Raw genomic sequence first — 72089 nt, 5'->3', positions numbered from 1 at the left:
GCTCACTGGACTACAACTTACAGGGTTACAATTTACTCCTTTTCCTGAACAAAGGAATAATACTGTCCACAGTGTCCAGTGGTAATGCAAAGATCATCGCCGAGGGCGTAGCAAACTCCTCTTCGCTTCCCGCAGTAACTTGGGTGTACCCCACCCATACAGGAGAATGCATCTATCCTGACATTTTTCAAAAATTCCAGCGCATCCTTTTTGTAAACTTCGGCATATTGCAGAGTACCAGTCCGTTTAACGCTCTCCTCACAAATGCGATGATCCTTCTCACTGGTGAATACTAAATTAATGTCTTCACGATGTCGAAAAATGGCAACTTCTTCGCTTGCATCTTCGTAAACGGATCTATTTCTATATTTAATATCTCTTTCTTTTCTTTTCAAGGTAGACTCTGACTTTGGATCTTTGCAGGAATAGGATGCGCTCTCAGTACCCCACGAATGGCCGATTTTTGATATCCCAAAGACGCGGCCTGGAAGGCGAAGGCCATCAGGATGCTGGATTTACGGGGCTCCAGAGAAGGGCTGATTCAAAGCCGGTGCCCCTGACTGAGGCGCCACTGGAGAACATGGAATATCGGGAGACATGTGTCTGGAGACATGAGCCATTCCGGGCGGATTCTCTGGGCGCAAAGCTCGGAAAATGCGACACAACAGAGTTTTAACATCGTAAATCAGCGAGTTGTGCGCTATTTTTCCCATCTCGTTGTGAAACGGGGACACCTCTTTTTCCCTTATTGAGGGGAGAGAGAGCCCCGGGTGAATGAGTAACCTTTGGGCTACAGCGTGTCTTTATTGATGCTTTGTTGCACGCCCGAGTGCTCGGTGGGGTGTGCCAATGCTGGTTTTGCTGGTGGGGGTGGGTGAGTTTTGTGACCGTTACATTGATGCTGCTTGTGAGTTGGACGGGGAGCTTGGGGGGGAGGGGTGATTTGGGGTTCAATCGTTTCACCGCCTGTCATTCTTCGGGTCACTCATCTGATTTCGCGGACGTTTGCGAAGAAAAAGTTGTAAATTGTTTACATCTCTCTGACATTCAATGAACCAATTGAATCCGTAGAAGTCTTCATTAGGACCTGATCTTCCTCCCCCGACTCCAGGCGAATGTTTCATCTTCAATCCATGATGGGTCCCTCACGCACTCTGGTCATCCTCTCCGTCTTTACATAAATCTAGAATATCTTGGGATTTTCCTTAATCCAACCCACCAAGGCATTCTGTAGACCGTAGTAACTCTCCTAATTCCGTTCTTCAGTTCGTCCCTGGTTACCCTCTCACTCTGTACAGTCCTGTCTAATCCTTGCTTCCTAAAGCTTGTATGCTTCTTTCTTGCTCGAATATGTGTTCCACATCTCGTGTCAACCATGGTTCCCTCACTCTACCATACTTTCCCTGCCACAGTGGAACAAGCATATCCAGAAACCCGTGCAACCGCTGCCAACAATAACTCCATCTTTCTGTTGTGCTTTTCCCAGAGCATATCCGTTTTCCATTTATACTCCGAGGGAGAGCATCGTAATTCCAGCTTCCTTCCATTAATTACTTCGGAGAGTGACTAGGGAGGGACTGGGTTTGCTTCAGCATTCGGTCGGTTTATTTAACCACCCCCTCCCAATTCACCCCTGACTGAACCCCATTGAGCCCCATAACCATCAAATGCTCCTCATGCTTAAAGCCGATCAGTCCTGAGATTATTCTGTTACGAACCCGTGGCACGTGACAATGGTGTACTTGTCACGTGACAGGTGTTGAAGCTATACTGGACTTGACGTAATGGTCTTGTGATAGTGGAGTGACGTCATTTTCCCGCCAGTAGAGGTCATGTGACAGTTTTTTTTACAGGGTATAAAAGGAGGACCCCTCCCTGTGAGGAGGGGCAGTTCGTGGCTGGATTTGCCATGTTGTCTTCATGCCACTGCGTGATTTAATATCATGACGCAGTGTGTTTGAAAGATGGAGTTTAATTTAATGCCTAAAGTTTAAAAGGTCATTGCGGCAGTTTCTTTATAATACTGCTAGTTGAGAATCAGTGGAGAGTGAAGATCGGAGTTCGGGAGTTAAAAGATCGAGGGAAGTCTATTTCGACGGTGAAACAGGTTCGACCTTGTTTGATCCTCATTCGGAAGGAATTCGTTGACTGTGCTCGTGTTAATCCCTGTGAATAGCAGAAAGGATTGAGTACAGTTTTGGAAAGGAAAGGTCAGTGCCTTTAAGCCGTTGCATACCATCTTCATAAATTCTTCGTGGGAAAAATATAGTTCAACTGGGAACCGTAGCAAGACGACGTGAAAGAGAATTTAAATCATCTTAAAAAGTCTCTCCCTTAAATGGACTGTAAGCATTTTGATCGTTTGCAACATTGCTTTAAGAACTGTTTTTGCAAAATCGCTTTAAGAACTGTTTAAGCTTTATCGCTTTAAGAACTGTTTAAGCTGACGCACAGCAGCTGATTTCCGGTTACGTTCGTGATTTGTTTACTTTTGGGAGGTTTGTTTTTCAATGTTTAATAAACGTTTTGTTTGTTATAAAACCCCTGCCTCACTCATATTATTTTATTGTTGCTGAATCGGTAACATAAATATGGGGGCTGCGTCTGAGATGAATCATTTGAGTTTAAATGCTTGTTAGATTTTGAATCAGTGTTTTGGAAAAGGGGAATACTCGATTCTTTTGTTTGATTGGCTTATGAGTGGTATTCGGCAACAATGAATATTGATGAGTTTCTGGTTTCGCCAGACGCAGAGTTGTTAGTGAAGGCGGAAAAAAAAAACTGAGGTGTCTGAGATAGCTAGCAGATTGCAACTTAAAGGTCTTTTGAAGTCTACATCAAAGGCTCTAATACAGAGAAAAATCGCGTCACACTATGTGGATTCGGGTGATTTTGATGAATCGATTTTCGAGTTGTTTCCAACAAGTAATATAGAGATGCTGTTGCAAATTGAACAAATGAAGTTGGAACAAAGTAAAGCAGAATTGCAGCTTTGTAGGTTAGAAGCTGAAAGTAAATAGAGGGGATTTGAATATGCAATGGTGGAATTAAGGTTTGGGAATCAGTCTTCTCGTTCTAGAAAACTGTTTGTTCCTAGTCAAGAAATTAAATTGGTCATTCCATTTAGTGAAACAGAGGTGGAAAGATATTTCCAACATTTTGAAACGATTGCTCAGATTTCAGAGTGGCCGAAAGATAAATGGTCAGTGTTGTTACAGAGTGTAATTAAAGGCAAAGCACAACAAGTTTATACAGCTTTAACTGCTGCGCAGGCACTTGATTATGATATTGTGAAAAATCATATTTTGAAAGCATACGAATTGGTCCCAGAAGCATATAGAGAAAGATTCGGAAGTTTTAAGAAGTCTGTGGAAAAAACTTATGTGGAATTTGCCTATGATGAAGCTGTGTGTTTTGAGAGATGGGTTTCTTCTAACAATGTAAATGGGGACTATGATACATTGAAAGAGCTAATTTTAATGGAGGAATTTAAAAGAAGCATCCCCGTTGAAGTAAGGACCTACTTAAATTAGAGGGATACATAAATTGCAGGGGTCTGCTGGATTAGCTGATGAGTATGTTTTAATCCATAAGAATAAGTTTCCTCAGGGCAGAATTTTTAAGAGGAAAAATAACACGGAGACTCAAGGTAAATCAGAAATTAAATCAGAAGTTAATGAGAAAGGTAAGGAGGAAGGAAAACCTGTGAAGGAAAGACAGTTTGGTCTTATTTGTAACTATTGTAAGAAACCTGGCCATGTAATAGCTAACTGTTTCAGATTGAAAAAGAAAGAGAAAGGAAGCAGTTCCAGATGCTTGTGTGCAACATACTGAAGCACCTGTACAATTACAGGGTTCGATAAATACAACTGAGGTTTTGTTAGAGTCTGACCAAGTTCAAAAGCGATATGATCATTTTATAACTGAAACGTTTGTATCTTTGAAAGAAGGATCTACTCTTGTGCCAATAAAAATCCTTAGGGATAATGGAGCTTCTCAATCACTGATGTTAGACAGTGTATTGAAGTTTAATGAAGAGTCTGATACTGGTGAGGTAAATTATATAAGAGGTGTTGGGAGTGATTTTATGCCTGTATATTTGCATAAAGTAAATTTAAAGTCAGGGTTAGTTACAAGATTTGTTAAAGTAGGATTACAGCATAGCTTACCTGTGAAGGATATTTCTTTATTGTTTGGTAATGACTTGGCAGGTGGACAAGTTTTTCCTGAAGTGCATTTGATAATGGAGTCAGAGGAACCAGAGATGAATTCTAACACAGATTCTTCCTGTGTTGTGATTAGAGCTATGGCTAAAAAGATTGATGCGCAGAATGAGGTTGTTACTCAGGACTGTTCAACTCAGGATTCGAGTTTTGAGGATGTGTCAGAGACTTTCTTACCTTCGTTGTTTGAACAAGATTCTTGGAGTAAGTCTGACTATGAAGATTTATCTCTGTCTCGGAAGGAGATGATTGCAGAGCAGAATAGAGACTCTGAGATTATTAAATTAAGAGAACAAGCTCTACTAGATCGTGAAATTGAGAAAGTGTCAGTATGATATTACTTGGAAAAAGGAGTGTTGATGAGGAAGTGGAGATCACCTACAATTCCTGCAAGTGAGGAATGGAATATTGTTTACCAGGTAGTTGTCCCTAAAGTTTATCGAAATGAGATTTTGACTTTAGCTCATAATGTGCCTTTAGGTGGAAGTCAAAGGGTATGGAAAACTGTGGACAAGATTTTAAAACATTTTTACTGGCCTGGTCTAAGAAAAGATGTGGCGATGTTTTGTAAAACGTGCCATACTTGTCAAATTGTGGGTAAACCAAATCAAGTTACACCAGTGGCTCCATTACAACCTATTCCAGCATTTGGTGAACCGTTTTCTAAAGTTATTATAGATTGTGTTGGTCCATTATCAAAGACAAAAACTGGTTATCAGTACTTGTTGACTATCATGTGTACTTCGTCTAGGATTCCAGAGGCAGTACCACTTAGGAATATAACAGCTAAAACTGTGTCAAAGGCCCTTATAAAATTCTTTACTTATTTTGGATTACCTAAGGAAATACAAACTGATCAAGGCAGTAATTTTATGTCTGGATTGTTTCAACAGATAGTTTATAAATTGGGAGCTGAACAAATCACTTCGTCTGCATACCATCCAGAATCGCAAGGTCCCTTGGAGAGGTTTCATTCTACCCTCAAGAATATGATTAGGACATATTGTGTGGAAAACGAAAGTGATTGGGATGAGGGTATAAACTTAATTTTATTTTCAGTAAGGGAATCGGTATAAGAATCTTTAGGTTTCAGTCCACATGAACTTGTATTTGGGCATAGAGTTAGAGGACCTTTAGCTTTATTAAAAGAACAGTGGATTAGTAAGGAAATACATACTAATTTGTTGGACTTTGTTTTGAAATTTAAGGACAGGAAAATTTAAGGAAAATTAAAGCTTGTAGCTTCGCCAAGGAGAATTTAAAATTAGCTCAGGAGAAAATGAAAACTTGGTATGATAAAGACGCTAGGATGAGGATGTTTAAGCCTGGAGATAAGGTGTTGGTTCTTTTCCCAGTGCAAACGTATCCTTTACAAGCTAGATTTCATTGTCCTTATGAAATTGCGTCTAAAATCAATGATGTGGATTACGTGATAAAAACTCCAGATCGTAGAATGTCAACACAACTTTGCCATATAAATATGATAAAACCATATTTTGAGAAACAATCTGATACTGTGACTGTTGTGGTTAGTGAGAATGAGTTTGATTTAACTAGGAACATGATAGATGATTCAGCTGAATTTCATTCTAAATCCAACATTGTTTCTGTCAGGTTACCAAATTCAACCATTTTGGAAAATATTGATGAGAAATTGGCACATTTACAGCTAGAGCAGAAACAACAGATGAAGGAATTAATTTTTAAATATAAGGATTTATTTCCAGATGTTCCGTGAAGGACTACTATAGCTTCACATGATGTAGAAGTTGGAGATGCCAAACCTATTAAAACACCCATATAGGATGAACATAGAAAAATGTGAACTTGCTGAGAAAGAAATTAAATATATGTTAGAGAATAATATTATTAAACCTTCTAACTCGAATTGGAGTTCTCCCTGTGTTATGGTGCCAAAACCAGGATGGTAGTATTAGGTTTTGTACGGACTATAGGAAGGTGAACGCTGTAACGAAAACAGATGCATATCCAATTCCTAGAGTAGATGATTGTGTAGATAAAGTTGTAAAAACAAAGTTCCTTACATAGATTGATTTATTGAAAGGGTATTGGTGTGTTCCATTAACGGACAGAGGTAGAGAGATTTCTGCATTTGTAACTCCATCTGGGCTATATGAGTATAATGTTCTTCCATTTGGGATGAAGAATGCTCCAGGTACTTTCCAGTGGATGATTAACTCTGTGATTCAGGGATTGAAAGATACTGATGCTTATATTGATGATTTAGTGACAGGGAATGATACTTGGGAAGCACACATTATTGCAGTGGAGAAATTGTTTGAAAGGCTTTCAAAAGCTAACTTAACAATTAATTTAGCTCAGAGTGAATTTGGACATGCCACTGTGACTTACCTTGGTTATGTTGTGGGTCAAGGTAAGGTAGCTCCTGTTCAGGCAAAAGTTCGGGCAATTTTAGAGATTCCCACTCCAACGGGGCAAAAAGCTCTCAGGAGATTCCTGGGAATGGTAGGATATTAACGAAAAATTTTTAAGTATTTTGCTAATGTTGCCCTTCCATTAACTAACCTTTTGCAGAAGAATGTGAAGTTTGTGTGGACAGTGCCTTGTCAAGAAGCATTTGAAAAATTGAAAACAATGATCTGTCAACAACCTGTGCTCAAGGCACCTGACTTTGAAAAACCCTTTTTATTAGCTGTAGATGCTAGTGATGTGGCTGCAGGAGCAGTATTAATGCAAAGGAATGAAGGTGATGAGTTTGATCATCCTGTAGCTTACTTTTCTAAGAAATTTAATAAGCATCAAAGAAACTATTCGACAATAGAGAAGGAATTGTTATCTCTTGTTTTAGCTTTAGAATATTTTGAGGTATATGTTGGTACAACTCAAAAACCGCTTATTGTTTACACTGATCATAATCCATTAGTGTTTCTGAGTAAGATGAAAAACAAAAACAGAAGATTATTAAATTGGAGTTTGAAGTTAGAAGACTACAATATTGTGATAACATATTAAAGGTAAAGATAATGTGGTTGCTGATTGTCTATCTCGATGTTGAATGTACAATGTAATTTTGTTATGGAGTTTTTTTTTACAATTGTAACACTCCTACTGTATTGTAAGTTGTAAGATGTTATATGATGATAGTGTATTGTATATTGTGTATGTTATAAAATTTATACATTTGTTTTTCTTGTAAATAATTGTTAAAATGTTTGCTCTTGACAGGAAATTTTTTTTGGAGGGAGGTTTTACGTACCCGTGGCACGTGACAGTGGTGTACTTGTCACGTGACAGGTGTTGAAGCTATTCTGGACTTGAGGTAATGGTCTTGTGATGGTAGAGTGACGTCATTTTCCCGCCAGTAGAAGTCATGTGACATTTTTTTTTTTTTTTTTTTTTTTTTTTTTTTTTTTTTTACAGGGTATAAAAGAAGAACCCTTCCCTGTGAGGAGGGGCAGTTCGTGGCTGGATTTCATGTTGACTTCATGCCACTGCGTGATTTAATATCATGACGCAGTGTGGTTGAAAGATGGAGTTTTATTAAATGCCTAAAGTTTAAAAGGTCATTGCCGGCAGTTTCTTTATATTACTGGTAGTTGAGAATCAGTGGAGAGTGCAGATCGGAGTTCGGGAGTTAAAAGATCGAGGGAAGTCGATTTCGACGGTGAAACAGGTTTGAACTTGTTTGATCCTCATTCGGAAGGAATTCGTTGACTGTCCCCGTGTTAATCCCTGTGAATAGCAGAAAGGATTGGGAACAGTTTTGCAAAGGAAAGGTCAGTGCCTTTAAGCCATTACATATCATCTTTGTAAATTCTTCGTGGGAAAAGTATAGTTCAACTGGGAACCGCAGCAAGACGACGTGAAAGAGAATTTAAATCATCTTAAAAAGTCTCCCCCTTAAATGGACTGTAAGCATTTTGAACGTTTGCAACATCGCTTTAAGAACTGTTTAAGCTGCCACACAGCAGCTGATTTCCGGTTACGTTAGTGATTTGCTTACTTTTGGGGTTGTGTTTTTCAGTGTTTAATAAACGTTTTGTTTGTTATAAAACCCCTGCCTCACGCATATATTTATTGTTGCTGAATCCGTAACAATTCATGTGAACCTTGTTAGCAACAGATGCACTGAACACATTCCCGAGTATAACAGTCAGGAAATTTAATCCATTCCAGAGTGAATGTAATAAAAAGAAACTGGAATCACCAGAATCGCTCAACAGGTAAGGAGCTGCTGTGTGGAGAGCAACAAATTTCACCGTTCAGGTTCACGATCTTTTGTGAGAATGGATTCACAATTTTTCAGTTTCAGTGCAGATCTCCAGCAACTTCAGTTTCTGTTTGATTTCCACTGTCTGACAGACAGGTGACAGCGAGGAGGAATTTCCAAACACAGTTCGAACACTGAACCCCCAAGGTCTATTTCTACTGGGTCAAACACAGAACAGCCCATTTACTCACAGCCTCTCCTTGTGAGGGATGGAATACAAACTCATTCTCTCCTCAGATTACCAGCATTGATTCCAAAGGAACTCCAGAAACAAACGTTTGATCCCAGACCAGAAATACTCACTCAACACCTCATAAACCCGGGCATCTCGATCCCTGGCTCCATTTTACTTGGATCCAAACAGGGGTGCGGTTCTACCGGAGTTCACCGGAGCGCCACTCCAGCACCTCTGTAAAAAAAAAGTCAAGATAAACAAGCGGGGAATTTAACAGCGGCCGCATATTAAATAGAGGAAATTTTACAGAAGCGGGGTTTGGGGGACGGGTTGGCTGCTGGTGGGGAAGATATCACGAATAACGTTAGGATAGGATATTTGATCATTTTTGGTGAAATCCTGGAGCTGTGACTGTGGTGGTCCTTGGAGTACTTGCTAATACAAAAATAAATTTTTCTCACTAACAACCCTTTGGCTTCTAAGCAAACAACGTTATTTCACTTACTTGATAATTATATTTTATGATAATTAGTGAATGCAACTAATATTATCAAATATTATATGTTTTATTGTACCAGTTATACACTGAAATGCAGTGATAGGCTATAATCTTGTTAATGTTTTAACTATCACTATAGTTCTGTGGAGCTCTGGAATTCATATATTTCTTTCATCTTGGTTTAGTGCTTGACATTATAAGAAGCCCAATTCATGCATACATATATGTCACACCCAATTTGTGTACCTGCTCATTTACATGAATGGGGCAAAGACCTTGCCCACTACAGTACATGAAATGAGCAGGTACACAAATTGGGTGTGACATAGGAGGGGTGATTAATAAGTTGGTGGCCTAAGGTAGAAGGAGTCAATTTTAGAAACCCTGGCAATTTTCAATTATCTGAAACAGAAATACCACAAAAGTTATCAACTTCAAACTGTTTAACTTTAGGCCACGAACTTATCAATCAACCCGCCGACTGCTCCCGCAACTAAAAAGTTGGCACTGCACCCCTGATCCAGCCGTCCGGCAGAGCCCAGCCCTTTCCCAATGCAACCGGCCTAGATTTACACAACCCCGGGATCAGCCCCTACTCACCCCCGCCCGGACGGTCGGCACCACGCTTCCGTTTAGCAGCAGGTTCTCCGTAGCGCCACCGGTGCCCGGAGGTTTGCACATCGGCACCTGAGCCCGGAGGTCCTTACAACGCCGCCAGTGGCCGGAGGTGGGAGGGACAAAGGAGAGGTAAATCGCAAACACGACAAGTCTGCAGATGCTGGAAATCCAGAATAACAGAAAGAAAATGCTGGCCCGGCAGCATCTATCGAAAAGAGTCAACAGTCGACATTTCCAGTTGAACCCTCCTTCAGGACTGACATGGCAAGGGGGAAATATCTGAATAAAATCGGAGCGGGCGAGGAAATGTCTAGCTGGAAGGTGATAGGTGAAGCCAGGTAGGTGGGAAAGCTCAAGGGCAGAAGAAAATCGAGTGTAATAGGAGAGGAGAGTGGAGAATAGGACAAAAGGATGAAAAAATGGACCCAGAGATGTGATCAGCAGGTGAGAGGACGTGAACAGTCAGAGAGGAAGAGAGGGAGTGGGGGGGAGGCGTGAGGGCTGAGGGGGAGATTTGTTTACAGGGAAGATAAATCAATATCCATGCCATCAGACTGTGGTGGGGGGGGGGGTGTACGCAGACGGAATCCTGGACCCTGAGGGTGGCCTTATCTTGGCACAAGAGGAGGCGATCGGTTGACACGTCGGAACGGGAATGGGAATGGGAATGAAAATGTTTGGACACCGGGAAGTCCCGGTCTGAGCGGATAGTTCAAAGGTTAATTTATTATCAAAGGAGGTATCCATAAACAACTGCGAGTTTATTTCCTCTCCAGAGAGCCACGAAACAGAGACAGAGCATGGAAGTCACTCAGAATGAAAAATCAAACGCCCACCCCACCCCCCGCATAAAAAAGAACGGTATCCTGATCATCAACCCCCAAAACCCACCCCTCCGCACAAAAGGGAACAATGACATCGACCCCCCCCCCAAAAAAAACAACCCTACCTGCACAGCTGCGGAGGAGCCGGTGTCACCAGTATAGAGGCGGCCGCATCGGGAGCAGCGGACACAATGGGCGACCGGGAAGATTCGCAGGTGAAGTGTCGCCTCACCTAGAAGGATGTTTGCACAACGGAGAGAGTTCGGCAGTCCGGCCCTTTCACTGTGACACCCCGAACACAACTTCAAATCCATCTGAACGAATCTGGGCGAACTTAAATGACCAATAAATATAATTCGTCTCAGCGGTCAGCCGTCTGAATGATCCCCTGACTCTGAGAGGAAGGGGTATCTATGGCCCACACTGTCAGGGTGTTGAGTTTACCAGGAGACAAAGGCTGCAGGGAAGAGAGGTTTTCTGTTGACTGATGCACTCTGTGTGGACCCCGCTGGCAATTCTGGTGTTGTGACCCGAATCGAGACAAACCCCATGCTGCCCACTCCACCAACAACTCGGCACAGCCGGACACATAACAGGGGACTTTACATCACACAACACTGGATTCAGTGATGAAACCCGTGATTAATGTTGTCGTCGCACTAAAATCATAAGAAACGTCCATTCAGGTGTTTTAGATACGAGCGCACTCCCACAGGTGATGTCACACAGCCCCCCCTCCTCACGCGGTTGACGTCACAGATTGGTTTCCCACACCGGCATCTGCCGTCACGTGCGCGGTGTCTTACTTCACCCACGCGCTGCGCTGCTCGAGCTTGGTCGGTTTAACGGCTGAGCTATCTATCACGTGACCACCCCTTTTCCCCCACCGCTGAAAACCGACGGTTCAGGAGTTGCGCTATTGCCATTGGTGCGCAGCAAAGTCAATCACTCGTTGCAACCAATAGCGGACGCTGACAAGCCGAGGGGGCGCTAATCCCGCTGAGACTGTCTCCTGCTCCGGCGCCGAACTCGCCATCAAAGTAAATGGCCGCTTTCTGATTTATTTCCATTTCCCTCCAAGGGAAGTTGGGGCGTTTGTGAAGCGTCTCCTGTGGCCGGAGTCTGATGTATGGTTGAGAGATAGGAGGAGATCACTCTGTTTGATGCCGGTTCCCCGGGGAGGGAGAGAAGGAGATTTTGTTGAAAGGGTGAGGATTGTGTGAGAGGGGCGGACAGGATGTTTGTCCCGGTGGGGACAGGCGGGGCTCATCTGTGGAAATGTCTGAGCCCACGGTGGTGGCGAGCAGAGGGATTCACCACTCTGGGGAAACACCGGTAGACTGTTGACCTGAAAGTGAGGCCAATGTTCTGGGCAAAGTGACATTTATTTGGGCTTTGTTGAGATTGTACCTGGAATATGGTGTAAAATCCCTGGTGTGGTGGGTCATCATATGATGAAAGAACAAATGCGTTGACCCTTTCATTTAGAGAATCGAGGACTGAGAGGTGAACACATTGAAATGCACAACATCATTACCGGTTGAAATCCCAGTCTCTGAAAAGTGGGTGCACTGTCCCGGACTGAAATGAGGTGAAATGTTTCCACTCCGAGGGTGGTGAATGTCTGTAAATCCCCACAACAGAGGGTGGTGAAGACTCAGTGATCGTCCTCACATAAAACAGAGGCCGGCAGATGCGTGGAGACCGAAGAGATCGAGGAAATAAGGATCAAGCAGAAACAGGTTACTGAGATGGGAGGGGGGGGGGGGGGGCTGAATGTCCACAGACAGAAAAGAGTAGAGAGATCGGAGAGACCTGCGAGGTGATCTCAACACACAGAGGTGGTGAGCACCTGGAATGAGCTGTTCAGTGTTCGCATCATTGGTTATCTACCTCGGGTTCAGTATTCTCACCGAGTTTGGAAATTCCCACTCACTGTCGTCTGTCTGTGAGCAGTTGGAAATTAAAGAAACACACATGATGCTGGAGACCTGAAATCAGATCAGAAATTGTTTGAAGCCATTCCGACACAGGTTGTTGGAGCTGAAGCATTAACTTTGTTCCTCTCCATAGATATTCTTTATCTGTTCAGCGTTTCTTGTATTTGCAGATTTTAGAACATTTCGATGGAATGATTTAAGTCTCCTGGGAAATGGACTGGTGTAGGACACATAATGTAATTCATTCTCCTACAGCACAGAAACAGGGCTTTCGATCCATCTAGTCTGTGCCATTTTCTGCCTGGACCCATCCACGTGCACCCAGACTATAGCTGGCAATACCTCCCTCATCCATGTACCCACACAAACTTCTCTTCAATGCTGCAATTGAAGCTGCATCTGCATTCACATCACCTTCTGAGTGAAGTAAAAATCATAACGAACAGGGTTGTCTGAACAGATCAGTTCAGAACACTCCTGGGTACCGGCTTCCAGAGAGAATACGCTCACTCTGCCACCACCCGCTGCCTTCTGTGAACAAGTCATTTTGGTATCCACAAAGCCGAGTTTCCCTGGATCTATGCTCCCTGCCACCCTGACCTGGTCTAATTTGGGGAACATTATCAAAATTGTTACTAAAATCCAGTTGGCACTTCTGCATGAATAGGATCCCTTTATTCCCACTCTCTGTTTTCTGCCGACCAGCCAATGTTCTACCCATGCTAGTAACTTCCCTGTAATTCCATGGGGTCTTATCTTGCTAAGCAGCCTCATGTGCGGCACCTTGTCAAAGACCTTCTGAAAATCCAAGTACACCACGTTTACTGCATCTCCTTTGTGTAGCCTGCTTATAATTTCCTCAAAGATTTGCAGTAGGTAATTCAAGAAGGATTTTCCTTTCAGGAATCCATGCTGGCTTTGGCATATCTTGTCATGTGTCTCAGGATCTCCGTAATTTCATCCCTAACAATCGACTCCAGCAACTTCCCAACCACTGATGCAAGGCTATCAGGTCTATAGTTTCCTTTCTGCCACTGCCCACCCTTCTTAAAAAGCAGGGTAACATTTGCAATTTTCCAGTCATCCGGTGCAATGCCAGAATCTATTGATTCTTGAAAGATCATCGTTAATCCCTCTGCTCTCTCCCCAGCTACTTCCTTCAGAACCCCAGGGTGCACTCCATCAGGTCCAGAAGATTTATCCACCTTCAGACCATTATGTTTCCTGAGCACCTTCTCAGTCGTAATTTTCACTGCACAAACTTCACTTTCCTGATTCTCTTGAATGTTCGATATACTGCAAGTGTTTTCCACTGTGAAGACTGATGCAAACTACTCATTCAGTTCCACTGCCATCTCTGCATCTCTCATTACAATATCTCTGGCGTTATTTTGCATGGGTCCTGTATCTACACTTGACTCTCTTTTACCCTTCATATACTTAAAAAAACTTTTAATATCTTTGATATTAGTAGTCAGCTTCCTCTCATAATTCATCTTTTCCTTCCGAATGACCTTCCTAGGTTTCTTCTGTAAGTTTTTAAAAGTCCCACAATCCTTTATCTTCCCACCATCTGTGGCTTCCTTGTTTTGCTTTTCCTTCGGCTCTGACTTTACTTGTCAGCCACGATAGTCTCCTTCTTCCCTTTGAAAATTTCTTCTTATTTGGAAAAAGATCTGTCTTGCACTTCTCTCATTTTTCGCGGAAACTCCAGCCATTGCTGCACTGCTGTCCTTCCTGTAAATGTCCCTTCTCAGTAAGCTTCGGCCAGTTCCTCTCTTATACCATTGTAATTTACTTTATTCCACTGAAATACTGACACATTGCATTTTATTTTTCCCTCTCAGATTTCAATGTGAACTTGATCATATTGTGATCACTGTTCCCTAAACTCTCTTATTCCCACCGGATCATTGCACAACACCCAATTCAGCACATCCGATCTCCTAGTGGGCTCAACAAAAGCTGTTCTAAAAAGCCATCCTTTAGATATTCAACAAATTCTCTCTCTTGAAGTCCAGTACTGACCTGGTTTTCCCAATGCACTTTCTTGTTAAAATCCTCAACAATTATCATAACATTGCCTTTCTGACACATCTTTTCTATCTCAAGTCAAGTCACTTTTTATTGCGATTTAGACTATAACTGCTAGTACAGTGCCATGATGAGGCCAAACTCAGGTTGGAGAAGCAACACTTTATATACAGTCGGGGTAGTCTCCAGTCCCTTGGTATGAACATCGAATTCTCCAACTTCCGGCAATTCCCTCCCCCATCCCACTTTCACTCTTTCTTCTCTTCTAGCTGTCTATCACCTCTCTCATGATTCTGCCTTCTTATATCCATAATGCTTTCCCCTTACATTCCTTCTTCACACTTCCTGCCTATCCCCTCCCTGCTTTCCCTTCCCCACCCCTTGATCTTTCCTTTGATCGGTTTTCCACCTGGCAATTACCAGCCTTCTCCTTCCCACTCTTCCCCCACCTTCTTTATGGGGCCCTTGCCCCCTCCTTCTTCAATCTTGACGAAGGGTGTCGGCCCGAAACGTTGACTGCTCATTTCCACGGATGCTGCCCGATCTGCTGAGTTTCTCCAGTGTGTTGTGCGTGTTGCTTTGAACCCAGCATCTGCAGAGTACTTTGTGTTTACAGTACACAGTACAAACGAGACAACATTTTTCAGGACCATGGTGCTACATGGAACAGTACAAAAATTACACTGATCTACGTAAAAACCACACAGGAAAAAAAAACTACACCAGGCTACAAACCTATCTCTTGCTAAATTTGCAATCCACATCCTGGCTGCTGTTTGTAGGCCCGTATACAACTGTCATTAGTGTCCTCTTACCCTTCCCATTTCTTAACTCAACCCGCAGAGTCTCTACTTCTTCCAATCCTATGTCATCTCCTTCCAATGATTTAATATTATTTCTTGTACAGAGGGCCATACAACTTCATCTGCCAACTAACCGATCTTTCTGATACACTGTATGTCCTTGGACATTCAGCTAGCAATGTCAGCCATCCTTTAGCCAAGTTTCAGAGAGAGCCACGACATCATGTGTTGGAAAAGTCACATGTACAGAGGGTTGGTCAGAAGGAGCATGGGGTTAAATGTGTAGAAGGTTTGGGTGATCTTGAGAAGGTCATCAAAATTCAAGGTGCAATTAGCCCGATGGAAGTTCAAGGAGCTGGGTTAGGTACAATAGACAGTGTTTTAAGCAAAGAGAGGAGGAATGGGCTAAGAATGCGCGTAGTGTCAGAAATAAGACAGATGAGCTTGAAGCTCAGATGAAAATGGGGAACTACGATATTGTTGGGATAACGGAGACATGGCTGCAAGGGGATCAGGCCTGGGAATTGAGTGTACCAGGGTATACGTGCTATCGTAGAGACAAAAATATGGGAAGAGGGGGTGGGGTGGCCCTGTTGGTGAGGAATGAGATTCAGTCCTTAGCAAGAGGTGACTTGGGAACAGGGGAAGTAGAGTCTGTGTGGATTCTGAGGAACAGTAAGGGTAAAAAGACCCTAATGGGTGTTGTGTACAGGCCCCCAAACAGTAGCGTGGATATTGGGTACAAGTTGATTAGGGAGTTAACATTGGCATGTGCTAAAGGTAATGCAGTCCTTATGGGAGATTTCAACATGCAGGTGAACTGGGAGAATCAGGTAGGTGCTGGACCATAGGATAGGGAGTTTGTGGAGTGTCTAAGGGATGTATTTTTGGAACAGCTTGTGCTTGAGCCAACCAGGAACGAGGCTATTTTGGACTTGGTGATGTGTAATGAACAGGAATTGATAAGTGATCTTGAAGTAAAGGAGCCATTAGGAAGTAGTGATTATAACGTGATAAGTTTTTATCTACAATTTGAGAGGGATAAGGGCAGATCAGAGGTGTCGGTGTTGCAATTAAATAAAGGAGACTACGGAGCCATGAGGAAAGAGCTGGCCAAAGTTAAATGGGTGGATGCTCTGGCAGGAAAGACAGTGGATCAGCAGTGGCAGATATTCTTGGGGATAATACAAAAGATGCAAAAGCAGTTCATTCCAATGAGAAGGAAGGATTCAAAGAGGGGAAAGGGGCCACAGTGGTTGACAAAGGAAGTCAGAGATTGTATAGCATTAAAGAAAAAGAAGTATGACAGGGCTAAGATGAGTGGGAATACAGATGATTGGGAAAGTTTTAAGGAACAGCAGATCTTAACTAAAAAAGCAATACAGAGAGAAAAAATCAGGTATGAGCTCAGTCTAGCCAGGAATATAAAAGGGGATAGCAAAAGCCTTTTTAGCTATGTGAAGAGAAAGAAGATAGTTAAGAACAATTTTGGCCCCTTGAATAATGAATTGGGAGAAATTGTTATGGGAAACAGGGAAATGGCAACAGAATTTAATGCGTACTTTAGATCTGTCTTCACCAGGGAGGACACAAGCAATCTCCCAGATGTATGGATGGGCCAGGGCCATAAGATATCAGAGGAATTGAGACAGATTGACATTAGGAAAGATACTGTGATGAGTAGACTGGTAGGACTGAAGGCTAATAAATCCCCGGGTCCAGATGGTCTGCATCCGAGGGTTCTAAAAGAGGTGGCTCACGGAATTGCGGATGCATTGGTAATAATTTTCCAATGTTCCTTAGATTCAGGATCAGTTCCTGAAGATTGGAGAGTGGCTAATGTTATCCCACTTTTCAAGAAGGGAGGGAAGGAGAAAATGGAGAACTATCGCCCTGTTAGCCTAACGTCAGTCGTGGGGAAGATGCTTGAGTCCATTATTAAGGACGAAATAGTGGCATATCTTGATGGCAGTAATAGGATTCGGCCGAGCCAGCATGGATTTACCAAGGGCAAATCATGCTTGACTAATCTGTTGGAGTTTTTTGAGGGTGTAACAAGGCTGTTAGACGAGGGTAAGCCAGTGGATGTTGTGTACCTAGATTTTCAGAAGGCATTCGATAAGGTGCCACATAGGAGATTGGTGAGTAAAATCAGAGCTCATGGCATTGGGGGCAGGGTTTCAACATGGATAGAAAACTGGTTGGCAGATAGAAAGCAAAGGGTAGCAGTGAATGGGTGTTTCTCGGACTGGCTGGAGGTGACTAGTGGGGTACCACAGGGCTCTGTATTGGGACCACAGCTCTTTACGATTTATGTCAACGATTTAGATGAGGGCATTGAAAACTATATCAGCAAGTTTGCTGACGATACTAAACTGGGTGGCAGTGTGACATGTGAAGAGGACGTTAGGAGAATACAGGGAGACTTGGATAGGCTGGGTGAGTGCGCAGATACTTGGCAGATGTCATTCAATGTGAATAAATGTGAAGTTATCCACTTTGGAAGCAGGAACGAGAGGGCAGAGTATTGTCTGAATGGTGTAGAGTTAGGTAAGGGAGAAATGCAAAGAGACCTAGGAGTCCTAGTTCATCAGTCAATGAAGGTGAATGAGCAAGTGCAACAGGCAGTGAAGAGGGCAAATGGAATGTTAGCCTTTATTACAAGGGGAATTGAGAACAAGAGCAAGGATGTCCTTTTGCATTTGTAAAGGGCCCTGGTGAGACAACACCTGGAATATTGTGTACAGTTTTGGTCTCCTGGTTTGAGGAAGGACATTCTGGCAATTGAGGAAGTGCAGCGTAGATTCACTAGGTTGATTCCTGGGATGGCAGGGCAGAGAGATTGGAGATTTGGCTTGTACACACTGGAATTGAGGAGATTGAGAGGGGATGTGATTGAAATGTTTAAGATAATTAAAGGATTTGATAGAATTGAGGCAGGAAATATGTTCCAGATGTTGTGAGAGTCCAGTACCAGAGGGCATGGATTGAGAATAAGAGGTCAGTTATTTAAAACAGAGTTGAGGAAAAACTTCTTCTCCCAGAGAGTTGTGGAGGTGTGGAATGCACTGCCTCGGAAGACGGTGGAGGCCAATTCTCTGGATGCTTTCAAGAAGGAGCTAGATAGATATCTGATGGATAGGGGAATCAAGGGATATGGGGACAAGGCAGGGACTGGGTATTGATAGTGAATGATCAGCCATGATCTCAGAATGGCAGTGCAGACTCGAGGGGCTGAATGGTCTACTTCTGCACCTATTGTCTATTGACAGAGGAATGCTGAAAGACCCAGTATCAGCCAAGTTTCAGAGAGAGCCACAACATCATATTTGCCCATCTGTAGATGAATTTCAATATCGTCCATTTTATTCCTTATGCTGCATACATTCAAATACAACACTCTCAGTCCAGCATTTGTTGCTTTCTGTTTTAATTGCACCACGACTCTATTGCCCTGTAACTCATGTCACTGGCTTTGATTAAGCTTTATCTCCTGCCCGTTCTTTCTGTAATCTCTGTTGCACGTTATCTTTGATTTATTTCTGTTTTCCTCTTCCTCAGCCCAATCACTCTGGTTCCAATCCCCCTGCCTAATTCATTTAAACTCTCACTAACAGCTTTATTAAATATGCCCACTAGGATATTCTACCGCTTGGGGTTCAGGTGTAACCCATCCTTTTTGTACTGGTCGTACCTCCCCCAAACACAAACACAACAGCACGTTAGTTCCACCGTATCTGTCATTTCACCAGTGCCTGAATGCCACCGATCCTAGAATGTGGAGGTGGAGATGCTGGAGAAGACAGCACCCCACTCGCTGCAAGGAGAGACCGAACACGTGTCCATGTCCGGGATCTGATTGCATACATTACCATGACGCGAATAGCAGTGTGATGTCATTCATTGGCTCTCATTTTGGAAGGGATTCAGTCGGCCATCGCAGATACACCAACAGCTTCACACTGGGAAGCGGCCGTTCACCTGCTCCGTGTGTGTGAAGAGACTCATTCAGTTAACCCACCTTAGAACCATAGAACACTACAGCACAGAACAGGCCCTCAGCCCTCCATGTTGTGCCGAACCATATATTCCTTTAAATAAAAGTACTAAACCCACACTACCCCATAACCCTCCAGTTTTCTTTCATCCATGTGCCTGTCACAGAGGATGACCCTCTGATATCTCCCCTAAACTCCCCTCCCTTAATTTTATACATATGCCCTCTAGTGTTTGCTATTGGTGCCCTGGGGAACAGGTACTGACTATCCACCCGATCTGTGCGTCGTTGCGGGCAGTGGAGTGAGCCGGGAGTAGAGTGGAGACCTAAGGGCTTTGGCGGAACCGTGTGAGGCGAGGAAGACCGGAGCTGCAGAGCTCTCACAGCTAGTTGCTTGGCAAGTATTGGTAAGTAGTCCTGCTTCCTTTTATACTTATAACGATAAAAGTATTGTTAAATAGTTTGATAGTTAGCTGTATTGGGGCAAAGGTTTCTTGCATAACTAATACTAGTACATTAAATCAACTAGATAGCATGGAGCAGGTGTTGTGTTACTGCTGCGAGATGTGGGAACCGGTAGACCCCATTGAGGGACACGGCGACTACATTTGCAGCAAGTGTTTGTTGCTCGAGAAACTCCAGCTTCATATTGATGAGCTGCAGTCCGAGCTTCAGACACTGCGACACATCAGGGAGGGGGAGAGTTACCTGGACTCTGTGTACCAGGAGATAGCCACACCTAATAGATTAACTAATGTAGATTGCAGTCAAGCACAGGATGGTGTGGCTATGAGTGAAGAAAGTAGGGGAATCCAGGAGGTAGGGCTGGAGGAGATGCAGGCCTTGCTCTTGTCCAACAGATTCGAGGCTTTAACTCCCTGTGAGGGCAGGAGCGGGGACTGTGGGGAGGATGAGCAACCTGCCCATAGCACCATGGAGTGGGGGGGGCCATTCCAGAGGGGGGTGTCAATAGAAATGTTGTAGTAATAGGGGACAGTATCGTCAGGGGGATAGATAGGGTTCTCTGCAACAGAGAGCGAGAGTCCCGAAGGCTATGTTGCCTGCCTGGTGCCAGGGTTAAGGACATCTCTTCCGGGCTGGAGAGAAACTTGCAGTGGGAGGGCAAGGATCCAGTACACGTCGGTACTAATGACATAGATAGGACAAGGAAGAAAGTTCTGTTAAAGGTATATGAGCAGCTAGGGGTCAAATTAAAAAACAGAACCTCAAGGGTAATAATCTCTGGATTATTACCTGAGCCACAAGCAAATTTGGCTAGGTTAAATAAAATTAGGGAGTTAAACGCGTGGCTCAAAGACTGGTGTGGGAGAGTGGGTTTTGCTTCTTGGGACACTGGCACCAGTACTAGGACAGGAGAGGACTGTTCCGGAGGGACGGGCTTCACCTGAACCGGGCTGGGGTTAGTGTCCTGGCGAATCATATAACGAGGGCTGCAGAGAGGTCTTTAAACTAACTAGTGGGGGGGGGGGGGGAGGATTCTAGAGAGCAAATAATTAAAAAGACAATGGAGAAGGTAATGGATGTAGGTAAAAGTGGAGGAATAAAAAGGCAGAGTGTGTGAGGAGGGGAAAGAATGTACGGAGATAAGTGTGAAGTTGTACAAAAGGAAAAGGTAGGAAATAAGTGTCAAACATATTTGAAAGTCCTTTATTTGAAAGCACATAGTATTAGGAATAAAATTGATGAGTTGACGGTACAAATAATTACGCATGATTATGATATTGTGGCAATTACGAAAACATGGCTGCAGGGTGACCAGGACTGGGAATTAAACATACAAGGGTATTTGACAATTAGGAGAGACAGGCAAGAAGGAAAAGGAGGTGGGGTGGCTATGTTAATAAAGCAAGAAATCACTGCAATTTTTTCAAGTGGAATACAGCCATAAATTTCCTTCTTCCAACGATCTATACTTAAGTATGTATCTGATTTCAAAGTAACTGCATTTAAGAGATAAATATGAAACATTTGAAAATTTGGTGCCCTTATTTACAAAAGACAGGATTAAATATATAGGTGCTCCGAAGATGAAATAATTGGTTATTTGGGGAAAGAAATAAATATATATACTAAAGTAATTACGAACTCCATGGAGCGTGTGGGGATCTTCCGATATCCAGGCATTCTTTCTTTCTTCCTTTTTTTTCCCTTTCTTTCTTTGTTTTTTATATAGGGATGTTAGTGGGGAGGGGTTAATGGGAGGGGGTAGGGTATATATATATATTTTTTCTCTCATATATTTTCTTTTATTTCTGTAATTATTTGAAAACTCAATAAAAAAGTTTTAAAAAAAGAACTCTGCAATAAAGCGAAATGATATTGGCTCATAGGATCAGGATAACAAAACAATTTGGGTAGAAATAAGAAATAGTAAAAGGAAAAAAGCAGTGGTGGGAGTAGTCTATAGGCCTCCAAACAGCTGTAACTCAGTTGGTCGGAGCATAAATCAGGAAATAGTTGGGGCTTGTAATAAGGGAACAGCTATAATTATGGGGGATTTTAACTTTCATATTGACTGGACTAATCAAGTCAGACACGGCAGCCTTGAAGAAGAGTTTATTGAGTGTATTCGGGATCGGTTGCTTGAACAATACGTTACTGAGCCGACAAGGGGGCAAGCGGTCTTAGATCTTGTCCTGTGTAATGAGACAGGACTAATAAAAAATGTCCTAGTAAAGGATCCCCTTGGAATGAGTGACCATAACATAGTCGAATTCCATATTCAACTAGAGGATGAGAGGGTTGGATCTCAAACAAGCGTACTAAGCTTAAATAAAGGAGACTATGATGGTATGAGAGCGGAATTGCTTAAGATGGATTGGGAAAATAGATTAAAGGGTAGATCGGTACTTGATCAGTGGTGTATATTTAAGGAGTTATTTTACAACTATCAAGAAAAATATATCCCACTGAAGAAAAAAGTGTGTAAAAGAAAAAATAGTTATCCGTGGCTAAGTAAAGAAATAAAGCAAAGTATACGACTAAAAAGAAAGTTATATAAGGTAGCTAAATCTAGTGGGAAGATTGAAGATCGAGAAGATTTTAAAGATCAGCAGAAAATAACAAAAATATTGATTAAGAAGGGGAAGATAGATTATGAAAGCAAATTGGTGAACAACATAAAAGCAGATAGTAAGAGTTTTTATAATTACATAAAAAGAAAAAGGGTGGATAAAGTAAATGTTGGTCCCCTAGAAGATGAGAGCAGGAAAATAATTGTAGGGGACATGGAGATGGCGGAAACGCTGAACAAATATTTTGTATCAGTTTTTACAGTAGAGGACACTCAAAATATCCCAACACTGGATAAACAGGGGACTCTGGGGGAGAGAAGCTAACTATGATTCAAATCACCAAGGAAATGGTACTTGATAAATTAATGGGACTGAAGGTGGATAAATCCCCTGGACCGGATGGCTTGCATCCTAGGGTCTTAAAGGAAGTGGCAGTCGGGATTGTGGATGCATTAGTGATAATTTTTCAAAACTCGCTGGACTCGGCAATGGTCCCGGCAGATTGGAAAAATGCTAATGTAACTCCTTTATTTAAAAAGGGCAATAGACAGAAGGCTGGGAATTATCGGCCAGTTAGCCTAACATCTGTGGTTGTCAAAATGTTGGAATCGATAATTAAGGAAACAGTAACAGGGCATTTGGATAAACATAGCTTAATAGGACAACATCAGCATGGCTCTACAAAAGGGAAGTCTCTTAGAGGCTCTTAAATACCCCTAATATTTTAGCCTCCACCACCATCCCTGGCAAGTCATTCCAGGCACTCTCAACCTTCTGATTTATCCTTCTCCACAATATGCTCTTCCCCTCTGATTTTGATAGTTTAATATTGACCTCTACAGATCCTTTTTTGACTGCTGCTTTTGCCAGCTTATCTGCTGTCTCATTTTCCATAATACCCGAATGTGCTGGAACACACATGAAAGCGATATTTTTGCCTCATCTAGCCAGTCTTGAATTTGCAAACAGGATTTCATAAAGCAGATCCTGGTGTCCTCTAGCTGTACCCGCCTTAATGCTTGCAAGGGCCGATACAGAATCGCTACAGATCACAATATTATTACAGTCAACCTGCTCACTCCATTCTAGTGCTAACTATATGTCAAACATTTCAAATGCATAAACACTCAAGCAATCCAGCGTTCTCTTGCTAATTTCCATTTGATAACTTGGCACAACAATTGCAGACCCTGTTGCACCTATTTCTGGATCCTTTGATCCATCCGTAAAAATCTGTACATCTTTATATTTACATTCCGTATACCTATGATATTTACTGAGTATATCAGCCATTTCATTACTGCATTTAATCTTAAGCAATTCCAAATCTACAGAGGGATTTTCTAATACCCAGAAAGGTCTGACAGGCCACACCACACTTGGACAAAACTCTTTATCATATACACCCATATCTTTTGCTGTTTGCTCTCCTGTCCAGCCAAAACTTTCTCTTTATGTCCTTTCCTTCTCCCAGCATGTCTCCAACACCCTTTTTGTAGGATGGCTATCACCACCCCCCCCCCCCTTAAATTAATCCAGTAATTGGCCTCCAGCTGTTTACGTCACAGCCCCAATGGTATTTCATTTGCTTCAACTTGGAGTACACACACTGAGGAAGTTTTAACTGCTCCCAGACACACCCTTAGAGCCCGAGCTTGCGCGATATCCATTTCTGCTAACAGGTTTTGCTGCTAACTCGTATACAATACTTCCATAATCTAATCTTGATCTTATTAATGCTACATAAATATACTTCAGTGATGCAAATTCAGCACCCCATTCCAAACCAGCAAGACACCTCATGACATTTATCACATTTTTACATTTAGCAACTACATATCTAATATGTTCTCTATGTTAATCTCAAGTCAAAGTGCACTTTAAAAACCAAAAACTTTGAACTCTGTCCAGGTTACTTCTATACAGAGTCAGATTAAGTTTCCTGAGCTTTTTCCTTGTAAAGAACATGGTTTTTGTCTTCTCCACTGAAAATTTAACACCCCACTTTGTCCCCCACTCTTCAACTTGATCAATTCCATCTTGCATTTTCATAACTATATGTTCAATATTTCTCTCTCTTTTCCACAAAGCCCCATCATCTGCAAACAATGATCTCCCCACTTCTGTTGGTTTATTTACAAATATATCATTTATCAAAATGGAGAATAAAGTTGGACTCACTGCACTCCCCTGAGGCGTCCCGTTTTCTACAACATACTGGCTTGATAGCTCTGATCCTATCTTCACCTGAATAGTTCTCCTGTTTTAAAAGTCCTTACCCCAATTGAACATTGCCCCCCACCCCCGATTCCCATTAAATGCAGCTTGATTAGGAGCCCCTCTTTCCATAACATATCATAAACTTTCTCAACATCAAAAAAAAACTGCAACTATTGTCTCTTTATTTACTTGTGCTTTTCTTAGTTTGTCCTCTAGACACACCACTAGATCCATAATATTCCTTCCTTTCCTAAACCCACTTTGATACGTAGCCACCATACCTCTACTCTCCAGAAAGTACACTAATCTCTCATTTACCATACGCTCCATAAGTTTACAGATATGAGACATCAAGGCAATTAGCCTGTAATTTCCTGGCCTGCTGGCATCTTTTCCAGGTTTCCTTATTGGAATAATTATTGCCTCTTTCTAGCTCCCTGGTATTCTCCCTTCATCCCGAACTTTGTTATACAGAAGCAGTAGTTTTTCCAGACTTCCTTCACTCAGGTGTTTTATCATACTATAGCATATTTCATCTTTACCTGGTGCAGTCTTTTCTGTTTTATTTAGTGACTTACTTAATTCTCCCATGCTGAAAGGGACATCTTGCACACCATCAAGGTTAGTTTTCCTACATAAAGCCTCCATATTTTCAGCTTTTGTTCTCTCTCTACCTCTTCTTCCCTTCTCAGACAAATTATCAGAACTATATACTATAACAAAAATACTTGCCAATAACTCTGCCTTTTTCTTGTTTGTTACTGCAGTCACATTTCCATCCACCAGAACTGAGTACCTCCACTCTCTCCTGTCCTCTCCCATCCTTTTTATTATAGCCCACTCCTGTCCTACTTGGGTTGTGTCTCCGATTGAATCTCAATACTTTTTCCAGTGTGTCATTTCAGCATGTCTTATTGTCCTCCTTACTACAGCCTGAGCTTGTTTGTACTGAATCACATGTTGGGAGTTCTTTTAACCAATTTAAAAGCCTTATTTCTATTTCTCACTGATTCCTTACAATTATCATCCCACCATGGAATTACTCTCTTCTTTGTTCCTCCTTTAGTTTTAGGAATGGATTCTAATGCAGCTGATATTATACCTTGTTTTAATATGCAGTCAAGTGTTCCTATGTCCATCTCATCACTGACCTGACTTAGATATCTATCACTTTTTTTCCAGAAACTTCTCCCAATTGGCATTCTCAAGGATCCATTTCCCACCCATATTCTCTGTGACCAATGAAGCAGAAATATTTATCTTGCACCAGATTGGGTAATGATCACTCCCTCCAGTTCCTTCTTGGTACACTAACCACTTACATACTGATGCAACAGAGTTTGATACTAATGCTGTCGTGGTTTTTCGTGCCCCACAAATGACCAGGAGATGCAGAAAATTCTTCAAGAAATATTAAACTTTAATTTGCAAATCAAAGCTGAGACAGTCAGTGAGCTAGTCGCTGATTGCCCACCGATCCTTGTACATAGTATTTTTTATAGCAATCTCCTGGTTTAGTTGCATTAGCATATCCAATCGGTGTACAGTTGCGTCTCACAAGTACATCCGCCACTATTGTTTCTACCTATTCACTGAATCATGTTCTAATCTACACCTCTTAGCTACCTCTCATTAACACACCATTGTATTCTACATTCAATTGGATACATGCATAGCAAGTTCAAAGCTGACTACATAGTTTTGGTTACACAGCAAACTAAATTGGATACATGCATAGCAAATAGCAAACTCAGACTACATAATCTACATCTCTTAGCTACCTCTCATTAACACACCATTGTATTCTACATTCAATTGGATACATGCATAGCAAGTTCAAAGCTGACTACATAGTTTTGGTTACACAGCAAACTAAATTGGATACATGCATAGCAAATAGCAAACTCAGACTACATAATCTACATCTCTTAGCTACCTCTCATTAACACACCATTGTCTTCTACATTCAATTGGATACATGCATAGCAAATAGCAAACGCAGAGTACATAATCTACATCAAAACTGACTACATAGTTTTGGTTACACAGCAAACAATGCAACTTTTATACTCCAATATATTCCCCCCTTTGAGACCCATAGGGTCTCACACAGAGAAAGAAGACTAAGAGCCCGTGCACAAAAGCCCCAATAAACTCAAGCACTTATCCCCAAATCTCGGGTTAAACTATAATTTTCTGCGCCAAGACCTCAAAGTATTCTCTCCCTGTTACCCTGGGCCGCTAAGCCAAAAACCTGTCCCTCTGTACCTGAGACAGGGAAAAAAACCTGAGCCCTTACCATGTACTCCCACACTGTCGTTTTGCTGTTGTTCATCCTGCAGGTGTTGTAGGCTGTAACGATACACTTTCGGTGTTTCTTTCTCCACTAAGCTTGCTTCAGTAATTGCCACGAGCATCGGAAATTGTTTGGTTGCAGCACGCACTACAAGAGACTTGAGACAACGAAGAAAACAGCACAGCACAAACGCACTGCTCAACATTACAATACTGACAGTTATTGCCATTTTAGTCAGCCATGCTCCCCATCCTCCAAGTCTACTTTCTAACCAGTCAAATAACTGATGTCCATATCCTGCATTCTGTTTGACCTCCGTCCGCAGATTCTTTAATTTATTAATTGCTCTGGTGAAAGACCCTTCTGGGCTAGTATTGTTCGGTATGAAAGTGCAGCATTGTTCTCCAAACATTACACACACACCCCTTTTTTCTGCCAAAAGCCAATCCAGTACCTGTCTGTTTTGCCACGCCATCCTGCTAGTTGCATCCAGCTGTTGCCCTAAGGCCTCCAGTGCATCATCGGTGTAGTTGATGAACCTCTGTTGATTGTAGTATATATAATTTATCCATTCAACATTTTTGCTTACCCCTATCACAGGTATGATAGCTTGTGCAGCAATCTCATTCCGTGCCTTGAATTCATTAGGTATAACTCTCGGCTGCCCTATACTATCAATCCGGATTGTCAGGTTCGGTTCATATTTTCTCTTCCACAGTAGCAGTGTCTGCTGTTCAGGGAAGTTAGCGTTGGACTGTACTTCAGGGGACATTATAACTTCCTGAAGCAGCATGACACACATACATGTTCCTGCCCAATTGAGGGGGGAGCGTAGATCTCAGACCTCCTTCCTGTCCACACAGCCACCAAGTGTCTGCTAATGGGATAATCTGAGAGTCCATTGCACCCTCAGGAGGAGGGGAACCCGTCAAGTGTCTTTTACCTGGGGCTACATACCACGTCTGAGTGCAGTTGCCTCGGAAGTGGCCAACCGGGTGAGTGCCTACCCGCACGAAACATTCATAACTTAGATGGTCCTGCATTATAAGCTGCTGCAGTGTAGGTGTCTGGCTTCTTTTACTTATAGCCCATGGTCTGCTGTAATTGCATTCAGAGGCAAGCTTGCTTTGATCAAACTGCGAGGAAGCCTGATCTAGCATACACCAATAGGGGCACATTGGTGCATTGTTCATACAGTTTTGATAGCAGGGATCTGCTTTAACGCAAATCCTCATGAAACAAGCCCTAACCGGACCTGGACACTGTCGTTCGCATAGTTCCCTGTGCTCTCTTCGCCACCGTGTGCAAGTGGAGGAGTTATAAGGCATGGGAACTACATGCTGAGTGGGGCTTTCCCGTGAGCACAGGTTACAATTCTGTCTCCTCATCATTCCGGCCGTGTAAGTTGCCCATTGATACCACTGATTAGTCCGTGTCGGTAACCATGGCGAGGAGGTAAGTGTTGTGCTCCTCTTACTTCTTTTCTGTAGATTACCAGTCCCGTTCCATATCTGCCACACTAATGGTTCCCAAGTCTGCACTGGAGTTTGTGGGTGCTTTGTCCCCAGGGGCACGACTGGTCGTTCCCAGCTCATCCCCATTATCTGAAGAAGCCCTATTATCCACCACCACATCCTGAGGGTCTTCAGGCCCGTCCTCAGAATCAAAAAATTCCCTTACCAATTGATCAAACTCCTGCGGTGCAGTGTCAGCTTCTTGTTCCCCCTGTCTGTCTCCCGCTAACTGCTCTTCCACATCACTTACCTCGGATACCTCACCTGATTGTCCTTGCGGGACTGCCCTCGTGCAGTGGTTCAGATGGTACCAGGTGGAGCGTCCTTCTACCTGAACTGCAGTGGGTGATGTCTTGATCACCATATAGGGTCCTTCCATTCTCGGCTCGTTCCACTTTCTCCGAAAAACTTGCACATAAACCTGATCTCCTGGTTTGATCGGTCCTTCCCCTTGTACGGTCTCCAGCTCTTTCTGTTTTTCCTGTGCATAAATAGACCTATGTATCATAGTTAGCTGCTGCATGTATTGTTTCAATTCTATTTCCAATTGTTCCAAACTAGGTCCCTTATACGGCCCTCTCCACTGGGGCACTGGCATGGGCCTCCCAGTGAGCATCTCATGCCGTGTCAGGCATGTCATTCGATTAGTTCGCATGCGGTAACTCATCAATGCTAACGGTAAAGCATCGACCCAATTAAGTTTAGTGTCTGCACAAATTTTGTTCATTTTGGCTTTCAGGGTTCCATTAATTCTCTCTACCACACCCTTTGACTGAGGGTGGTATACACATCCAAATCTTTGCTGTATCCTCAGCGCTTGTAGTACCAATTTGACCACTTTCTGGATAAAAGCTGAACCATTGTCTGAGCTATTCCAAACCTTGGGATCACTTCATTTGTCAGAAATTTTACCACTGTCTTTACCCCTTGATCTCTTGAAGGTACCGCCTCCACCCATTTACTAAATCGATCAATTACTACCAGCATGTATCTTTTCCCTCTCACTGTCTTTATCATGTCTATGTAATCGATCACTAGATGTTTAAATGGTCCTTCAGGTACAGGAATGTGACCTATTGGGGTTGTAATTCCCTTCCGAACATTATTCTGTTCGCATACCTCGCACTGTGACAAGACAAAGTCCACTGAATCCTGTAAATAAGGTGACCAAAATCCATCCTTCTTTATTTTCTTTATCACTTCCCCTCTTGCACAATGGTCAATCCCATGCGCTTCTGAAATCAGAATCGTCAGTAGAGGGGTGGGCGCTACCAACAAACTGTCTTCCATGCTCCACAAGCCTTCCGGGCTCTGCTTGGCCCCCCTTCGTCTCCACATTGTCTGTTCTGCCAAAGTTGCCTTACCTTGCATTTCAATTAGGTCCTCTACCACAGGTTCTGGAGCTAGGCTTAACTGGGGGGCAACGACAGCTGATGTACATCCAGATGCTTTTCTGGCTGCCTCGTCCGCAGCTTGATTTCCCTTTGTTATTACATCATTTCCCTTTTTATGTGCCTGGCATTTTACTATAGCCAATGCTTCAGGTTTCATTATGGCTTTTGTTAAGTCTAGAATTTGCTGACAACATTGTATGGGATCTGCACCTCTCTGTTTCCACACTGCCCTGAACAAATGGCATACTCCATGAGCATATGCCGAATCAGTATAAATGTCTACTTTCTCCCCTTCCGTCATTTCACATGCAGCTGTCAGGGCTTTGATTTCCGCTAGTTGGGCAGAACACAGTTGGGGACAGGACTCCATCCTAATAATCTTATAGCTCGACTGATCCTGCTGCACTACTGAGAACCCTGCATGATTTCCATCGTAATCCCTATAACAAGAGTCATCTACAAACAGAACCTTTTTATCTGCATCCTCTGGTGGTTCTGACCGTAAAGCTGCTCTCAATTTGGCAAATGTCATCGTCTTCCCTACACAATCATGGGGTTCTCCTTCATAGCCCAAAGGGACAAAATCGGCTATATTACTGGTGGTGCATCTCTGTATAGTTATGTCTGGAAATGTCCATAGCTTCTGATACGCTGCTATCCTGGCAGGCGTCAGCACAAATTTTCCTCTTTCCAGCAATTCTGCTACTTTGTGGTGTGTGTACAGAGTCACAGGAAAGCCCAGGGTTACAGATGATGTCTTTTCATATACATAGTACAGCGCCGCCAATCCCTGATAACAGGGTGGATACCCCTGAGCCACCTCATCTAGTCTCGTACTGTAGTATGCTATCGGCTGCTTTGCTTTTCCTGTGCCTGTCTCTTGTGTTAGAACTGTTGTGACATAATCCTCCTGTTGGTTGGATACATACAAATGAAAAACCTTCTCGTAGTCAGGCAAAGCTAATGCTGGTACTGACTGCAATTCCTGCTTAATAGTATTGAAAGCTGTCTCCGCCTCTCCATTCCACTGTAAGCCGTTCTTCAGATTTGTATGTCCTGCTTCTTTCATTATCTTTCTCAAAGGTGCCACAATCTCAGCATATTCTCCTATCCAATCTGAGCTGTACCCTGCCATTCCCAAAAATGTCATCATCTGCCCTACAGTCTGGGGTTTTGGGGCCTTCGTTATTGCCTCAATCTGATCTGGTGCTATCGCCTTCACTCCCTTGCATATTACCCTGCCCAAGTATTCCACTTGCTGCTTGCAAAATTGCAGTTTCTTTTTGGATACTTTATGTCTTCCGTGCGCCAGCTTCTCTAATAGAGTTATAGTGTCCTGCTCACACTGTTCCTTACTGTGGGAGCAAGTCAACAGGTCATCCACATACTTTAACAATGTGGTTTCCAATGGCATGCCCTCTAGGTCTGCCTTCAACACCTGATTAAAAACATGTGGTGAATGTTTAAACCCTTGCGGCATTCTGGTATAGGTATACTGAGCACCTCTGCAAGTAAATGCAAACAGATACAGACACTGATCGGCCAGAGGAATGCTGAAGAAAGCCAAACACAAATCAATCACTGAAAAGTAACTTGCTTCTGGTGGAACATTAGTCAAAAGCGTGTGTGGGTTGGGGACTACCGCTGGCTAGTCCTCTACCACATCATTTACCGCTCGCAAATCATGGCACCAATCTCCACTTAGATTTATCTGCTTTTAAGACCGGCCGCAACGGGGTATTGCATGGACTGTTTGTTCTTTTAAGCACTCCTATTTCAAGCAACCCCTGCACTGTCAATGCTATTCCCTCTTGTGCCTCTGGTCTTAGAGGGTATTGTGGTCTCCGGGGTGGAATTGCTCCTTTTTTCATCCTTATTTCCACCGGACTAGCTGTTTTTATTTTCCCTACGTCGTGTCATGCTGTGACCACAGAATAGACGGCAACTCATCTAACCTTTTATCTTTCTGCTGGCCTCTTTCCTTTGCCAGCAATGGCATGTGTGGCTGGGGAGCTATGTCAACCTCTCTCACTGTCCCTACCATATCTACACTTACCATGATTTTCATGCAGTTGTTGTCTCCTGATATCCACACGTCTGGCGTGATTTTCCTCCACGCTGTTATGGTTTCAGCACTCTTAACTAAGGGTCCTAAGTCTTTAGACTGATATCCCTCGTTTACCAACAACGTTACGTGGGGTGCAGCCTCCGGTATCCTGTACCATTTTTCTAAAAAGGTGTTCCACTTAACTTGTAAAGCTGCCCCTTGCTTTCCAATTATCACAGCCTCCCCTTCCAGGTGCTGTTGGGTACATGCCTCCAGGTGCCATCTCTCCTCTAACTCCCCGTTCTGAGTCTCGGCAAAAATCATTGTACAATGTAGCTCAGATTTGGGCATTACAGCCCTGGGTAATATAGCCTGCACGCCCTTTATCCATTTTCCCTAGGTTCCCTGAATCTGATCTGCGATGTCTCCTATCCAAAAGACATTAGCCTTTTTATCTTCTCGCACTATCAATTGAGCCCCTGCTCTTTCCACACTCAGCCCATTTCTGGTGCATTCTAATTTTAATTCCAGTTTCAATAAGGCATCTCTGCCTAACAAATTAATCGGAGTTCCTTTAAATACTAGCACCGGCAAAACAATTCTTTTATTTCCCATTTTCAACTGCACTGGAGCCGTGCACTGCATCAACTGTGTTTTCCCCGAGAACCCTACCGTAAACTTTCCTGACATGGGAAGGTGAAGGGCATAATGTGGCTGTACACAAGTGTACGTGGCTCCAGTATCTATCATCATTGGTATCAGTTGCCCTTCTAACATAACCCGAACAATGGGTTCCTCGTCTGCCTCCCTTGTTATCATTGGGTAATGTCCCTTCCCACTCGAGTTCTCGGGGCACCCCTAATAACTCGCATAGAGGTTCACAGGTAATTTCCTCACTGGTCTCCTCTGCCTATAGCTCCTCTGTCCCACTCCTTGGGACTTCCAGTCCTGTCTGGGCTGTTTGAATTTAGTCTGTTCCTGATAGGGCACTTGTGGGAATGCTCCTCCAAAGATGTTGATTATTGGCATGGGGTTTTCCGGCCCTCGTCTTACAGTATGATCGGTTCCTCCATATAGCGGTGCTTCATCCAGTTCGATGGCTGTACTCACACTAGTGGTGGCTGACAGCATCTTTTTGCTTTTCTCTTTTTCCTTCTTTTTGAGTTCTTCGTGCTGCATTTGTATTAACTTTCTTTGCACCTCTTCCTGCTGCTCAGCCAACCTTCATTGGTCTTTCTGGTATTTCTCAACCACGTGGACTACGTGGTCACTGAATGCTTGTGGGGTCAGTGACGTCACTTCCTCCAGTTTGGATTTTACTCATGGAGGCATTGCATCCAAAATGCTATGTCGGAACAGTGAGGTGATAAGTAAGCTATTTTCCACCTCTTGCTCAGTTTCCAGTCTCCACCTTTTCAACTGGTTTTCTACGTAGGCTGCTGGGTTTTCAGTGTCTCCCAGTGGATCCCCCTTTAAGGCTTTGGGGTCCACTTTGGGTGGAGAAAGCTTCCGAGGGCCTGCCATACCCTCTGCCTCACTCTGTCAAACCCGTCTCCATCAGTTCTCGGGTCATTTGAGTTTATTATGTCAACCATTTCCATTAGTTCGTTAAATTTGGAGATTCCCATCAACCGTATCAATAGTGCCTTCAAATCTCCCATAGCCAATAATCGTCCCGTCGTTTCTTCTTCAAGGCTCTAATCCACTTCCCTGCCCCCTCGTGCAGACTAGGCAGAGTATTTTTCAGCTTTCCAGGTCCTGGGATCACTAAGAGATATACTGCACTTGTCCTGATCCTTTAACTAACAATGGCATCATTCTTCCTCCTTCTTCCCACCTGCCCTGGCTCTCCTCCTCGCCTGACTCCCCATCTGTCTCAGGGTATGTCTTTACTGCCTCCCACACAACTGTCTCTGGGCTCCTCTTCTTCCCTCGGTCTCCCTGTGGAGTACTTCCTTTCTGTCTTGATTCAATACTTGGTTGGCCCCTGGAGTATTTTCCACATCTCCTCTGGCAATTCCCTCTCAGTAACTTATCTGGCTCTCTCTCTACTTCCGCAAGTCGCTCCCCTACTGCCTCCTTCTGCTCTTCTAGTCTTCTGCCTCCTACCTCTTCCCCACAAATTCTCGCATCCTCTCTCCCTTCACTTAACTCTTGCTCCTCCAATGAGTCACCTTCTCTTTCTTCCTGTCCGTGTCTGTACACCTGTGGCAGGGACTCCTCATGATCCTTACTCATGCTTGATTCCTTTCTCTCCTGTGTTTCTCCAAGACTCTCATCTCCTATCTTTTTCCACTTCCTCTTGAATGCCTCATCTCTTCCTGCCCTGATGAGCCACTTTCTTTTCTAGTCTGTTTATTTCTATGGTATAACCGATACTCCTCATACTCCTTTTCCTCTCTCAAGTATTTAATCCATTCAATCTCTTCTTTCATTTTTCTCTTTGCCTGTTCCACCTTTATCCTTTCTGCCTGTATCTCCTTCCATATCGCCGCTTTTTCCTTCTCCTATTGTCTTTTTTCCTCATTATCCCAAACGTGTACTTCTCCCTGCATATTTACTGTTCCCGTCAGCAGGGGGCACTGCTTAGGGGTTCCTTCCTCATTAAAGGGAGGGGTCTTTTCTGTTTCTTTTGCACCCGGGTACAGAGCTGAAGCCAGCTTCTCACTGTACCTTCCTCTCTCTCTAACAGACTGTTTCTCCAGCACCTTAGTGTCTTCCTCGCTTGTAATCAATATTCTACCTGTCCTCCTCAGCCTTTCTCCCTCCGTTCTGAAGTGTTTTAGCACTTCCATTTCTTGTTCTCTTTTTTGCCCTCTTTTCTTACATTTATCTTTTGGTTTGTAATTTTTAATTAGTGCCTCCATTTCATCAAACGTTCCTTCTCTTGGCCATTTTGTGACCAGATTTTTGGTTCTCTTTTCCCATTTTTCTGAAGTTTTTGTGATCTCATATTTATTTACAGGGAATTTTTTCCTCAGAATCTCTACTGCCGTTCCCTTACCTATCATGTTATTCTCTCTTTATAAGGTATTTCAGAGATTCACAGTTCGTTTACTGTATAACATTATTTACTCTAATTCTATGCCTAGTCTATCGTCTATCTACCAGAGCTTTAAACTATATATTGGACTGTCCTTGTTTCCTATGCTGTTCTGCCCGTACAGACCTCTATTCAAAGCGGTATCCACAGAACTTTCTCTTTGCACCTCGTCTATTCAGACCCTTATCTCTTTAAGGCGGTATCCACAGGGATTTTCTCTATTTTCCCTTTCCCTGCCCGTTCAGACCTTCGTTTCATACGAAGCGGTATCCACAGGGATTTACTGACACCACGTGGAATTTTTCTTAACTTCTTATTAACTTATTTGTACTTACCCTCACTGCAGCGTTCTCGATCAATCCTCTGAGCATCCTGTTAACCCCCAATTCTGCCAGATTCTTTGGACCGGAGAGACCCTTCGGCAGTGGTTCCACACTTCTGAGACTCCAAGACCTCCCCAAAACCAACAGAATCCTTAGTCCAAATTGTCGCAAAAAGCACTTACCTTTTGTTTGGGTGCACCCTTAATTCTGTTAGCCTTGTGGGGGTCGCTAGAGGACTGGGAAGCGTCCCCAGTCTGCGGTTTCCTTTCCGCGGGTCTCTTCCCGGTGTTGCCGCGGTCGCCAATTTTGTCGTGGTTTCTCGTGCCCCACAAACGACCAGGAGACACAGAAGATTCTTCAAGAAGTATTAAACTTTAATTTGCAAATCAAAGCTGAGACAGTCAGTGAGCTAGTCGCTGATTGCCCACCGATCCTTGTACATAGCATTTTTATAGCAATCTCCTGGTTTAGTTGCATTAGCATATTCAATCGGTCTACAGTTGCGTCTCACAAGTACATCCGCCACTATTGTTTCTACCTATTCACTGAATCATGTTCTAATCTACATCTCTTAGCTACCTCTCATTAACACACCATTGTCTTCTACATTCAATTGGATATATGCATAGCAAATAGCAAACTCAGACTGCATAATCTACATCAAAGCTGACTACATAGTTTTGGTTACACAGCAAACAATACAACTTTTATACTCCAATAATGTAAGATCAAGCAGATTCTTTACCTGTATTACTGCCATCATTTAGGCACAATAAATACTTCTCTTCTAGCAACTCCTCTATTACTTGACCATTGATGTCTGTTCGGTTGCTCCCCCTTAATACATTATGTCCATTAAAATCAACACACCAAACAACGTTAGTACTATTCTGCCCTTCTATCTCCTTAAGCTTGTCAAACTCTAGCCTTTTGCATGGATTATGATAATTCACAATCACCAACTCTTTCCTTTCAGCCCATAATTTTACTACCACGTACTCTTGCTCTCTTCCAATACCTAGTATTCTGTAAGGAATACCATGCTTTGCATAAGCTGCACATCCTATTCCTCTCCCCTTTCTCCTGTTTCACCTTACTGCTTCATAACCATATAAAACAAAATCTAAATTAGGGTTTAACCAGGTCACCTAGATACACACAACATCTGACTTTTCTTTCCTACTAGCTATAAACTGCTTGAAATCTTGACCATTACCAATCAGGCTTCTTGCATTCCATTGAAGAAGTAGCATTATTAGCAATATCAACCCACATTTACCGTCTCGACTTGACTGTACCCCGAGTTTATCATTTGCCTCTTCCCATTTTAATCGTATCATACCCAAATGGTGCTCTGCACCTTTCACAATAATCTGAATCCTTTGTTTTAGATTTGATTTCACACTTTGCATTTACCACTCCTGCTATAAAGGTCACCAATTTCTTCTTCTCTATCCATGCATTCTTCTTATCTTGCATTTCTTTAGCTGCCACTTGCTCTTTGCTACATCCTCCCTCATTCATTTTCTTCTGTCCTGCCAACTTGACTGCCTCAGCATATGAGACTTTTTCCTTCACCCTCATCTGCTGCACCTCCACTTCTTTTCACCACTTCACATCCCCAGTACACTACAATATGGTTACCTCCACATTTACAGCACTTTGGTCCCACTCCCTCTCCACATTTTCCATATTCATGTTCCCCACCACACCTTGCACATTTTCTCTTTTCTTTGCACACTGTGGTCTCATGCCTAAACTCCTGGCAATTGAAACACCTCATAGGTTTTGGTATATTCTCTTACATTGTATCTCAGAAATCCAAAATATAACTCCTTTGGAGGCACCTTATCCTCAATTTCTACCAGAACAGTTTCAGTCTCCCTTTTCTGTGCTCCCCTTGTCATTCTTTTCACACTCTTCACTGAACTATTCCTCACCCTTAAGTTCTCCACTCGCCCCTTCATATCAACACTGAGGGGAACCCCAGAGCTTAACCCCTTGCAACCATTGACCCTTTGTGCTCCAACTCTTACAAACCTGGACACTTTGACTTCCCCAACATTAGTCACTTTCATTGCCTTCTCCATCTGCTCTTTAGTTTTACATCCTATCAGCAGGTTTCCATCTCCTAAAATTCTCGCATGATTCACTTCCCCTACTTGCCCCCTGATGATTTTTGTTAGATTAAGCGGATTGATTTTCTTCACTCCCACTTCCCCCTCAAATCTTACCACTACATTTAGCAATTTTGCCCTCGGGCCCTTTTCTTCAACTCCTTTTCCCTCATTTTCCGACTCATCTCCTTTCTTTCTCTTCCGACCTTCCTATTCTTCGTCGCTCTCCCCACCTCTTCCCACTCAATCTCCGTGCTGCTGCTGTCACCATCAGTCTCCCTCCTTGCCATCCTATCGGAGTTTGCAAGGAACGGTGCACAACTATCGTTCTGGACCTGTACAGGCCGTCGGTCAATATTCCCACAGAATGTCCCCAACAACACCCCAGCAGTTCCTCAGTCCTGAGTCCAGCCCGCAGCCACGTCCAAAAGCACCGCTTAGCCGGCCGAAAACAAGGACACAAAAACGCTGCCCGGTCACCCAGCTACAACACCCTCAGCCACACTGGCAGCCGGACATGAAACCGGGGCTTGCAGAATCTTTTAATGGTACCGTAATTACCCATAAAGCCCTGTGTTAAAAATTTCGCCTTCGCTGAAGCACCGATCAAATGCGCAGGTATCAGGATTGTTGACGTCATCGACATCACGCATGCGCGAAATACACAAACGGACTCGGAAGTATCGACAGCAGATAAGAGTTTGTCTTCGGGCCTAATTTTTCAGCACCGACTTCGGGATAATTACTGTGAACTTCGCAAACCGTGAGTGACCCGCAATCCTGGGACAGTCCTACTCTCGTCCCTGTCTCTCAGCCCCACGATCCGTACACGGGCCCCGGGGAGCTTCCGGCTGATGAGGGAATGGGAACCGATGGGTCTCTCAGACAGAGCTGAGCTCCAGCTGTCCAAACGCAAGGATTAGGAACTCGGAGAAAGGGGACAAGATCTTTTACATCACCAGTTGAGAAAATCACCTGCTCTATTCACAAACGAGAAAATCCGGAGATGCTGAAAATCCAAGCAACACACACAAATTGCTGGAGGAGCTCAGCAATAGTACTCTCTTCTATAGATGCTTCCTGGCCTGCTGAGTTCTCCAGCATTTTGTGTGTGTTGCTTGTCCTCCTCTTGTTCTGGTCTTTTCTACCCGTGGGAACATGTTTTGACCCATTCTGTCTGGGTATATAATGATATCAAACTGCTTTGCCCCGGGCAACAAGTAACTTTCACATCACAAATGTGCCAGACTCCGATGGGACAGACTACTGCCCTTCCCTTCATGTTCATTGGCATTGTCATCACTGAGTTCACCACCGTCAGTCACTGGGGGAGGGTTCAGGGGAAATATTTATGTCCAGTACAGAAACTGGTGTTACCTGTGTGTATTGTGGTGATGCAAAAATTGCTGGAGAATTTGCAAGTGGGTAGAAGTGGAATGATAATTGGAAATTTGACTTTTTAAAGTGACATTTAGCAAGAAAATCAGACATGGACAGTGTGCAAAAGCTTTGATGAGAAAATTCTTCATAACCCACTGCATACTTCCTACATAGGTTGTGTGAGAGTGCAGGTGAGCTCGATCAAACCCAGAAGAGATCAAAGTTCTTATTGAAAGTGATTTGCTTGCTGTTAAAATGAATATCTCTGTATATTAAATTGAGTTTGTATGTGTTGTTGTCACTGAGTAAAAAATGCACAGCACAAGATTTTTGCACACTCTGGTCATTTCAAATTAGAGGGAACTTTGGTGGGGAGGCCTCCAGTGTCCCTGACGCCCTCACCTACAATATGTGCATCCAGCTGCAGTTTAAGGAGTTGGAGCTGGAAATGGATGAATTCCGGATCATCTGGGAGTTGGAGGGGATGATAGATATGACATGAAGGGAGGTGAGGTACACCCAAGGTACAGAACGCAGGGAACTAGGTGAGAGTCAGGAAGGGGAATGAGGTTAAATAGCCATTGCAGAGTACTCTTGTGGCCATCCCACACAACGACAGGTGGACCACTTTAGACACTGTTGGGGGTGTTACCTAGCAGTGTAAAGTCAGGGGTGATATGTGATTCGTTCGTTAGGGGAACAGAACTAGAAGGAGACTAATATCCTAGTGCTAAGGTTTGCTAGTGTCACTACTGGCATGAATTAATCGGTCTGCTGGCCTGGTGGAAGAAGCTGACAAGGAGCCTGTTGGTCCTGGATTTTATGCTGCGGTACCATCTTCTGGATGGTAGCAGCTAGAACAGTTTGTGGTTGGAATAACTCGGGTCCCCAATGATCCTTTGGACTCTTTTTACATATCTGTCTTAGTAAATTTCCTGGATAGTGGTAAGTTCACACCTACAGATGTTTTGTTCCCAAAACTCACGAATTCTCCATCATCCCTTTGGCTTTCCTCTCCCAGATCAAAATACAATCAGAATCAGAATCAAGTTTATCATCACCAGCAAGTATCCTGAAACTTGTTAACTTAACAGCAGCAGTTCAATCTGATACATAATATAAAAACATAGAAAACCTACAGCACAATACAGGCCTTAGGCCCACAAACTTGAAACGAACATGTCCCTACCTTAAAAATTACCAGGAATACTCATAGCCCTCTATTTTTCTAAGCTCCATGTACCTATACAAAAGTCTCTTAAAAGACCCTATCGCATCCAGCTCCAACACCATTGCCGGCAGCCCATTCCATTGATTCACCACTCTCTGCGTAAAAAACCTTACCCCTGACATCTCCTCTGTCCCTACTCCCAAGCACCTTAAACCTGTGTCCTCTTGTGGCAACTATTTCAGCCCTGGGAAAAAGCCTCTGCTATCCACACAATCAATGCCTCTCATCACGTTATACAACTCTGTCAGGTCACCTCTCATCCTCCATCGCTCCAAGGAGAAAATGCCGAGTTCACTCAACCTGTCTTCATAAGGCACGCTCCCCAATCCAAGCAAAACCCTTGTAAATCTCCTCTGCACCCTTTCTATGATTTCAGACAGACAGACATACTTTATTGATCCTGAGGGAAATTGGGTTTCATTACAGTCAGACCAACCAAGAACAGTGTAGAAATATAGCAATATAAAACCAAGAATAATTAAATAATAATTAAATTATGCCAAGTGGAAACAAGTCCAGGACCAGCCTATTGGCTCAGGGTGTCTGACACTCTGAGGGAGGAGTTGTAAAGTTTGATGGCCACAGGTAGGAATGACTTCCTATGACGCTCAGTGTTGCATCTCAGTGAAATGAGTCTCTGGCTGAATGTATTCCTATGCCTAACCAGTACATTGTGGAGTGGATGGGAGACATTGTCCAAGATGGCATGCAACTTGGACAGCATCCTCTTTTCAGACACCACCGTCAGAGAGTCCAGTTCCACCCCCACAACATCACTGGCCTTACGAATGAGTTTGTTGATTCTGTTGGTGTCTGCTACCCTCAGCCTGATGTCCCAGTGCACAACAGCAAACATGATAGCACTGGCCACCACAGACTCGTAGAACATCCTGAGCACCATCCGGCAGATGTTAAAGGACCTTGTCTCCTCAGGAAATAGAGACGGCTGTGACCCTTCTTGGAGACAGCCTCAGTGTTCTTTTACCAGTCCAGTTTATTGTCCATTTGTATCCCCAGGCATTTGTAATCCTCCACCATGTCCACACTGACCCCTTGAATGGAAACAGGGGTCACCGATGCCTTAGCCCTCCTCAGGTCCACCATCAGCTCCTTAGTCTTTTTCACATTAAGCTGCAGATGATTCTGCTCACACCACATGACAAAGTTTCCCACCGAAGCCCTGTACTCAGCCTCATCTCCCTTGCTGATGCATCCAACTATAGCCGAGTCATCAGAAAACTTCTGAAGATGGCAAGACCCTGTGCAGTAGTTGAAGTCCGAGGTGTAGATGGTGAAGAGAAAGGGAGACAGGACAGTCCCCTGTGGAGCCCCAGTGCTGCTGACCACTCTGTCTGACACACAGTGTTGCAAGCACACGTACTGTGGTCTGCCAGTCATGTAATCAATAATCCATGACACCAGGGAAGCATCCACCTGCATCACTGTCAGCTTCTCACCCAGCAGAGCAGGGCGGATGGTGTTGAACACACTGGAGAAGTCATAAAACATGACAATCACAGTGCTCGCCAGCTTGTCCAGGTGGGCGTAGACACGGTTCAGCAGGTAGACGATGGCATCCTCAACTCCTAGTCGGGGCTGATAGGCGAACTGGAGGGGGTCTAAGTGTGGCCTAACCATAGGCCGGAGCTGCTCTACCACAAGCCTCTCCAGGGTCTTCATGATGTGGGAGGTCAGTGCCACCGATCTGTAGTCATTGGAGCCACTGGGGCGCGGCATCTTCAGTACAGGAACGAGGCAGAACGTCTTCCACAGCACAGGAACCCTGGAGACTCAGGCTGAGGTTGAAGACATGGTGAAGTACTCCATGTAGCTGAGGGGCAGAGGCTTTGAGCACCCTCGGGCTGACACCACATTCTTCCTGTAGTGAGGAGATCAGAATTGAGCACAGCACTCCAAGTGGGGTCTGATCAGGGTCCTATGTAGCTGCAACATTACCTCTCGGCTCTTAAATTCAGTTCCACAAGTGATGAAGGCTAATACACCGTACGCCTTCTTAACCACAGAGTCAGCCTGTCGTTAAGATTCCCATTTCGATATGTCAATCAATGGCCTCCTCTATTGTCAAGATGAAGCCACACTCAGGTTGCAGGAACAACACCTTATATACCGTCTGGGTAGCCTCCAACCTGATGGCATGAACATTGACTTCTCTAACTTCCATTAATGCCCCTCCTTCCCTGCTTACCCCATCACTAAAATTAATTTTTCCCCCCTCCCCAACTCCTTGCCTGTTCTGGAGCTTCCCTCCCCCTTTCTTTCATCCCAGGCTTTTTGTCCTTTGATACTCCCTCTTCTCCAGCCTCGCATCCCTTTAGCCAATCACCTTTCCAGCTCTTGGCTTCATCCCTCCCCCTCCTGTCTTCTCCGATCATTTTGGGTCTCCCCCTCCCCTGCCCACTTTCAAATCTCTTACTGTCTCTTTTTTCCATTAGTCCTGACGAAGGGTCTTGGCCCGAAATGTCGACTATACTTCTTCCTATAGATGCCGCCTGGCCTTTTGCGTTCCGCCAGCAGTTTGTGTGTGTTGCGTCAACCTGTGTAGCTGCTTTGAGTGTCCTATGGACTCGGACACCAAGATCCCTCTGATCCTCCACACTGCCAACAGTCTTACCATTAATACTATATTCTGCCATCATATTTGACCTACCAAAATGAACCACTTATATGGGTTGAACTCCATCTTCCACTTCTCAGCACAGTTTTGCATCCTATCAATGTCTTGCTGTAACCTCTGACAGCCCTCCACACTACCCAGAACACTCCCAACCTTTGTGTCATCAGCAAACTTACTAACCCATCCCTCCACTTCCTCATCCAGGTCATTTATAAAAATCATGCAGTGTAAGAGTCCCAGAACAGAGGCACACCACTGGTCACCGACCTCCATGCAGAATTCAACCACTCAATCACACGTCTACAACCACTCTTTGCCTTCCGTGGTCAAGCCATTTCTGGATCCACAAGGCAATGTCCCCTTGGATCCCATGCCTCCTTACTATTTCAATAAGCTTTGCAAGGGCTACCTTATCTAATGCCTGGCTGAAATCCATACACACTACATCTACTGCTCTTCCTTCATCAATGTGTTTAGTCACATCCTCAAAAAATTTAATCAGGCTCATAAGGCACGACCTGCCCTTGACAAAGCCATGCTGACTATTCCTAATCATATTATACCTCTCCAAATGTTCAGTAATCCTGCCTCTTATGATCTTCTCTAACAAATTACCAACCACTGAAGTACAACTCACTGGTCTATAATTTCCTGTGCTATCTCTACTCCATTTCTTGAATAAGGGAACAACATCCGCAACCCTCCAATCCTCTGGAACCTCTCCCGTCCCCATTGATGATGCAAAGATCAGCGCCAGAGGCTCAGCAATCTCCTCCCTCGCCTCTCACAGTAGCCTGGGGTACATCTCCTTTGGTCATAGTGACTTATCCAACTTGATGCTTTCCCAAAGCTCCAGCACATCCTCTTTCTTAATAATATACATGCTTAATCTTCTCAGTCTGCTGCAAGTCATTACTACAATCACCAAGATCAGTTTCCATAGTAAAGTAGTCATTAAGTACCTCGGCTATTTCCTCCGGTTGCATACACTTTCCCACTGTCACACTTGATAGGTCCTATCTTTAGGTTCCAGCTCTTCACATACTTGTAGAATGCCTTGTTTTCCTTAATCCTGCCTGCCAAGGCCTTCTCATGGCCCCTTCTGGCTCTCCTAATCTCCTTCTTAAGCTCCTTCCTGTTACCCTTATAATCTCTAACATTACCTAGCTCTCTGAACCTTTTGTAAGCTTTTCTTCTTGACTAGATTTACTACAGCCTTTGTACACCATGGTTCCTGTCCCCTACCATAACTTCCCTATATAACAATCTAACAATTATAGCATGGAAACAGGCCAAGTCGGCCCTTCTAGTCCTTGCCGAAGGCTTACTCTTACCTAGTCCCACTGACCTGCACTCAGCCCATCACCCTCCATTCCTTTCCTGTCCATATACTTATCCAATTTTACTTTAAATGACAATATCGAACCTGCCTCTACCACTTCTACTGGAAGCTCGTTCCACACAGCTACTACTCTCTGAATAAAGAAGTTCCCCCTCATGTTACCCCTAAACTTTTGCCCCATAATTCTCAACTCATGCCCTCTTGTTTGAATCTCCCCTACTCTCAATGGAAAAAAAAACCTATCCACGTCAACTCTATCTATCCCCCTCATAATTTTAAATACCTCTATCAAGTCCCCCCTCAACCTTCTACGCTCCAAAGAATAAAGACCTAACTTGTTCAACCTTTCTCTGTAACTTAGGTGCTGAAACCCAGGTAACATTCTAGTAAATCTCCTCTGTACTCTCTCTAATCTGTTGACATCTTTCCTATAATTCAGTGACCAGAACTGAACACAATACTCCAAATTTGGCCTCACCAATACCTTGTACAATTTTAACATTACATCCCAACTATTATACTCAATGCTCTGATTTGTAAAGGTCAGCATACCAAAAGCTTTCTTCACCACCCTATCCACATGAGATTCCACCTTTAGGGAACTATGCACCATTATTCCTAGATCACTCTTTTCTACTGCATTCCTCAATGCCCTACCATTTACCATGTATGTCTTATTTTGATTATTCCTACCAAAATGTAGCACCTCACATTTTTCAGAATTAAACTCCATCTGCCATCTTTCAGCCCACTCTTCTAACTGGCCTAAATCTCTCTGCAAGCTTTGAAAAACTACTTCATTATCCACAACGCCACCTATCTTAGTACACTTACTAATACAGTTTATCACCCCATCATCCAGATCAATAATGTATATGACAAACAACATTGGACCCAGTACAGATCCCTGAGGCACACTACTGGTCACCAGCCTCCAACCTGACAAACAGTTATCCACTGCTACTCTCTGGCATCTCCCATCCAGCCACTGTTGAATCCATTTTATTATTTCAATATTAATACCTAACGATTTAACCTTCCATGTGGAACCTTGTCAAAGGCTTTACTGAAGTCCATATAGACAACATCCACTGTTTTACCCTTGTCAACTTTCCTAGTAACCTCTTCAAAAAATTCAATAAGATTTCCCTGTTTCATTGGAACATACCTATGCAGAACTCCGCACAAATTTCCCCTGAATATTTGCTACATTTCTTCGGTTCCTTTCTCTGAGAACATCTGTTCCCAATTTAAGCTTCTAAGTTCCTGCCTGATAGCCTCATAATTCCCCTTAGTCCAATTAAACACTTTTCTAACTTGTCTGTTCCTAACTCTCTCCAGTGCTATAGTAAAGGAGATAGAATTATGATCACTAACTCCAAAATGCTCTCTCACTGATTGATCTGACACCTGACCAGGTTCATTTCCCAATACCAAATCAAGTACAGTCTCTCCTCTTGTAGGCTTATCTATGTATTGTGTCAAGAAACATTCCAGAACACAAGTAACAAACTCCACCCCATCGGAACCTCTTGCTCGAGGGAGATACCAGTTGATATATGGGAAATTATAATCTCCCATCACGACAACTCTGTTATTATTACACTTTCCCAGGATCTGTTTCCCTATCTGCTCCTCGATATCCCTGTAACTATTGGGCGTCCTATAAAAAACACCCAGTGGAGTTATTGACCCCTTCCTGTTCCTAACCTCCACACATAGAGACTCCGTAGACAATCCCTCCATGATGTCCTCCTTTTCTGTAGCCGTGACACTATCTCTGATCAACAGTGCCACGCCTCCACCTCTTTTGCCTCCCTCCCTGTCCTTTCTGAAACATCTAAAACCCGGCACTTGAAGTAAAAGTTCCTGCCCCTGAGCCATCCAAGTCGCTGTAATAGCCACCACAGCAAGTACTGATCCATGGTCTAAGCTTATCCGCTTTGTTCACAGTACTCCTTGCGTTAAAATAAACACATCTCAAACCATCAGTTTGTGCGCGTCCCTTCACTACCACCTGCCTATCCTCCCTCACACACTGTCTCCAAGCTTTCTCTATTTGTGAGCCAACCGCCTCTTCCCCAGTCTCTTCAGTTCGGTTCCCACCTCCCCCCCCTCCCCCCCAACAATTCTAGTTTAAACTCTCCCCAGTAGCTTCAGCAAACCTCCCTGCCCCTGGATTCAAGTGCAACCCGTCCCAAAAGAGGTCCCAATGATCCAAAAATCTGAATACCTGCCCCCTGCTCCAACCCCTCAGCCACGCATTTATCCTCCACCTCATTCCATTCCTACTCTCTGTCGCGTGGCACAGGCAGTAATCCCGAGATTACTACCTTTGCGGTCCTGCTCCTCAACTTCCTTCCTTACTCCCTGTAGTCTTCTTTCAGGACCTCTTCCCTTTTCTTGCCTATGTCACTGGTACCAATAGGTACCACGACCTCTGGCTGTTCTCCCTCCCACCGCAGGATATTGTGGGCGTGATCAGAAACATCCCGGACATTGGCACCTGGAAGGAAAACTACCATCCGAGTTTCTTCCCTGCGTCCACAGGATCGCCTATCTGACCCCCTGACTATAGAGTACACCATCACTACTGCCTTTCTCCTCCTTTCCCTACCCTGAGCCACAGTCCGTACTCTGTGCCAGAGGCACAGCCACTGTTGCTTCCCCCGGGTAGGCTGTACCCCACAACAGTACTCAAACAGGAGTACTTGTCAACAGGTACAGCCACAGGGGTACTCTCTAGTACCTGACTTAGCTCTCCTGACTTTTCTCCTTACCCATTTGCCTGTTTCCCGTGGCCCCGGTGTGACCACCTCCCCTTAACTCCTTTCTATCCGTTCCTCGCTCTCCCTGACCAGACGAAGGTCATTGAGCTGCATCTCCAGTTCCCTAACACGGTCCCTTAGGAGCTGCAGCTCGACACACGGGGTGCAGATATGGCCGCCCGGCAGGGTGGGAGACTCCAGGACCTCCCACATCTGACTGCGAGCACAGAACACGGGCCTCACACACATTCTTCCTTTCCTTTCCACAATTAACACAGGTAAACCTACCTGGCCTCGTCCCATTACCGCCGCAGCCCGTTTGAGCCAAACCCACTCTGCTGCCCGCTGGACATGGTGGTCTTCTTGTCAAACTTTTCCTGCTCTACTGGCTGGCATCACAGGCCTGCGCAGTCCTGCCTCTCTTTACCACGAGTAGTACAATTCCATCTTGCCAAAAAATCCTCAGCCGTTCCACTCACAGCCTCCTTGCTTCGAATCTCAAAGAAGTATAGATGAACAATAAAAATAGTAATAATAAATAAATAAGTGAATCTTATTCATTATTCTTTACACAGTATACAGATATTGAATAGATTAAAAGTCTTGCAAAAAACAGAAACAATATATATTAAAAAAGTGAGATAGTGCTCAAGGGTTCAGTGTCCATTTTGGAATCAGATGGCAGAGGGGAAGAAGCTGTTCCTGAATCGCTGAGTGTGTGCCTTCAGGCTTCTGTACCTCCTACCTGATGGTAATAGTGAGAAAAGGGCAAGCCCTGGTTACTGAAGGTCCTTCATAATGGGCACTGCCTTTCTGAGACACTGCTCCCTGAAGATGTCTCGGGTACTTTTTAGGCTAGTGCCCAAGACGGAGCTAATTACATTTACACCCTTTTTACAAGAAAGGAGAATACAAACAACAAAATGCTTTACAAACATACCAGGTACAGGCAGATAGGAACAAATCGGATACTTATGAAGTACAGGAAATTCAAGTAAACACTTATGAAAGAAATAAAAGAAAGCATGAGATTGCCCCAGTAGACAAGGTGAAGGAGAATCCTCAGGACTCTGCGGATATGTTACGAGCAAAAAGATTGCAAGGGAAAAAAATTAATCCTCCGGACGATCAGAATGGTGATCTATACAGGAGACAAAAGAGATGGGGGAGATTTTAAATATATTTTTGCGTCTGTGTTTACTCAGGAGATGGACACAGAGTCTCTAGAAGTGAGGCAAAGCAGCATCAACTTCATGGACCCTGGACAGATTACAGAGGTGGAGGGGTTTGCTATCTTATGGCAAATTAGATAGATAGATAGATAGATAGATACTTTATTCATCCACAAGGGGAAATTCAACATTTTTCCAGTGTCCCATACACTTATTGTAGCAAAACTAATTATATACAGTATTTAACTCAGTATAAATATGACATGCATCTAAAATCACCTTCCCAAAAAGCATTAATAAATAACTTTTAAAAAATTCTTAAATAGTTTACTAAAGTGCATTGAGTGGTAACTTAAGCTCAGTCCAAACCCCGGCACTTAACATGTCTTGCCCCTTAGCGTGGATAAATCCCCAGTGCCTGACAAGTTGTTCCCTGGGACTCTGTGGAAGACAAGTGCAGGAATGGTCGGGGCCCAAGCTCAGATATTTAAATCATCCTTAGAGACAGGTGAGGTACTGGAGGATCGGAGGACAGCCAATGTTGCTCCGCTGAACAAGAAAGGCTGTAAGAATAAACTAGGAAATTATACATCAGTGAGCTTGACATCAGCAGTGGGAAAGTTATTGGAACGTGTGTGCAGGGACCGGATATATAAGTATTTGGATAGATGTGGAAGATTAAGGATAAGCAGCATGGCTTTGTGCATGGTAGGTCATGTCTAACCAATCTTATAGAGTCTCTCGAGGAAGTTATCAGGAAAGTGGATGAAGGCAAGGCAGTGGATATTGTCTACATGGACCTTAGCAAGACACTTGACAAAGTCTCATATGGGAGGTTGGTCAAGAAGGTTCAGTCACTCAGCATTCAAGATGAGACAGTAAATTGGATGAGACACTGTCTCTGGGAGAAGCCAGAGTGTGGTAGCAGATGGTGGCCTCTCTGACCGGAGGCCTGTGACTAGTGGTGTGTCTCAGGGATCAGTGATGGATCTGTTGTTGTTTGTCATCTATATCAGTAATCTTGGTGGATCAGCAAATTTGTGGATGACACCAAGACTGGGAGTGTAGTGGGCTGTGAGAGGACTATCCTGGCTTGCAGTGAAATCTGGACCCACTGGAAAAATGGGTTGAGAAATGGAAAATGGAATTTAATGCAGACAAGTGTGAGGTGTTGCACTTTGGTAGGACCTACCAGGGTGGGTCTTACACAGTGTCTGGTCGGGTGCTGAGGAGTGTTGTTGCAGAAAGGGATCTGGGAATACAGCTCTATATTTCACTGGAAGTGGTGTCACAGTTCGATAGGGATGGAATGAAAGATTTTGGCTCATTGGCCTTCATTAACCAAAGTACTGAGTACCGGAGATGGATGTTATGTTGACGTTGGTGAGGTCTAATTTGGAGTATTGTGTGCAGGTTTGGTCACCCACGCACATGAAAGATGTAAAGGAGGTTGAAACAGTTCAGAGTAAATTCACAAGGATGGTGCCAGGTCTGGAGGACTTGCGTTATAAGGAGAGATTGAACAGGTCAGGACTTTATTCCTCGGAATGTGAGGGGAAACTTCTTCACACAGACGGTCGTCTGGGTGTGGAATGAGCAGCCAGCACAAGTGATGCATGTGAGCTTGATTTCAACATTTAAGAGGTTTCACAGGTACCTGGATGGGAGTGGGCAGCTTAAATAGTTCAGCACAAACTAGATGGCCCAAAGGACCTGCTTCTGTTGTAATTTTCTATGACCGAGTTAAAAACCAGAAATAATACTAATATTCACTCTAATTCCTTTTAACAGCTGTGCGGACCAACGATTCATCTGGGCAGGAAAGTTTCACATGGCTTTCAAACTGTGGCACTTTAAATTAACAGTATGTAAAAGAAAATCCCAGCTTCACATCAACAAAGGCTATTTACTTGAGAGAAAACATAGAAACATAGAAAATAGATGCAGGAGTAGGCCATTCGACCCTTCAAGCCTGCACCGCCATTCAGTATGATCATGGTTGATCATCCAACTCAGAACCCTCTACCTGCTTTCTCTCCATACCCCCTGATCCCTTTAGCCACAAGGGCCATATCTAACTTCCTCTTAAATATGGCCAGTGATCTGGCCTGAACTGTTTCCTGTGGCAGAGAATTCCACAGCTTCACCACTCTCTGTGTGAAGAAATTTCTCCTCATCTCGGTCCTAAAAGGCTTCCCCTTTATCCTTAAACTGTGACTCCTCGTTCTGGACTTCCCCAACATCGGGAACAATCTCCCTGCATCTAGCCTGTCCAATCCCTTTAGAATTTTATACGTTTCAGTAAGATACCCCCTCAATCTTTTAAATTCCAGCGAGTATAAGCCTAGTCAATCCAGTCTTTCTTCATATGAAAGTCCTGCCATCCCAGGAATCAATCTGGTGAACCTTCTTTGTACACCCTCTATGGCAAGAATGTCTTTCCTCAGATTTGGGGACCAAAATTGCACACAATACTCCAGGTGTGGTCTCACCAAGGCCTTGTACAATTGCAGTAGAACCTCCCTGCTCCTGTACTCAAATCCTCTTGCTATGAATGCTAACATACCATTCGCCATTTTCACCGCTTGCTGCACCTGCATGCCCACTTTCAATGACTGGTGTACAATGACACCCAGGTCTCGTTGCACTTCCCCTTTTCCTAATCGGCCACCATTCAGATAATAATCTGTTTTCCTGTTCTTGTCACCAAAATGGATAACCTCACATTTATATACATTAAATTGCATCTGCCATGAATTTGCCCACTTGCCTAACCTATCCAAGGCACCCTGCATCCTCTTAGCATCCTCCTCACAGCTAACAATGCCGCCCAGCTTCATGTCATACGCAAACTTGGAGATGCTGCATTTAATTCCCTCGTCTAAATCATTAATATATATTGTAAACAACTGGGCTCCCAGCACTGAGACTTGCGGTACCCCACTAGTCACTGCCTGCCATTCTGAAAAGGTCCCATTTATTCCCACTCTTTGCTTCCTGTCTGCCAACCAATTCTCTATCCCGAGAGTGTTTCAGTTATTGAGGGGCCAGGCACCCATGCAATGGGGATAGGGAATAATACCAATGGAGAGAGTCAGATTGAGCCAGGTCACAGATTGGAGATGGCAGAAATGCCCCATTCTTATAGAGACAGGAAGAGCATCAGAGAGTTTGATGGTCATTCCAGATACCAGCACTGATTTCTCTGATTTCTCAGATACCAGCACTGATTTCTCTCTCCAACTTGGGTTGAACCTCACTGTAACAGTGTGATGCCAGTTCACACTTTGACAACTCAAGTGATCTCATCTGAAATGTTGTCAGACACCCATTGATGAATTTTGTAAATTATTTTACAGGTTAAAAATGACAAGGAATTTGACTACAGGAATCTAGAACACAACACGCCAGTTTTGCTGTCTCTGTCCAGATATTTAAGAAGTTGAGCAAGGGATTCACTCGATCATCCTTCCTACTCAGACTGTAGTGAGAGATTCACTCGATCACCTGACCAACTGGCACGCCCGTCATTTTACACAGGGGGGACCCATTCACCTGCTCAGACAGTGGGAATGGATTCAGTCGGTCATCTCAACTGAAGGTACATCAGCAAATTCACACTTGGACAAGTCCATTCACCTGTTCTGTGTGTGAGAAGGGTTTCAGTTGATCATTCCACCTGTGGACACACCAGTCAGTTCACACTGGGCACAGGCTGGTCATCTGCTGAATTTGTGGGAAGGGATTCACTCGGTCATCTGACCTAACGGCTCACCAGTGAGTTCACACCGGGGAGCGGATGTTCACCTGCTCAGTCTGTGGGAAGGGATTCACTCGGTCATCTGATCTAATGGCTCACCAGCGAGTTCACACCGGGGAGCGGATGTTCACCTGCTCAGACTGTGGGAAGGGATTCACTTGCTCAGCTAATCTGAAGGTGCATCAGCGAGTTCACACTGGGGAGAGGCCATTCACCTGCTCAGCGTGTGGGAAGGGATTCACTCAGTCATCCCACCTACGTAGTCACGAACGAGTTCACACTGGGGAGAAGCCGTTCACCTGCTCAGACTGTGGAAAGGAATTCACAAAGTCATCTCAACTCAAGGTACACCAGCGAGTTCACACTGGAGAGAGGCCGTTCACCTGCTCAGACTGTGGGAAGGGATTCACTCAGTCATCAAACCTACAGAGTCACCAACGAGTTCACACTGGGGAGAAGCCGTTTACCTGCTCAGACTGTGGGAAGGGATTCACTGACTTATTTCAACTGAAGGTACATCAGCGAGTTCACACTGGGGAGAGGCCATTCACCTGCTCAGAATGTGGGAAGGGATTCACTCAGTTATCCGCCCTACAGAGACACCAACGAGTTCACACTGGGGAGAGGCCGTTCACCTGCTCGGACTGTGGGAAGGGATTCACTTCGTCATCCACCCTATTGGTACACCGGACACTTCACACTGGGGAGAGGCCGTTCACCTGCTCAGATTGTGGGAAGGGATTCACTCAGTCATCTAAACTACTGGCACACCGGTCAGTTCACACTGGGGAGAGGCCGTTCACCTGCTCAGATTGTGGGAAGGGATTCACTCGGTCATCTGATCTGCAGATACACCAGCGAGTTCACACTGGGGAGAGACCGTTCACCTGCTCAGACTGTGGGAAGGGATTCACTTCGTCATCTCACCTACTGACACACCAGTCAGTTCACACCGGGGAGAAGCCATTCACCTGCTCAGTCTGTGGGAAGAGATTCACTCAATCATCCACCCTACGGAGACACCAGTCAGTTCACACTGGGGAGAAGCCGTTCATCTGCTCAGACTGTGGGAAGGGATTCACTCGATCATCCCAACTACTGGCACACCAGTCAGTTCACGCTGGGGAGAAGCCATTCACCTGCTCAGACTTTGGGAAGAGTTTCTCTCAGCCAAATGAACTGAATGTGCATCATTGAGTTTACACTGGGGAATAAGTTTCAATAAGCTGCATGCTGGATATTTGTCCATTACCGTTGCTGAATGCAATTTCAAGAGTGACTGTCGATGCTGAACTCTGCAATTATTGCTGCTGCTCACCACACCCAGTTCTGCACCCTGGTCACTGGGCATGGGAGTAGTTTCTTCTGCTGCACATTCACCTTTAATGGGACTGGAGTTTAACATTCTGGATCTGAGACAAATAAATCAGTTCTATTTCAAACTCTGTCTCCGGTACTTAGTGAATTTATAACACACCCAGTATACGGTAGAGAGTCAACACAAGCCGGCTGGACCCTTGCAGTGATTCTGTTCCGTGATGGTCCATTTAAATCCTCCCCTGTTGTTCCCCTCTCTCTCTCCCTGTGATGACAGGTTCCAAACAGTCACCACTCTGTGGGTGAAGAGGTTTCCCTTGGGTATTCTTCAGACTGAAGAAGTCGAGGTGACAGCAGTTCTGTCTGTTCCGGAATATTAAGTGTGTAGTAGAGAAAGGTGAGGTGGAACAAGTGATTAGGAGGACACATGTACAGAGGGATGGTCTGATGGAACATGAAGTAAAATGTGTTGAAAGAATAAGTAAATTTAGGAAGGACAACAAAATTCTAGGGGCGTATAGCCCGATGGGAGTTCAGGGAGCTGGGTTAAGCACAATAGGCAGCGATTCAAACAGAGAGAGGAGAAATGGGCTAAGGATTCTATATCTGAATGCACAAAGTGTCAGAAATAAGGCGGATGAGCTTGAAGCTCAGGTGCAAATGGGTAACTATGATGTTGTTGGGATAACGGAGACATGCGTGCAGGGAGATCAGACTTGGGAAATGAATGTTCAAGGGTATACGTGCTATTGTAGGGACAGAAATGTGGGCAGAGGGGGTGAGGTGGCCCTGTTGGTGAGGAAAGAGATTCAGTCCTTTGCAAGGTTGGACATAAGGTCAGGAGAAGTAGAGTCTGTGTGGATAGAACTGAGGAACAGTAAGGGCAAAAGGACCGAAATGGGTGTTGTCTACAGGCCACTAAACAGTAGCATGGAGATTGGGTGCAAGTTGAATAGGGAGTTGAATTGGTATGTGGGAAAGGTAATGTTGCAGTAGTTACGGGGGATTTCAACATGCAGGTGAACTGGGAGAATCAGGTTGGTGCTGGACCCCAGGATAGGGAGTTTGTAGAGTGTCTACGGGATGCATTCTTGGAACAGCTTGTACGAGAGCTGACCAGGGACAAGACTATTCTGGATTTAGTGTTATGTAATGAACAGGATTTGATAAGTGATCTTGCAGTAAAGGAGCCATTAGGAGGTAGTGATCATAATATGATAAGTTTTTATCTGCAATTTGAGAAGGATAAGGGCAGCTCGGAGGTGTCAGTGTTGCAGTTGAACAGGAGAAACTATGGAGCCATGAGGGAGTAGCTGGCCGAAGTTAACTGGACGGATATCCGAGCAGAAAAGACAGTGGAACAGCAATGGCAGGTATTCTTGGGAATAATGCACAAGGTGCAAAATCAGTTCATCCCCCAGAGAAGGAAGGATTCAAAGGGGGGAAAGGGGCCACAGTGGTTGACAAAGCAAGTCAGAGATTGCATAGCATTAAAAAAAAGGAAGTATGACAGAGCTAAGGTGAGTGGGAGGACAGATGATTGGGAAGTTTTTAAGGAACAGCAGAACTTAACTAAAAAGGCAAAACGAGGAGAAAAAATGAGGTACAAACGCAAGCTAGCCAGGAATATAAAGGAAGATAGCAAAAGTTTTTTTAGGTATGTGAAGAGAAAGAAGATAGTTAAGAACAATATTAGGCACTTGAAGAATGAATTGAATGAAATTGTTATGGGAAATAGAGAAATGGCAGAAGAATTTAATGAGTACTTTAGATCTGTTTTCACTAAGGAAGACACAAGCAATCTCCCAGATGTATGGATGGGCCAAGGACATAGGGTAACAGAGGAAATGAAACAGATGGACATTAGGAAGGAAACCGTGATGAGTAGACTGATGGGACTGACGGCTGACAAATGCCCAGGTCCAGATGGTCTGCATCCTAGGGTACTAAAGGAGGTGGCCCTGGAAATTGCGGATGCATTGGTAATCATTTTCCAATGTTCCTTAGATGCAGGATCAGTTCCTGAGGATTGGAGAATGGCTAATGTTATCCCACTTTTTAAGAAAGGAGGGAGGGAGAAAACAATCGACCTGTCAGCCTGACATCGGTGGTGGGGAAGATGCAAGAGTCCATTATTAAGGATGAAATAGTGGCATATCTAGATAGCAGTGATAGGATTGGGTTGAGCCAGCATGGATTTACCAAGGGTAAATCATGCTTGACTAATCTATTGGAGTTTTTTGAGGATGTAACCAGGAAGTTAGACAAGGGAGATCCAGTACCTTGATTTTCAGAAGGCATTTGATAAGGTCCCACATAGGAGATTGGTGGGTAAAATCAAAGCTCAGGGCATCGGGCGGAAGACATTAACATGAATAGAAAACTGGTTGGCAGATAGAAAGCAAAGGGTAACGGTGAATGGGTGTTTCTCGGAATGGCAGGTGGTGACTACTGGGGTGCCAAAGGGTTCGGTATTGGGACCACAGCTGTTTACAATTTATGTCAACGATTTAGATGAAGGCATTGAGAATAACATCAGCAGATTTGCTGATGCTACTAAGCTGGGTGGCGGTGTGACATGTGATGAGGATGTTAGGAGAATTCAGGGTGACTTGGATAGGCTGGGTGAGTGGGCAGATACTTGGCAGATGGTGTTTAATGTGAATAAGTGTGAGGTTATCCACTTTGGGAGTAAGAACAGGAAGGCAGATTATTATCTGAGCGGTGTAGAGTTCGGTAAGGGAGAAATACAAAGAGATCTAGGAGTCCTTGTTCATCAGTCACTGAAGGTGAATGAGCAAGTGCAGCAGGCAGTGAAGAATGCTAATGGAATGTTGGCCTTTATTACAAAGGGAATTGAGTACAAGAGCAAGGAAATCCTCTTGCATTTGTACAGAGCCCTGGTGAGACCACACCTGGAGTATTGTGTACAGTTTTGGTCTCCAGGGTTAAGGCAGGACATCCTGGCTGTAGAGGAAGTGCAGCATAGATTCACGAGGTTAATTCCTGGGATGTCTGGACTGTCACGCAGAGAGGTTAGAGAGACTGTGCTTGTACACGCTGGAATTAAGGAGATTTAGAGGGGATCTGATTGAAACATATAAGATTATTAAGGGATTGGACAAGATAGAGGCAGGAAATATATTTCAGATGCTGGGAGAGTCCAGTACCAGAGGGCATGGTTTGAGAATAAGGGGTAGGTAATTTAGGACAGAGTTAAGGAGAGTTGTGGGGGTCTGGAATGCACTGCCTCGGAAGGCAGTGGAGGCCAATTCTCTGGATGCTTTCAAAAAGGAGATAGATAGGTATCTTATCGATAGGGGAATCAAGGGATATGGGGACAAGGCAGGAACCGAGTATTGATAGTAGTTGATCAGCCATGAACTCAAAATGGCGGTGCAGGCTCGATGGGCCAAATGGTCGACTTCTGCACCTATTGTCTATTGTCTGAGATGTTCTTCACCCCTCAAATCTCTGGGCTGAAGGAGAATGATACTGGGCATTAACCTCCTTATTCAGGGCTCATTTCCACATTATGGGTCATTTTCCCTGCTTCTGAAGGGTTGTTAGAAAACACCCCTGTCCTCTAAAGACTGAAAACAGAATGGGAAACCATTAGTTGGATGTTCAACGGAGCAGGGTCAGAAACCAGAGGCAGGTCTGCACAGGGCAGAGTTTGGGGCTCTTGACCATGGTCGGGGTAAGAACGTATGATGAGGAGAAGTGAATCAGCAGCGGGGCGTGGCAATGAATGACAGAGTAGCAACATTTGGAAGCTGATTGGCAGGGAAAATCTTTCACTTGTCTGACTGATGACTCAAACAATACCTGTGGTAAGGTGCTTCACTGGTTAAAAAACGAGTATGTTGGGAATGGTTTTATCTGTTGAGGGAGTTGTTCCTGCTTGTTTATCCTGTAATATTATATCGAGATGGATATCATGGATTGTCCTATCTGAAATAATGTATTGATTTCATATAATTTGTACGATTTTGACTCTAAAACTGGATCAGGCTTGAATTTATGGAGCCTTTATGAAATGATGGAGGGCATTCATGAGTTTGTATTTTAAAGCAAGGTTTTGATGAATGATATTTGCTACTTGATTGTACCTGTGTAAATAATCAGATTGAGTTAAACTGCTGCAGGATCCTGGTATGTGTTGGGTTGCGTTTGGTTTCTCTTGGCATTTTCTGCGCTTACTGCCTTGTTTGTTTGTATTTCATGTATTTTCAATTTTTGTTTGCCTGTTGTTAACCACCTTGTCCTGTATTTCCGAAAGGAACCCCTCTGTTTCTGGGAAGAGGTCTCCAACTCTCTGTCAGGTGCTCGATGCTTCCTTGTCAACATCTAGACTGCACAGATCGTTGGGATGTCTCTCATGGAGGGTCATACTCATTCCACTGGTTAATGTTTTCTTCCAGAGTGATGATTCATTTTTCTGAGTTGGCCTCATTTAGGTTTTCTGTTCTGTATTTCTTATCACGATTGCATATACACACAAGGAGTGCTGAATTCTGTTCATTTTTGATGAAAGTATATACAACCCCATTTCTAGAAAAGTTCAGACATTTTCCAAAATGCATTAAAAACAAAAATCTGTGATATGTTAATTAACGTGAACCTTTATTTAACTGACAAAACTACAAAGAAAAGATTTTCAATAGTTTTACTGACCAACTTAATTGTATTTTGTAAATATACACAAATTTAGAATTTGATGGCTGCAACACACTCAACAAAAGTTCGGACAGAGTTAAAATAAGATTGAAAATTGCACAGAATATTCAAGTAACACCGGTTTGGAAAACTCCACATTAAGCAGGCTAATTGGTAGCAGGTGTGGTGTCATGACTGGGTATAAAAGTAGTGTCCATCAAAGGCTCAGTCTTTGCAAGCAAGGATGGGTCGTGGCTCACCCTTTTGTGCCAAAATTCGTGAGAGAATTGTTAGTCAGTTCAAAAGGAACATTTCCCAATGTAAGATTGCAGAGAATTTAGGTCTTTCAACATCTACAGTACATAATATTGTGAAAAGATTCAGAGAATTCAGAGACATCTCAGTGCGTAATGGGCAAGGTCGGAAACTGCTGTTGAAAGTGCGTGATCTTCGAGCCCTCAGGCGGCACTGCCTAAGAAACTGTCATGCTACTGTGACAATTATAGCCACCTAAGCTCGGGAGTACTTCAGAAAACCATTGTCACTTAACAGTCTGTTGCTGCATCCAGAAATGCAACCTGAAACTGTATTACGCAAGGAGGAAGCCATACATCAACTCTATGCAGAAACGCCAGCGAGTTCTCTGGGCCCGAGCTCATCTCAGATGGACCGAAAGACTGTGGAACCGTGTGCTGCGGTCAGATGAGTTCACATTTCAGCTAGTTTTCGGAAAAAAACGGGCGTAGATTTCTCCATGCCAAAGATGAAAACGACCATCCTGATTGTTATCAGCGAAAGATGCAAAAGCCAGCATCTGTGATGGTATGGGGGTGCATCAGTGCCCACGGCATGATTGAGTTGCATGTATGTGAAGGTACCATTGACTCTAAGACATATATTAGGATTTTAGAGAGACGTATGTTGCCATCAAGGCCACGTCTCTTCCCGGGACATCCATGCTTATTTCATCAGGACAATGCCAGACCACATTCTGCATGGGCTACAACAGCGTGGCTTTGTAGACACAGAGTGCATGTGCTTTACTGGCCTGCTGCCAGTCCAGATCTACTGTTGAAAATGTATAGCGCATCATGAAGAGGAGAATCAGACAACGGAGTACATGGACTGTTGAGCAGCTGAGTCTTATATCAAGCAAGAATGGACAAAATTTCCAATTGCAAATCCACTACAATTAGTATTCTCAGTTCCAAAATGATTGAAAAGTGTTTTTAAAAGGAAAGGTGATGTAACACAATGGTAAACATGCCTCTGTCCCAATTGTATTTACAAAATACAATTAAGTTGGTCAGTCAAACTATTGAAAATCTTTTCTTTGTACTTTTGTCAGTTAATTAACGGTTCTTGTGAATTAACATAATCATAGATTTTTGTTTTTATTGCATTTTGGAAAATATCCCAACTTTTCTGGAAATGGGGCTTGTACTTAAAAGTTTTATCTGACCGCTGTGTGATTTTTTTTTTCATGTTTGTTATTCTTCTTCCTCCTTTTGTCTAAGGTAGAGTTAATCCAAGAGGGTTTGAGTGTAAATAGTCTTTTCTAAAGTTACCATTTCAGTTCTTATTTATCTTCATAAATTTCACTGATTGAAATGGGACCAAGATATTTTTATTAAAAAAAGTGAATGTTGATATTGATGGAAGTGTTTATTTCCTTTGTTGTATTTGTTAACTATTGAGCTCTGTTTGGCAGGTTTATTTAAGCCTTGAACTAAATTCTGTCAAAGGTTTCACACCACTTTCTATTTCTTTTCCTTGTTGATATTCCAGATACGTGGGTGTCAAGAATCCAGATGAAGGGTCTTGGCCTGAAATGTTGATTCCCATCCATAGATGCTGCCTGACATGCTGAGCTCCTCCAGCACTTGTGTGTCCTTCTGTAGATTGCTAGAAGCTGCAGGTCCTCTTGTTGCCCAGATACTTAGTGTTTCTTGAAAGAACAAGCTGGTAGTGGGTCTTGTGTGGCTCTCTTGGTAAAATATTAAATAAAATCATTAGAAAGAGGTGGCATGGGTTGGAAGGTGCAACATCTATGGGTAGAATTAAGGAACAACAAATGTAAAAAAAATAATCCCTGATAGGAATTGTATAGAGACCTCGAAACTGTAGTAAATATGTGGTCCACAAATTACAATGGGAGATAGAAAATGCGTGCCAAAAGGGCAATGTTACAATAGTCATGGGGGATTGTCATGCAGGTGATTAGGAAAATTAGGACGGTGTTGGTCTCGAGGAGGAATTCCTGGAATGCCTACAAGATGCTTTTTTAGAACAGCTCGGGGTTGAGCCCACTTGGGGATCAGCTATTCTGGATTGGTTGTTGTAATGAACTGGAATTAATTAGGTCACTTAAGTTCAAGGAATCCTGAGGGACAAGTGATCGTAATATGATCAAATTCACCCTGACATTAGAGAAGGAGAAGCTGAAGTCAGATGCGGAATAAAGAGAATTAGAGAGGCATGAGAGAAAAATTGGTCAAAATTGATATTAAAAGAACACGGACATGGATGAAAACAAAGCAACAATGGCTGGGATTTCTGGAAGCGATTCTGAAGGTACAAGATATATACATCACAAATAGGAAGTAGTATTCTAAAGGTAAGGTGACAAAACCGTGGCTGATAAGAGAAATCAAAGACAACATGAAAACCAAAGAGAGGGCAAAGAGAAAAAATTACTTAGAAGTTAGAGGATTGGGAAGATGTTAAAATCCAACAGAATGCTCTACAGGCTAACCATGGCACTCACGGCTGGAGGTGCGCTTTATGTTGTCTACCAACTGTTCAACATTGCCCTGCCTAAGAAGAAGTAACGTCCATTCGCAAACATGTTTTATTCCACAACCCTGTCTAACTATGTATACTGTAACTCTTCAGGGATCTGATCTTGTGAATGGCTGTTCATGGTTTATGGGAACAGTAACTTATTTGACATGGCTTATATAACAAATAAAGTGATTAATTACACAAAAAAAAGAAGGAAAAGATGGAATACATAGGTGAGCTACCCAGTGATATTAAAGAGGATACCAAATTTTTCTTCAGGTACATAGAGTGTAAAAGAGAGTTAGAAGTGGATATCAAAAAACTGAAAAATGATGCTGGAGTGGTAGTAATGGGGAGAGGGTGCAGGGTGATGGCAGATGATCTGAATAAGTTTTGTACATCACTCTTACCTGTGGAAGACGCTGGCAGGAATATGGAATTCCCAGATATCAATGGTCGGAATGTGTAAAGTGATGTTACTCAAGAGAAAGTTCTTAGAAAACAGAAATGGTTTAAAGATAAATAGGTCACTTAGACCAGATAGTGTACACCCCAGAGATCTGAAAGAGATGCGGAGGCATTAGCAATGTTCTTTTGAGAATCGGTAAGGAAATTATATCCTAAGATGTTTTTTCCTTCACTACTCCACCTCTCCCAGTTTCACCTATCACCTGCCACTTCTTTCACCTCTTTCACCCCCATCTTCCTCCTCTAATGGACAATCTAGTCCGTGCCAAAGCATTGATCTGCCGAGTTCCAACAACTTCCACCTGGAACATAGCCCTCCATATCCTTCTCATCCATGGACCTAAGCAAACTTCTTTTAAAGATTGAAATCGTCCCTGCCACTTGCTAAGTTCCCCCTTAGTTTTCTCTTAAAGTAATGAGTAATTATCTATCACGAATCACTAGATTTTGGAACGCTTCTGGTGGACTAGGAAGTTGCAAATGTCACTCCACTCTTTAAGAAGAGAGGGAGGCAATTAGTATGATCTGAGTGATCAGGAAGATGTTAGAGTGTATTAAGGGTGAGTTTTTTGTGTCATGTAATTGGGGGCGCATGATCAAGTAGGCCAAAGTCAGCAGGATTCCTTTAGAGGAAAGCATGTCTGACAAATCTCTCGGAGTACTTTGAGGAAATAGGCAAAATAGATAAAGCAGGAGCAGTGGATGTTGCTTGCTTGGATTTTCAGATGTTCTTTAACAAGGTACCCCATGCAAGGCTTATTGAGAAAGTAAGGAGGCATGGGATCCAAAACTGGCTTGCCAATAGAAGGCAAAGAGTGGTTGTAGATGGGTCTTATTCTGCATGGAGGTTGGTCACCAATGGTGTGCCTCAGGGATCCGTTCTGGGACCCTTACTGGATGACCTGGATGAGGAAGTGGAGGGATGTTAGTAAGTTCGCTAATGACACAAAGGTTGGAGGTGTTGTGGATAGTGTGCAGGGCTGTCAGAGGTTATAGGCGGACATTGATAGGATGCAAAAATGGGCTGAGAAGTGGCAGATGTTCAACCCAGATAAATGTGAGGTGGTTCATTTTGTTTGGTCAAATATGATGGCAGAATATAGCATTAATTGTAAGACTCTTGACAGTGTGGAGGATCAGAGGGATCTTGGGGTCGGAGTCCGTAGGACGCTCAAAGCTGCTGTGCAGGTTGACTCTGTGGTTAAGAAGGCATATGATACATTGGCCTTCCGTGGGATTGAGTTTAAGAACCGGGAGGTAACATTGAAGCTATGTAGGACCCTGGTCAGACCCCACTTGGAGTAATTTGATAAATTCTGGTTGCCTCACTACAGGAAGGATGTGGAAACCATAGAAAGGGTGCAGAAGAGATATACAAGGATATTGCCTGGATTGGGGAGAATGCGTTATGAGAATAAATTGAGCGAACTCGGCCTTTTCTCCTTGGAGTGACGGAGGATGAGAGGTGACCTGATGGCGGTGTATAAGATGATGAGAGGCATTGATCGCGTGGACAGGCAAAGGCTTTTTTCCCAGGGATGAAATGGCTAACACAAGAGGGCACAGTTTTAAGGTGCTTGGAAGTAGGTACAGAGGAGATATCAGGGGTGTTTTTTACGCAGAGAGTAGTGAGTACATGGAATGGGCTGCCAGCGGATTTCTAGAGGTTCTAGGGTAAGGACATGTTTGGCACAGCTTTGTGGACCGAGGGGTCTGTATTGTGTTTCATGTTGTTATGAAGGTAGCACTGCTCTGAGGGGCCGAAGGAGCGGGAGCAGCCCCCTCCTTCCGGAGAATCGCAAGATCGCTATTAATTCGGGACTCGGAAGTGAGAGACAATGCAACGGTTTTGACCATTTGTTCTTAGAGACACCTGTGTCACGTGCAAGTCCCGGCTACGTGACAACTACCATGAACCTGAACAACCTCGGGCCAGGTGGGGGTGGAGATTGCATTCCCCCTACTTTGATGGACAGCTACAACTCTGCAAGTAAAGATAAAAGCGGACTGCAGGAGGCAGTACCCGAGCGATGCACCAAAGGAACTTGCTCGCTCAACGCTCCCGGGAGAGCTGAAAGCCACTCAACGCCACGTGTGCTCCTAACCCCTTTGCCTGGGGAGCGGGTGGCTGATACTACCGAGAAGGACTTCGAAATAACAACGGGGAAACCAACGCTCCCCTGATTTTAACGGAGTGGTCATAAAGACACGGGCAAGTCTTTTCATTCTCACGATCCCTCTAACACGTGAGACCCAACGATTCCTCGAAAGACTTCTGAATGACTCTTTATATTTCCAATGGACAAAAATATTATCCCCTAGACAACAGCCGAGATTAATGATGATTATGACTATACCCGGGGTTTAGATTGCGTATTGGTGATGTGCATTATCTGAATTGTTTGCATTAACCTTACTTTTGTGCCCCTTTATAAATAAAAACGTTTGAAAATAGTGACATCAGACTTCAGCAGACCTCTCTATCTTTGCTGGTAAGTTATCCAGTTACGGGATACGTAACAATGTTTTCTGTGTTTCTAAGGAGCTGCACGTGAGGCTGCTCAACAAGATCACAGCTCATGGAATTACAGGAAAGATACTTGTATGGATCGAAGTTTGGCTGACCGACAAGGGAGAAAGAGTCAGAATAATCTGTGCAATTCTGTTTTGCTGTCGGTAACTAATGGTGTTCCGAAGGGGTCAGTATTGTTACCGCATCTTTTCATGTTAAATCCGAATGATACAAATGCTGGAATCGATACATTGGTGATGAACTTTGTAGATGATACAAAGATAGGTCCGGGACAGGTAGTTTAGAGCAAAGCGGGAGTCTGCAGAAGGACTTCATTAGGATTAGAGCTCAGGCACCGAAGTAGCGGATGAAATACAGTTTATGCAAGTGCCTGGTCATGTACAATTGGCAGAAGGAATAAGGGCGTAGAGAAACATAAATGGGAGAAAATTCAAAAATCAGAGGAACATCGGTACTTGGGAGTCCTTGAGCAGGAGTCCCTAAAGGTTTGCTTGCAGATTGAGTTGATTAAGGATGACAACTGTAATGTTAGCATATAAGAGCCAGGATGTGATACTGTAGATTTATAATGCATCGGTCAGATCACTCTTGGTGTGTTGTGAGCAATTTCCGACCTCCTATCTGAGAAAAGTATGTGCTTGTATTGGAGAAGGTCTGGAGAAGGTTCACAAGAATGATTCCAGGAATGAAAGTGTGAACATATGAAGAGTGTTAGATGTACTTTCTGGTCCAGAAGAAAGGGAAGCGATCTCATTGAAACCTATCAAACATTGAAAGGCCTCGACAGAGTGGCTATGAAGAAGATGCACTCTACACTGTGTGAGTGTGGGACCAGAGGCCATGGCCGCAATATATAGGGCATCCACTGAGAGCAGAGATGAGGAGGAATTTCTGTAGTCAGGGAGAGGTAAATCTTTGGAATTCATCGCCACGGACGTAGTAGAGGCCAAGCCATTGAGTGTATTTTAAATGGATGTTCAAAGATTATGGGGAGAAGGCAGGAGAATGGGGTTGAGAGAGATAATCAACTGGACAGGAAAGAATGACGAAGCAGACTGGATTGGCTGAGCAGACTCTCATATCTCATGGTCTGGAGAAGAGACTAGTGAGGTTGCATTAGGATTAGGGTATTGCTAGAGTATCCACGCCTGGATTATTGTATTCAGTTTTGTTTGTTCTGCTATAGGAGAGAGGACATCGAGCTGGAATGAGTGCAGTGGAGATTTACAAGAATGTTGCTGGTACTCGAGGGACTGAGTTCTGGAGAGAGGTTGAGCAGGTTGGGATTCACACCTTGAAGTGCAGGAGATTGAGGCTGACATTTTGCAGGTGTTCCGAACCATGAATGTACAGAAATGGGGAATGCACGCTATCCTTTCTCCACTTTTTTTGAATCAACAACCAAAGGGCGCCGGTTTAAGGTGAGAGAGGATTGATTTAATAGGGAACCCAAGGGAAAATTATTAATCCACTCTCCTTCCAGTTCATTGTTTAACTAACTCGATGAGTGCACTCTCAGGTTGGAGGAGCAACAACCCATATTAAATCCGGGAGGTTTACAACACTATGGCATGAACATCGATATCTTTAACTCGTACCTCGACCTTTTCTTTTCATCACATGCCGTCTATTCCATTTTGTCTCCTCACTTCTCTCTTCTCCACTGCGCATTGTCTCCCTCTGATTCCTCTTTTCCGTCCCTTTTTTTCTATGTCCACTTTCTTATCCTATTAGATTTCTTGTTTTCAGCCCTTTGCATTTTCCACCTCACAGCGTCTCACTTCATCTCCCACCTCCCCCACCCACTCACCTTCACTCTTATCTGGCTTCACCTACAGTGGCATGCAAAATTGTGGACACCCCCGGTCAAAATTTCTGTTACTGTTAATATCTAAGTAAGTAAAAGATGCCCCGATTTCCAACGGGCATATAGTTAAAGATAACACATTTCTTTAATATTTTATGCAAGATTTTTTTTATTCCATCTTTTACAGTTTCAAAATAACAAAAGAGGAAAAGGGCCCAAGCAAAACTTTGGGCATCCTGCATGGTCAGTACTTAGTAATACCCCCTTTGGAAAGTATCACAGCTTGTCAATGCTTTCTGTAGCCAGGTGAGTCATTCAATTCTTGTTTGGGGGGTTTTCGCCCATTCTTCCTTGAAAAAGGGTTCTCGTTCAGTTAGATTCTTGGGCCATCTTGCATGCACTGCTCTTTTGAGGTGAATCCAGATTTTTGATGATGTTTAGGTCAGGGCACTGAGAGAGCCATGGGAAAAGCTTCAGCTTGCGCCTCTTGAGGTAGTCCATTGTGAGTTTTGAGGTGTGTTTACGATTATCCTGTTGTAGAAGCCATTCTCTTTTCATCTTCAGTGTTTTTACAGACCGTGTGATGTTTGCTTCCAGAATTTGCTGGTATTTGATTGAATTCATTCTTCCCTCTACCAGTGAAATGTTCCCCGTGCCACTGGCTGCAACACAACCCCAAAGCATGATCGATCCACACCCGTGCTTAAAGTTGGAGAGGTGTTCTTTTCATGAAATTCTGCACCCTTTTCCCACTAAACATACCTTTGCTCATTGTGGCCAGAAAGTTCTATTTTAACTTCATCAGTCCACAGGACTTGTTTCCAAAATGCATCAGGATTGTTTAGATGTTCCTTTGCAAACTTCTGTCGCTGAATATTGTGGTGAGGATGCAGGAAATGTTTTTTTCTGATGACTCTGCCATGAAGGTCATATTTGTGCAGGTGTCGCTGCGCAGTAGAGCAGTGCACCACCACTCCAGAGTCTGCAAAATATTCCTGAAGGTCTTTTGCAGTGAAACGAGGGTTTTGATTTGCATTTCTAGCAATCCTACGAGCAGTTCTCTAGGAAAGTTTTCTTGCACTTCAAAACCTCAACTTGACTTCCATCATTCCTGTTAACTACCATTTCTTAATTACATTGCAAACTGAGGAAACGGCTACCTGAAAATGCTTTGCTATCTTCATATAGCCTTCTCCTGCTTTGTGGGCATCATTTATTTTAATTTTCAGAGTGCTAGGCAGCTGCTGATTGTTGGGACAATGTTTGGGGAGTCAGGATATTTATAAAGCTTTGAAATTTGCATCACTTGGCCTTTCCTATGCCGACTATGAACAAGCCATAGTCCTAACAAGCTAAAAGTTATCTGAGAGCGCAAATCTTTTGGGGTGCCCAAACTTTTGCATGGTGCTCCTTTCCTTTTTTTCACTCTAAAATTGTACAATACAAAAACAATGCACTAACTTTGCTTAAAATTATGAAAAGAATGTTTCATCTTTAACTTTATGACTTTTGGAGATCAGTTCATCTTCTATTCACTTAACTATTCACAGTAAATGAAATGCCCAAACCTTTCCAGCCCTCTACACACCTCCTTATCGCTGTAAACTTCTCCCTTTTGTGGACAACACTTCCACTTGGTGGTGATTTGCCACAATAACAGGAGCCCCTGATTTGTGGACTCCATTGTCAGTAGGTGGCGCTGTGCCGCAATAACGCTGAGAGACAGAAATGTGCCGCTGCAGCCTGTTGAAATGTTTATTCAAGATTCAAGGTTATTTAATTCCATTTCCAGCAGACAAGTGTAAATGAAATTGAAATAATTATTACTCCGGCTCCAATGCAACACAAAAACACAATAGTAAAAACATATATCCACAGCTTATTTACTGTGAATAGATTGATTGTCTGGCCATAAAGTGACGCTTGGCATAGGATGCCTGCAAGTAAGATGACAGACAGGAAATTATAAAGTAGAGGTGTTTGGTGGTGTGGAAGGTGGGAGGGTTAGTGGGGAGAAATATTTATCAGCCTCACTGCTTGGGAAAAGTAGTTGTCCCAGAGGCTGGTAGTCCTGGTGAGGATGCTGTGCAGTCTACCCGCCCCCCCCCACCCCCAACCCCCGATGGGAGTGGGACAAACAGTCCATGATGGGTGGAGGTAGATTATGAAAATCAGGTTGGTGCTTTATCTCAAGAGAAGGAAATTGAAAAATACCAATGAAATGGCGTTTAGAACAACTTGCAATAGTGCTCACTAGGGAAAAGTTAATTCTGATTGTGTGTTGTGTAATGAACCAAATTTGATTATGGAGCTTATGGTAAAGGAACTATATGGACCCAGTGATCATAACATGTTAGAATTCACCCTGCAGTTTGAGAGGGGAAATGTACAACAAGATGAATCATTATTAGTGGAGTGAGGGAAACTACGGAGGCACGGGGGAAGAGCTCACCAAAGTTTATTGGAAGGGGACACCAGCAGGGATAACAGCAGAACAACAATGGCTGGAGATGCTCATCTTGACAGCCTCAGGGTTGAAGAGAAACACATCATATTCCATCTGCGTAGCTCCAACCTGAAGGCATGAATATCGATTTCTCCTTCCGGTTAAAAAAAATCACTGCCCATCGTCTTTCCTTCTACACTCTACTCTGGCCATTCACCTTTAAAGTTATGTAAATGTGATGTTACCATTCATTACGAGAGGACCATTCATAATGATACAATGTTGAGACATTATAGGGCATTGATTCAACCACCCGGATTATCATGAGCAGTGCAGGGACTCATCTCAGGAAAAATGTGCTGGAATTGGACAGAGTCCAGAGAAGGATCATAAAAATGATTCCGAGACTGACAGAGTTAACGCATTTGGAGCATTTGATGTCTCTGGGCCTGTATCTAATAGCATTTAGTAAAAAAAAAAGTGAAGGAGGCTCTCTAAAACCAAAAAGCTGAGAGATAGAGTGCATATAGAGAGGATTTTCCTGTAGTCGGGGAACAGGAGAACACGCCCTCAGAATAGAGGGACCTCCATTTAGAACAGACATGAGGAGAAATTCTCCTATTGTGTATTATGATTTTGTGATTATTCAACACGACCGCGTATGATCTAAGCTCCTGTGTCCATTCCCCTTGCTCCCCTTAATTCTTCTGTATCTCCACCTCAAAAATTCCCAGCCAACCAGCCTTCACACCCTTGTGGCATTGAATCCCAAAGACAGAACATACAAATAGATAGATACCTTATTGATTACAAAACGAAATTAAATATAAGATATAAAATTCCAGGAATTTTCACACATCTCTACTTGAAATGAGCAACCCTTATCGACCCCTCTCGATGGCTCTCTAACTGACGAGGAGAGATATTCGATCTAGATGCTCCACAAATACCCTGTCGTGTGTGAATATGTTCTAAATTCAGGGCCAAATCATCTCACCTCTGCAGGTAAATCATCCCATGTATTACACTGGTAAAACTGCTCTGTCTGGGTCCAGAGCCACTCTTAAGATTTCATTCCGCAAGGGGATAAAAACTGTGCATAGAATTCCAGCTGTGGCCTCACAATGTACAATGGTAGCTGCACCAGCCCATTACATAATCTCCACTCCCTGTGCGGTGATGGCCAGAATACAATCTGTCTTTTGAACTACTTGATGCAGAATCACAACGTCGTCATTAGATTTCCATCCTCTGTTTCTGTGTTATCAGCAGATCTGGACACCTCACATCTCGTTCCCTCCTCCAGGCGATTAAGCAGTGAACATGTTTACTGAGCATATAAACATCTACCATAGCATGTCTGTAGGGTTAGTACTTTGCTCTGGGTGTAAGATGTGGGAATCCTGGGAATCTTCCAGTCTCCCGGATGGCCACATCTGCGCCAGGTGCACCGAGTCCCAGCTTCTGACAGAACGTGTTAGGGATCTGGAGCTTCGGCTTGATGATCTATAGCTTATAATGGAACGTGAGCAGGAGATAAATAGGAACTACAAGGAGTTAGTCATCCATAGAACCATAGAACATTACAGCACAGAAACAGGCCTTTCGGCCCTTCTTCGCTGTGCCGACCCATTTTTCTGCCTGGTCCCATTGACCTGCACCTGGGCCATATCCCTCCAAACCCCTCTCATCCTTGTACCTGTCCAAGTTTTTCTTAAATGTCAAAAGTGAACCCGCATTCACCACTTCATCTGGCAGCTCATTCCACACTTCCACCTCTCTCTGCGTGAAGAAGCCCCCCAAATGTTCCCTTTAAACTTTTCCCCCTTCACACTTAACCCATGACCTCTCAGTTTTTTCTCCCTTAGCCTCAGTGGAAAAAGCCTGCTTACATTCAATCTATCTATACCCATCATAATTTTATATATGTCAATTAAATCTCTCCTCATTCTCCTACACTCCAGGGAATAAAGTCCTAACCTCTTCAACCCTTCTCTGTCTCAGTTTCTCAAGACCCAGCAACATCCTTACAAACTTGCTCTTCACTCCTTCAACCTTATTAATATCCTTCCTGTAATTCGGTGACCAAAACTGCACATAATACTCCAAATTCAGTCTCACAAATGTCTTATCCAACCTCACCATTACATTCCAACACTTGTACTCAGTGCTTTTATTTATAAGAAACAATATACCAAAATTTCACTTTACGACCCTATCTACTTGTGACGCTACTTCTAGGGAATTATGTATCTGTACTCTCAGATCCCTCTGTTCTACTGCACTCCTCAGAGTCCTACCATTTACCTTGTATGTTTTACCTTGGTTTGTCCTTCCGAAGTGCAATACCTCACACTTGTTCACATTAAACTCCATCTGTCATTTCTCTGCCCATTCCTCCAACTGGTCCCAATCCCTCTGCAAGCTTTGAAAACCTTCCTCACTGTCCACTACACCTCCAATCTTTGTATCATCAGCAAATGTACTGATCCAATTTGCCACATTATCATCCGAATCATTGATATAGATGACAAATAACAATGGACCTAGCACTGATCCCTGTGGCACACCACTAGTCACAGGCCTCCACTCAGAGAAACAATCCTCCACTACCACTCTCTGGCTTCTTCCTTTGAGCCAATGTCAAAACCAATTTACTACCTCTCCATGTATACCTAGCGACTGAATCTTCTTTAATAACCCCCCATGCGGGACCTTGTCAAAGGCCTTACTGAAGTCCATGTATACAACATCCACTGCCTTCCCTTCATCCACTTCCCTGGCAACTTCGTCGAAAAACCCATGCTGACTTTTTCTAATAAGCTACTTGTTTGCCTTGTTTCCATGGACTCCATTCCAGCTTCCTTAGTAAATACAGATACAAAAAACCCATTTAATATCTCTCCCATTTCTTTTGGTTCCATACATAGCTGACCACTCTGATCTTCAAGAGGACCAATTTTATCCCTCACTATCCTTTTGCTCTTAACATACCTGTAGAATCTCTTAGGATTATCTTTCATCCTGACTGCCAAAGCAACCTTATGTCTTTTACCCCTCCTGATTTCTTTCTTAAGTATTTTCTTACTCCTTTTATACTCCTCAAGCATCCTATTTCCTTCGTTGCCTATACATGTTATACATCTCTCTCTTCTTTATCAGAGTTCCAATATCCCTCGAGAACCAAGGTTCCTTATTCTTATTTTGCCTTTAACCCTGACAGGAACATACAAACTCTGCACTCTCAAAATTTCTCCTTTGAAGACCTCCCACTTACTCCCACTTACATCTTTGCCAGAGAACAACCAGTCCCAATCTACGCTTTTTAGATCCTTTCTCATTTCTTCAAGTTTGGCCTTTTTCTGGTTTAGAACTTCAACCCGAGGACCGGATCTATCTTTATCCATGATCAAGTTGAAACTAATGTTGTAATGATAAGTGGAACCAAAGTATTCCCCTACACACACTTCCGTTACTTGTCCTAACTCGTTTCCTAATAGGAGATCTAATATTGCATCCTCTCTAGTCGGTACCTCTATATATTGATTTAGAAAACTTTCCTGAACACATTTCACAAACTCTAACCCATCTAGACCTTTAAAGTTCTGAGAGTCCCAATCAATGTGTGGAAAATTAAAATCCCCTACAATCACAACTTTCTGTCTCCTGCAGTTGTCTGTTTTCTCCCTGAAGATTTGGTCCTCCAATTCTCACTGACTATCGGGTGGTCTGTAATACAACCGCATTAATGTGGTCATACCTTTCCTGTTTCTCAGCTCCACCCATATGGCCTCGGTAGACAAGCCCTCTAATCTTACCTGCTGAAGCACTGCTGTAATATTTTCCCTGACTAGCAAAGCCACCCTCCACCCTTCATCCCTCTGCCTCTATCACGTCTGAAACATCGGAACCCTGGAACATTGAGCTGCCAGCCCTGCCCCTCCTGTCATAATTCCATGTGTCAATCCAGGCACTCAGCTCGTCTTCCTTTCTTATGAAAAGCCTACCAATTTGGTCTTGTGTTCTCGGATTCTGACCCGCTCTGTCACTATCGAAAGGAGGTAATGAAAGCGAGAGTAAAAATAAAAAGTAGGATGAGTTTAATCATTGGTCGAGGGCTGCGGGTTCCGAATGGTCCGTTCCTGTGTTGGGTCTCTCTCAGGTTCTAAACCATTTTTTAGAAGAATTTTGATACTTTGTTTGTTAATCACTTGAATATTGACTTGAGCGGATATTTCGCTATGCCGATGAACTATTCTCTGAACTTGGACTGAGTTACCCATAAATAAAATTGTTTGTGCAACAGCTTAATATCATCAGCATGTCTCCAGACTGTTCAAGTATGAATTCGGAATAGAACATAGAATAGTACAGCACATTAAGGGCCCTTTGGCCCACAATGTTGTGCTGACCCTCAAACCCTGCCTCCCATA

At 43.6% G+C, this 72089-nt stretch overlaps 1 protein-coding gene across 1 annotated transcript; it reads left to right on the top strand.

Annotated features, from left to right (window-relative positions):
• Nucleotides 1–38008: 38008 nt before the first annotated feature.
• On the top strand, nt 38009–60615 carry LOC132401304 (zinc finger protein 239-like). Its single transcript, XM_059983424.1, has 2 exons — nt 38009–38117; nt 51242–60615. The coding sequence occupies exon 2, from the start codon at nt 51682–51684 to the stop codon at nt 52837–52839; it is 1158 nt and encodes a 385-aa protein (XP_059839407.1). The 5' UTR covers nt 38009–38117; nt 51242–51681; the 3' UTR covers nt 52840–60615.
• The last annotated feature ends 11474 nt before the right edge of the window (nt 60616–72089 follow it).

This window comes from Hypanus sabinus, chromosome 10 (genome assembly GCF_030144855.1).
Source record: "Hypanus sabinus isolate sHypSab1 chromosome 10, sHypSab1.hap1, whole genome shotgun sequence".
Lineage (NCBI taxonomy): Eukaryota > Metazoa > Chordata > Chondrichthyes > Myliobatiformes > Dasyatidae > Hypanus > Hypanus sabinus.
The sequence above is the reverse complement of the archived record's forward strand: the minus strand, read 5'-3'. Positions and strand labels throughout refer to the sequence as shown.

Excerpts from the sequence above, each read along its gene's own strand:
- LOC132401304 (XM_059983424.1), top strand. The coding sequence starts at position 51,682 with ATGTTCACCTGCTCAGTCTGTGGGAAGGGATTCACTCGGTCATCTGAT.